This window comes from Callospermophilus lateralis, unplaced genomic scaffold (genome assembly GCF_048772815.1).
Source record: "Callospermophilus lateralis isolate mCalLat2 unplaced genomic scaffold, mCalLat2.hap1 Scaffold_82, whole genome shotgun sequence".
NCBI classification, from domain to species: Eukaryota; Metazoa; Chordata; class Mammalia; order Rodentia; family Sciuridae; genus Callospermophilus; species Callospermophilus lateralis.
In genome coordinates this window covers 8,002,614-8,074,702 of record NW_027516260.1, presented here as the reverse complement: position 1 = coordinate 8,074,702, position 72,089 = coordinate 8,002,614, and the positions used below count along the sequence as shown (strand labels likewise).

Sequence of the window (72,089 nt, the reverse complement as noted above, 5' to 3'; positions counted from 1 at the left end):
TTGGGGCAATGGTATTTATAATCGTCAATTACCCTAATGAAGGCTACAGAAAGGAGAAAGGTTCATTTCTAAGTATTTTATCATATCTAGTATGGTGGCAAATTATGTTTTTTTTAATTTCACAGTGACATAAAATAATGAAAAAAATAATAGATAGCAGTATGAATGTTTATGTGTATATATGTATGTATATATACACTTACTGCCATTTATCTATATGTACATAAATATATGTGAGTATATGCCTATATTATCTTTTGCTATTTGAGAATATATGGTTTCAGAGAATTTTTGAAGTAACTAGAATTCTATGTAATTGTAGCTGCAAATCTTAGGCAGTGTAATCTTAAAAAGTAAAGTCACGATAGTAATACACACACATAATTATTTCTACAGGCTTTTAGTTGACATATCTGTTCTATTTCTCCACTTAGATTTGTAATAACCATTTGTAAGGTTTCTACATTTTTTCATGTTATTGTGCAGCATATGTGCAAAAGTGCATGTGACTGTATATATGCATTGTTTATAGAAGTAGAGTTGAAAAATAGCATCTATCACTTCTATGAAAATGAACACTGATATTTTTTCTGTATTGATTTTATAAACTACCCACATATCTCCAAATCAACAGCACAGAATAACTATTCCAGGCCCTTGCTAAAATTAAGTTGGACCATTAGTTTTAACTATAGTTTATCTGACACTTTTAGAAGTATGTCATTACAAATTCACACCTTGGAATTATACCCTCTACCTTTTAAATGATTAGCACAAGACATAAATTTCATCAAGTCTGATTGTTCTAGGGCTTGAGTATGCTAAGGTGGTCTGGTCTCTCCCTTAAGCTGAACAGATCATCGTTACTATTAAAAAAAAAAAAACAGCTCTCCAGGGAAATTTCCAACGAAAGTGTTTATGTGTCATTATGTGGGTAGACAAAGAAGTCAGCTGGCTTGATATTAAGTGACTTCCATTATTGCCTGACTGTTGGCTTATGTAAGACTAAACTAACACATGATTGTAAAAGTCCTCAAAAGAGCAATCAAGCATTTTGGCCAAAATCCACTCTTGGATGAGTAGGAATTAATATCAAAGAGCACACCAACAGACTGTTTTGACTGTCTACAAGACAGTAAACAAACGTTTTGGCTAAATTCTGTCTTTTGATTATGACATAATAGAGTAATTTGAAAGAAACATTTGTATGAAGTGCTCTAATGGGGAATCATAGAGAAAAATTACCAAAGATAAGGAGCGAGCCTTAGACTATATCTGTATTGTACAAAAACAATATTTTCTCAGGAAATAAGCATGTGCATATCATGGTAAGCAATTGTTTTTAGCTTTTTACATTAATAAAGATAGCTAAATGACTGCAGAATCTCATTTTCACTTTCTACTGTGAAGACAGTACATTTAGCATTTAACCAGTTTAAATTGATTTATACAGTCAAAGTAAGCATTCAGTATCAACATAGATCCATGGGTCAGAAGTATCTAGTTTATTCATCTCTGTTAATCAAATTAGTTAGATAATTACCAAATCTTCATTTCAATTTGTGGATTTGAGATCTGAATTATCTTGATTTGTTTATATAGGGTTTTAAAAGTTTAATTTCTATGCTATTAATGGAACTGAAAATAGCATTAAATTATTTTAGAAATAATAGCCTATTCCATTAGTGTCTTTGTAGCCTGTCATATAAATAGGTAAATATATGTGCATATGCATTTAGAAAAATAATTTTTCAAATTTTAATGCACAGCAGCATCTTCTGAGACATTATGCTTTGCTATGTAAATGCGTATTTGAATTTCTCCTAAAGTGTACAATATATGCTTGATTTTGTTTCAGATTTGATTTCATGTGACATGACAGCAACTCCTAAAAGAGGAGTTTTTTATTATTTTCCTCATTATTATTCTTTTCCTCATTGTGATTTCCTCATTATTAACTTACATCAATATATGAGTTGTTCTATTGATGCTTATCTATATCTTCATGTTGAAAATAGAACAGTTGTTCTAGAATATCTGGATATTTTTATAAATTATTTGCATATCATTAATTGGTCAAGAAAATACACTTTTCACTCAAAGGTGTCCAGGGGTTTTTCTAATAATAACGTGTTGTTAGTGCACTCTGTATCAGGAACCAGGAACTGTGATATACTCAAAAGGTATTATCTAGTTAAACTTCCTCACAGACAGATTGAGAGGGATATTATTACTGTCTTTGTTTTCATCCTAGGAAATCAAGGCAAAGATACTTAATAATCTAATGAAATCACACAGTAGAGAAATGATGGAGCTAGAAAGTTTATCTGGCATGGTGACTATATATTTGCCATCAAACATCATGATAATGAATTATTATGAAGTTAGCAGGCCAAAGTACTGAAGTTAGAAGACCAGTGTCCACAAGTATAAAAAGTTGAAAAGATGTGAATTCTTCCTTTGAAACATTACATTTCCAAACAATGATATAGTTAAAGCTAAAATTTTGATAATCAAATTTTAAAACTATTGACTTAATAAGATAACTGTTTACTAATGAATCAAGTTTTCTCTTCTGTAAAAGGAATAAATCTCTGGTTCTAAGTACTTGTTTAACCAGCACCATTAGTTATCTTTTTCTTGACCTTTTTTTGTCCCTCTTTGGTAGTGTGAAGAAGAGCCTCATTTTAAATTCAGCAGCCTAATTCTGAAGTTGAATAGTTCAGTTACAGAAGCTTGCTACCTTTTAGGTTCCCAGGGGCAAAGTTTAAGTTTCTATCCAGGCTTGCCTGAGCATGGGAGGATGGATTACTGGGGTCTGCCATGGTTGAGTAACAGCCACTCAAGCAGAGAAGAATTTTTAAAGGGACTGGGAGGCCCATGTCTATATATATATATGTATATATATATATATATATATATATATATATATATATATATATAGAGAGAGAGAGAGAGAGAGAGAGAGGGAGAGAGAGAGAGAGAGAGAGAGAGAGAGAGAGAGAGAGAAGAAAATTTCTTCCTTGAATTAGAGCAAAAAAAAAAGTAGACAAAACTTTATACTCTTGTGCCTAATAGTTTATTCCAGTTTGCTAAAACAAAGATAGGTCTGAAACAGAAACTGTTGGCTTAAAAGTATCCTCCAAAAGCACTTAATAAAAACATTTTAAAAAATCATATGTACCATTAAAAATAAATATCAAAATAAGTAAAAAAAAATAGCCCAAAAGACTTCCTACCGTCTCTTTGAGCAAAATAAATCATCTTTGCTATTTTTTAAGATACTTTTCAATTGTCCAGGTATTCTGAATTTCAAAAGTTGTGAGAATCTTATTTTGTAATTTCTCCTTTCACTTTTTTAGGCATATTACCCATCTTGTTGAGTCTGGCCAGTTTGCCTGACATTTGCTTGCCTTCCCTTACATGGTATCCCCCAGTATCTGCTGTTTCAAAGATAAACCTTAGTCAGATGCATTTAAGTAAAATTTTGTCTTGAAGTCATACGTTATATTTCACAAACAACACATGACAGCTAATATACTGCATATTGTGCATGATTGTGTGTCTTGATTTCAGTGTTTAATTTTTAACTACACAAGCATGAAACCTTTCAAACTGCAGATAGAATTTTCAAATTTGAATTGCATTTTTTTCAGGGGATTTAGGGACTTGGTTACAATGATGGTGAACTATATTCATTGGCTCTGGAAGAAATTTTAGATCAGTTACAAACATCCAAAACCTACTGCTAAATGGCCACATCTCTGATCCAACTTTAGCTGTTATATTGTGAAAAGTGATTCTATAATATAACTGCAACAAGAACTCCTGAGATAAATAAAGTGTCAATTCATGGCTTGCATATGTGTCACTGGTGTAGGGGTGGAGGAGTGGGGAAAGAGATAAAAACAAGGAATGGATTCGTGCCAATGGACTTTACAGTTTTGAAGTAATTAGTACACTGTGCAGGTGTCTATTAAAACTAACTGACAATAAATCTTGGTTTCTCCTTTGAATATTGCTTTGGTTTCACAAGTTCCGTGCCTCAAGGGGCAAAAGAAAATGACTCCAAGATTAATTACCATAATGGCTTATTCCCAATAAGAAATTTAACAGACTGTTCTTTTTATTTGAAGTTTGTTACTTTTCTTATTATTAATACAACTCCTAAAACAGATTATGATTTAATCATTCTAGAAGACCACTGGACAAAAATGGTATGTTTCCAGGTAAAGGAAGGTCTACCGTTAGACCTTTAAGCAGACAATTCTTTGATTTATCAGAAGTCACTTCTCCCAGGGTGTTCCCCATGCAGATTTCTTCTGCACAGCATTTGAGGAATACCAAAGTTGGAACAGGGTGCCCAGGGCTCCCCTGCCTACCGGTTCTTCAACAGAGTAACTAACTAATTGCAGGTAAACCAGGCCACAGAGTGACATTTCTCCTAGCTCCTCCATCTGCTCTTTTTTGACACCCCTGCCATTAACTGTCATTTTCCTTTAAATATACGGTGAATCTGAAAGGCCAGCTCTACATCACATCATTTCAGATTAGGGGCAGTTGCTTTGAGTTGAGTACTGTTTAGGTGTCAGAAAGAAGTCCCTGACCTCTCTGGAACCACATTGCCACGGGGCCTTAATTAGCTCTGACTCCAGCCATTACTGAAGAAAGCACAAAGGAGAACACATCATTTTTCTACTTAGGAAGTTAGTGTCTGACCTAATAACTTGTTCAAACTCGTAGGACACTGTAACCACAGGATAACGATGGGCCTTATATACCAACATCCTCCTCATGTGAAGTATAGAATGAGGCACAGGAGGAGAAGGAATTATGGTTACTTCCCAAGGTACAGTTTAGAGTTTTCATTGCCTTTTGGTTAGTAGAAATAGTGACTGCCTTAGAAAAAACTTGGAGATGACTTATATACAGATTTTGCCACATATAGGCACTTAAATTTATTTTAAATTGTTCCATGCATATCTGTGTATTCATTGATCTCCAAAAAATTTAAAAATATTTTTCTTATTGCAAGAACAATTTTTAAAAGATAAATGAACTATTTTGACCTTAAAAAATCCCTTTCTATTTTGATTGTAAACAGAACAAAGCCTTCAATTCATATTTTTAAAAAATAGACTCATTTTAAGAAACACATTGATTTGCTTTTGGCCTTCTGTAATTCCTTCCAACAGATGAATTTTGAGGGCTGTACATTGGCTCCTATAAAGATGATTTTACTTTACCCACCTTTGCTAGGATAAGAATCCCTAAAATATAATTTAATATAATTGCCAGTTCGGGTAGACTCATTTAAATGAGTAGTTGTGTGAAAACAACAAAAAAATGAATTGGCCTGCAATTTCATTTTGTTCATTTTTCTTTCTTTTTGTTTTCTTTTTAATTTCCTCTTTCCTTTTATCTCTTTCTTTCCTTTAGAAATAACCAGTCTTGGTGATACTAGTCAGATCATCATTATTAGAGTCAACTGCTGACTCAAATGAAAGCACCAAACAAGGAGAAAAATAGAGTAATACTTAGGAGTACATAAGACTATTTTGATTAGAAAGTGCTTTCAAAGTCACTGCTAAAGTAATTAATGCACTCTGTTCCCCTCAACATGGGAGGCTAGAGCAGAGCATAATTTGCAAAGTGACACAAATGAAGTTTCTCAGATAAACATAGCTAATCAATCAGCAAGCCAGCCAATTTCTTTGTTTCTGCCCCAGTGTAGTACCTATTTTGTCTCTGATCCTTTATTTGCTATGTTATTAAGTCTGTCTCGATTTTCTTTAGCGTAGGAACTCATTGTCAAAAACAATTTTACTCTGAGATCATTGTACTCTTCAATTAGAAATAAACAATATTTTCTGACTATTATGAAAAGTGAAACTCTTCAAGCTCTTAGAAAAGGAAGCCTTTTCATTTAGCATAAAGATCGCAACCTTCAGGTTAAGTCAGAACCCAAGTTCCAGTTGCATAGTTCTTGTTATGTACACTATGGAGTTTACAGAGTAGATCCTTGATGTAACCTCTTCTCTCCATTCATCTGAGGACATACAGCCAATCAGAGTCAACTCTCGCAAAACAGACAGCGAGAAAAGAGGTCAGGCTTTGAGGTAAAGTGCTATTCACTCTTGGACCATGCAAGGAGCTCTTTATTCCTGTTCTTATTGGCATCAGTCCCCCTTCCTAGAGCAAGAACAAAGCCAAGTGCTCGTGTGAGGCTTATGAATAAGTCAGAGTTGAGCCACTTTAAGTGCTGCCCATGATTTCCTTGTTGACAGTGAGCACTTAAACAGGCTTCTATGACCAGCAACTTCTGGCAAACCATAATGATTCCTAATCTGCACCCTGCTTCATTTCAAGAACTAAATGACCCACCCCAATTTTTCCTGTAAGTTTTCACCTTCCAGGCAATTTTTGTCTATCTCGAACAGCTTAGCTTTACAATCCCAGAGCAGAGCACCCAGTCATCATAGGAACTAGAGCATCTTAAAGAGGAAAAGAAAAAAGAAAAACAAAAAAACTTCCTTGGCTTGGAAAAATGCCACAAATTAAAATAATAATAATAATAATTAATTTCCTACCAGAAAAAAATAATTCTCATGTTAATAAAATAGAATTTTTTAATACAGGAGAAGCTAAGCCAAGTAAGGTTAAATATATAGATATAGATATAGATAGATATGAAATTCACTAAAGAGAACACATGCATACACATACACAATCTCATCAGCTGCATTCTATACTTATGTGATGCTTCCCAGGAATTTCTATGAGCTTCACTTTCCTTATCATTTAAACAAGGAGATTGGGTTATATCCCTTCTGACTGCAACAATCTGTGGTTCTAATATAAAAACCCATTTAGATTGCACTAGAAGATAGTTTTCTCCATGGAATTTTCCAAGACAGGCCCAGCTGTTTTTAAAGTTGTATATTTCTTTTCAGAAACAAGATTTCAAGAGAAAAGGCAGATTCCAGTAGTATAACAGACTGCCATTTTCTATGTATGTTTTTAATTATTATTCATTCAACAAATATTTATTGAGCACCATGGGGTTGCCAATAATATATTCATCACTGTCAATACAGATGTGGTGCTGCCCTCATGGAGGCTGAAATTTATTTAGAGAAACTCTTAAATATCATGAAAAATGATAAAATAATAATAATTTTTCTTTCAGTGAAAGATTTTCTTATCCTGATCAATATTCAATAAATGCTTAGACTTAAAATATGCCTCAAATGAACTATCAAATTCAGGCCCTCTTATAATGATTAGAACATAAATCATGCACACATTTTAATTTTTAAGAAACATTTAAACAAATATTATGAACCAAACTTATATAAATACTAAGAAATAATCAAATACAAAATTGGAAAATTACAATTCAAATATACTTATATTTCCCTTATAAAATCTAAAAAATAATTATGTGTATAAATGTATATCTAACATGTATAGCAAGGGGAAAATTATTAAGAATTAAAATAGTTTAAAACCATAACAGAAACAGATTTCAGTTTCTAGATGATCAAAAAATTAGCATTTATATAATTATTAACTCTTATGAATCTTACTATGGTAAAACCTGGGTAGTCCCCTATGGAATAATGCATTATTATAAAAAATATAAAGGATGCCAGGTGAAGACTCATAATGTGGCCATAAAATTTCCCAAGAAAATTTAAGAGTTCTCTAGCAATTACTGGATTTTTAATAGCTGTATTTCTTTCTAGATTGGTATAAATTTTGGTCAATAGGGCATTTTCTAATGGTATCTATATTCCTTTCATGGCATATCAAAGTATCTTAATACCAAGTACATATAAAGGTGTTTCTATGACATCTAATCCAGTTTTGGAAAATCCTCTAATTCAAAGGCTTTTAAGCAGACTAGGTCAACTGTAAGGCTGAAATAAGTATTGTGGTCTCTTTTATTATTGTATTTAATGGACAGTCTGTAATCCTGAGTTTATGTGAATAGACAAAGGTCTAAATTATTTAAAAACTATTTCTGTCCTAATTTGCTTCTTAGAAAAATGAAGACCCAAAAATGCATTAAATGTCTAGAAGCCCTTGGAACCCAACCAACTTGTGATGATGGAGTAGCAAATAATGATGTGGGAGCACTACTAACCTAGATGCCATCTAGGTACCTGTCAATGAAAAAAACAATATGAGAAGAAGGCCTACCTCGATTTCCTATCTGGTAGACATATTCACTGCCTAATTCCTGTCTCTTTCTCTTGGGAGAGAAGGGACACTGCTACTCAACCCATCTATTGAGTTTTGTTTGATCAAAACCTCATTGGCTGAACATTACATTAAAACCAACTCTGAAAGAAAGAAAAAAAGAGAGAGAGAAAGAAAGGAAAAGAAATGAAGGAAACAAAGGACTATATATATGGTCCTATTACATTCACTTATTTTAATATTCACAGCACCTTAGTCTTATGTAATTTATTTCAACTTTGAGATATAGGGGAAACTGAGGCTCAGAAAGATTAAATAACTGGATAAGATCACCCATTACAGGAATTAAACTCAACTGTTTTATATTTCTAACACAATTTCTGTTGGTCATTTCATTACCACCCTCCCCCCCACTAAAAAAATGAAGTTAAAGATGATTTACAAATTTCTACAATTTAAGTTAAAATAAATAAACTCATTTAAAAAGAAAAAGGAATCCAAAGTAAACAGAATCAAAGGTATGCCTGGCCTTAACTGTCATTCTTTCTGTACACTATGCAGGCTTTAAAACATCACAACCTTGTCTTCATTTACTTTCCTTACACAGAACAGAAACTTTGTTATTGTTCACACCGTGTTCATGATTATTAAAAATACATTTTAAGTCACTGAGATCATCAGTAGTTTTATGAATCATAGTTTCTTTTTGTCCATTCAAAGCACCTAATGTAACCCCCTAGTTACCATAAAAATATGTTGAGCAGTCGCAGTGATAAGAGATCATCCAGATGTCACTTGGTTTCTCTCAGTAACAGAGAACTCCGTCTCAGAGGAGTCAGTATCACTCATAAACAACCACTGCTCAATTTGCTTTGCTTCTCTTCGTGATTCCATCAGTTTCATATTCATGCAACAAATCCTTTCCCAAACAGTCAATATGCTTGAGTGACCATTGGTACCTGAGTGACAATATTTGAGTTCTCACATTTTCACATCACCCCTACTCTGATTAGTAAGTCAATTATTACTTCTCCTGAACTCAATATCCCATATCTTAAAATAAGCTGACTCTAAGGCAGTTCTTAGGCTCTAGCATCTTGATAGCTTCTGGTTGTCTTTCCATCCTACCTGCTCTTTTCTGTTGAGATTACATTGGCCAATTCTTAGAAAATGAAAGCAATTTAATCTATGGAGGGAAATTTTCAGATTACCATTATGAAAGTATCTAAGCAGGACAGAGTCACCAATATGCAAAGAAGGTAGATGTGTATGTGTGTGTGTGTATGTGAACAGGAGTGTTAGGGAAGCTGAAACAGAATCATATCTACTGAACGAAAAGAGATGATCCACTCTTATTCTCAACTCATAGGCTCAGGAAAGCTTAAGAATGAATTGCATCATTACTATTTTAAGAGAAGTCATATTAGAAAAGTATTGCCAGTTTAATGAAGAAAAATATAAATCTAACAATGATTGGGCTTCTTCAACTTATTCTTCCAAACAGGCAAATTTTAAGATTTTCTAAAAACATGTCTCTTGCAAAGTTTCCTTTTGTTTCTATTTTAGAAGTACAACCAGGTGGCATACACCAGCTCACATGTTCTTATATTTTAACATTGTTACAGCTATGAGTTTCCTTTCTTCTTTACAAGGAAGGAAAATAATTTTATGGACAGTTATAAAATACATATTTTAACCCCAAAGTCAATTTTCCTTGGTTATAATGATTTAGATATGAGGAAATATTTGATGAATGCTTTCTGTTTTTATAGCTAGAATACTGTGGAACCTATAAATTTTGTTTTTAGAGGTATGTGCTCTGTGTACCATGTAGTAATTATCATCTGAGAACTATTGTATCCCCAGGACAGGCAAACTTTAGAAATGATTTGTCATCTGATATATAATGCTGGTGTATGCACCCCTGCACTGGAAACACCTACTTGGGACTTGCTTGGACCATCCTCAAATTCTTAAAATTTTACTTGTCTTTTTAAAAAATCTCTATAATGTTAAAGTAGCTAATTTATTTGAGATGCTGCTTGTCAAATGACTTTAACGTCAATGCCATTTTTTCAAAGTTGAGTGTGCACATACAAAAACGCCTCAAAATGGTAAATATTTTATTTCACTGACAAATCTTTAAAAGAGTAGGAGTAGAGAGAGCAGCCATTCCTGAGCTGAGGATTATAGGACAAATGGGAAATCATATCAAACTTTCAAGGAAACTTGTGAAGCTTAGAAACCAGGGAATTAGCAGAATATCAACTCCAGCCAGATCACAAGGGGGCACAATCCTTATGCAAGAAAATAATGCCACTGAGCCCTCATTAAAAGCCCATTTTGTCCTTAGCCATCAAAGACTGTGAGTGCACTGAGGTCTTAGTTATTTCGTCAGGGATTACTAAAACAAGTGCCAAGAGAAATTGTGCACTTTTAGTTCTCACATGTGTCCATCTGTTCACATATAAACATATATTCTGCTTTCTGTCTGATTACTAAAATCTTGATATCAGAATACCCTGGGCTCTTGCCCATTTCCTAAGAATGCAGACATCACATAAGCGACTATTAGCCCATGTGTGATCCATTTCCATGGTGGCTGGAAAACTGCCAGTTACAACACATGGTGCTTGGTTAACAATGTCTTAAAATAAAAATAAATTTATTTTTTAAATTAACACATTTTTCTTATGGAAACACCTTAATAAGACCTTATTCATGTAAAAGAATAGCCTCCATGTGGATTTTTTTTTTGTTCTTTTAAGACTTTTTTTCAAGCATATCATAAAGTAAACCATAAAAGTTTCTGAAACAATCCAGAATTTCCTGACAAATTTTAAAAAGAACTCCAGTAAAGAATTTTGGTGACTATATAACAAAGATCAAACAGCTTTTCCTTTACAATATGCTATACTCGAGAGGCAACTCTTACATTTTAATTTATGTGAAAAACACTTCTGATTTCCCAAGTTTCCATATAGCCATATATAACAGTACCTCAGCATCTGAACCACCAAAGTGATGAGGCAGATGGAAGTTCTACAACCTGAGGACAAACCAGCTAGGTTAATAACTGGAGAAATCTCTCAGCCCTGCTCTGGGCAGCCTTCAATGGATCATGTTGTGGTGACCTCAAACCGGAAAGAGCCTGTTTAAAATGTATACATAAAAATAATTATCTACACTGCAATGATTTACATATATACAAAGGAACTGATTCCCACCTTTGAAAGTGTCTTAACACTTTTGGCATTTTAACTGCCCTAATTATGGTTGTAGAAACATCATTAAGAGCCCTGATCACATTGTCAACTGATAACCAGTTACAGCCCTAACTAGTGACAAGGGAAAACTGTACAGTAAATGTTTCCAAGAGTGAACACACAGTACTTAGAGCTTTGAAAAAATACTCCCTAAAGACAAAATATACACTACATCTACAAAGCAACATGATGAATGTATTCAGAAGTTTATGAATCCAATCCTAAGAAAATAACTCTATCCTCTTCTGCTATTCCCTCCTCGGCACAAAAGCTGATAGACCACTTAAAACAATCAACATTGCCAAAATTCAGAGTATACAACTCTTTCCACGTGAAGTGTTCCCCCACTTACATTGGATGGGGAAAAAATAAAGCACACTATATGTTCCACTGTCAAATTAATTAAATATTCATGCCATACTACTGGCCTCTTCTAAAATAACTGTTTTTTTGGTTTTTTTTTTTTTTTTTTTTTTTTTTTTTTTGCCAGCAAAGCACTTCTTGATACTCAATAGTCAATATTTGGCTAGCCTGGCATGTTTCTGAAAACTCTTCTACATACAAATGTCTGTTGATCATTCTCTAGCTGCACTATTGTCATACATATTACTTCCCAATGGTGATGGAAATTCAGGGCATCTCACAAAGTTGCTGAAATCTGAGCCACTGCTTGTTTTCTCAAGTCTTGGACAAACATAACTTTAGAGAGAGCACAGCAGAGACATAAGAAAGAGACGCCTGCATTTTCATCTTCCTTTCATCTTAGTCATTCAGTCAGCCATTCAGGACTCTATTCAACAGAGCTTTTCATTATGCAAAAAAATGCTAATCCTTTTCCGATGCTTTCACACTTGTGTAAACCCCCATTCCTTCAACTGAAAAGCAAATATATCAGTTTACCTTTCTGTCAAAAACAGGATTAATATTCCAATAACAGAATATCCTTTCTTTTCCTATCTTTTTGCTTTAGGAAACTAGAGATTATTAGTGGAGGCATTCTTAGAACAAAAATCCATTATTTTAAATATGATTATGTTAACCAATAGGTGGAAAGGGGAGAAGAAGAAGATGAAGAAGAATAAAAGTCCTTCAGTTGCTGCAAAAACTCTTTTTTGTGACAGAACTGACCTTCCCTTTATAGATGCCCAAAGAGAATGAGACTCACTCTGGTCTGTTAATCAGAAACAAATTATGAAAGAATGTAGCTAGACTGGTTGACACTATCCTGTCTTGGGAGACTCAGTAACAGCCTAGTAACAATGTCCTCTTCATGGGTAATGAACAGCCATGACAAATGGGGCAGAGAAACTATTTGTTTGCATATGCAAATTCCCACACAAGGGAAACATGTACAAACAAGTGTCATTGCAAGGTGGATTAGGCAAGCAACACTTTCTTTTTAGGACATTCTGCAGCCCAGAACCTTAGTCAGCACAATTAAACCAGTCTCCATGGAGACTAATGAAATTTCACCATGGTATAAGTTAAATTAGATAGCTAGTTATGTGTTTCCACAATCCAACTTGAAATCCATTATTGTTTCAGAACAATACAGCAATTGTGCCTAGCTGATCTTTGCCAGCTCAACAAGCTCCTAAGTTGACAATTTGCATATGTTAATATAATTAAGCACTAATTACATGAAACTTGTACATATTCACATGCACTTTTCCTGGGTGCTTCTCAGTTTGAACCTTGGCCAAGGCTTTAACCCTTATAATGGTCTTACATGGGGGGAAAAAAGACAACCCTCTGCCTGTGGGTACAGCCTGTAGGCAGACACAGAAAGGCTCTTCATTTATAAACACAAAGCTTAACCTGGCTTCTCATATTTCTAGCAACAATGACAGAAAGTATTTTGTGAGTGTACTAGGGACCAGGGATAAGGAAAATGAAGAGGGGGAATGGATTAGTCTTTAAAGGCTCAGAACAAGTATCTTCTCAAAGGAAGGCAATCACATTCATTTCAAGAAAATGTGAAGAATTTGTTCTCATTGACATTGTCGAAACTTGGGAAATGAAAATGGTTTGACAACAGAAAAATAGCAAGTAGAAAAGGGAAAAGGAGTCAGCAGCACCTAATGAGCTTTACATAAATATATGCAGAGGCAATTAAGCAATGTTAATTACTATGACAGCAGTTAATTGAATATAATTAGATATTTTAAGCCACTGAATAAAGCATAGTTAAGATTAATTTTATTGAGATTAATTGTAAATAAGGATAGATTAACTCTGTGTTTTGACAGGCATAAAAAGTAGTTCTGCAAATTAAGCAGGAGCATGGCCACCAGTCCAAAAATCATATATTATTTTAATGTCACACCTCAGAATCATCTCCTCAGTAAACATGACTTTTCAAACCCAAACAGACAGGAATCTTGAAGAAAAACAAACAGCTTGCAGAGATTAAAGAGCCTTTTGTCATTTTTCATGTGCATTTCTTTTAACAGACTAAATTAAGCGAGTCTGGTGTATGTTTTTTAGGAAGGAACATTTCACACTGAATGGAAAAAATGTTCTATCACATATGAAATTCATGCAGCTGTGCGGAACTTGGTCCAGATGGTTTAAGACTATAAAACACGACCAAATGATAGATGGTAGGCCTTCCCAAGATTATGTGATAAAGTCACAATCTTTTATTTTGAGCCCCCCCCCTTATTTCTGCTTTGTATTAATTCCAATCAAATCACATACTTTCTTTTATAATTGTGTTTCTCCTAGAGCGTAAAAAGAAGCATTGTCCCTACTAAGTGCTAGAAACTAAATGTAAAAAAGAGAATTGAAGAAGGCCTCATTTAACAGATATCAGCCAAGTCACTCAGCCACAAAATGCAATGATGGCTATGACAACAATGTATGCAAATGACACCACTTGATTATTACTCTCACAAACAATGGTTTCTAAAAATACTCCTTAGGAATATGTTGCCAAATGAAAATCCCCCACCAATACTTACACACCAAGCTAATTCATGCATACTCTATAAGAAAATTAACACAGTCCTCAAGAATGCTGAACAAATCACTAATAAGAATGGAGCTTCAATTGATTTTGAAATAAATCAATAGGTGATTAACATAATATTTTTAAAGCAGCAGAATATATATATATATATATATATTACATAAACATATATATTATATTTTCAAGATCTTTTAGCTCTTAATGGAACAAGGGCTTTACACTATTGAGCCTGGCTCTACACTTCCTCACAACTTCTTTAGGATGCCTTTAGTCTCTATAACAAAAATCCTAAAATGGTCTGTGAAACAAGAATATGACAAGCCATTCTGCAGTGAAAGATTTTAAATCATCCGGCCTCTTCTAATAGACTTGAGACTTATTGAGGTAGAAACCATAAAAAATGAAGAAGGGAAATTTAATCCCTGAAATATTGATTTACACATTAATGTCATATAGGCAGAGGGCAATTTGGGTTCGTGGAAATGACACATTGTCGACCCTTGGAGAAGTCAGAGCCAATCTAACTGCTGAACATGTCTGAATCTCAAGAGTTATTAAGGGCTTCCCTTCTTGCCTTTATGACTTTTCTTCAGCCTACCAATGCAATCTTAAATGTATTATCTTTGAAATAATTGTAAAACCTCAGGGGTTTTCCAGTTAATGGAAGGGAGGCCAAACCACATCAGATTCTGAAATGCAACATTAAACCCTTGCAATCAACAAAACCACCTCAATTCTCATCCATCCAGTGCAGGATCTAATATTGTTATTAGAGATAATCAAATTTCATTGTGTAAATTTAGGCTCATGGTCGGAATGGAAGCAGTAAATTCTGCAATATTAAACAGCAATTTTCTAGCCTCTATGTTTTCCTTTGCTGGTCTGCAGCATCTTCGAAAATAATCCAAGTAGCTCAAAATTAATGAACAGATTGGGGCTCATCTACTAAAAACTGCAAAAGATTACAATAGAACTGAACATGCTTGTCTCATTTTTAACTTTAAGTGGCAACTTTCACTTCATAGTCCCACAGCTCACTATCTCTGTCTAACCCCACAGTTGGTGCTATTGCTTTGACTTACACAGCTGGTTTACCTGACCTTTCTTTGTTCCTTGGGTACATTTCACTTTTCAGATTTATGGTATTTCCCCCATATTTCATTGACCCTATCTTCATTGCTATTAAAAAATGAAAACACTTGAATATGAGTTAACTATTTTTAATACACAAGCAGCCAGCTATTAAACAAATACACAGTGATGTTCTCCCCAGTTTATGCCATAAATATTAAAAACATTTAAAAATAACTGTATAAACTTTATGATCCCTATACTGAAGCCAGGTGCAAGAGGTTAAAACAGCTGGCTAGCCATCTTTTATTTTTGTGTGCCTTCCTGCTGATTGAAACCTCAAACCTTGAAAACTATCAAATATTCCCTTAAGGATTTGTTTTTAAAGGATGAAGAAGGAAAAATAAAACCTTCATTCTTTTTAATATGCTTCTCAGTGGAGAAGAAAACTCTAAAACACAGTCAAAGAGGTAGTGAAATAATCCCGACTATCTCCTGTTTTATTTAGACCCATCCTTTCCAACAATTTCTATAAACAATTGTTTTTATTCAATTAGAAAAGAGGAAAGAGCAAAAAGAAAAGAAAGAAACAAAAGTCTGAGCTTGCTCTGTCAGTTTTGCCAGTAAATATAAAGTAAAACAAGTGTTGAGGGCACCAAGAGTGTTACATAACCGGGCTGTGTTTTTGCATTGCTCTCAATGGAAGCCCGTGTCACTGTCGCGTCCCAATGGCAGCCAAGTCTCAGCTTTAATCTAAACAACACCCGAAAAGGCAGCGGCAGCCGCAGCCTCTCCCTCACTGTTCCATCCATCCACCCAACTAAAAATATAATACTACATATGAGCTTTAACCACTCCACGTTTATAGGGATCAAGCCACTGAAAATCCAGGAGAACACAATAAAAAAAAAAACCTCCTGTCTCTTGTCTCTCTCTCTCCTCTCCCTCTCTCTCTTCCCCTCTCCTCTCTCTGTCTCTCATTTTGCCATCTACATGATCCTTGATTAATCATGGAACAGAGTTAATAAAAAAGGCGGGGGGACTCAAGGAGAGGAAATGCAACTGTCAGAAATCGGGATGGCCAGATTTCCTGGTGAACCTGCCTCTGTCTGAGTCAGTGTCAATCCACCATCTTCAGCCACTGAACTTGTCTTTGGGTTTTTGTTTGGTTTTGATTGGGGGGGGGGGTTGTTGTGTGTGTGCTTTTTTTTTGGAATGGGGGAGGGGAAAGGCAAGGTGGGGGTGGAGGTGTAGGGGGGAGAAGGGAGAATGTGTGTGCGTGTGTCTGTGAGCATGTGTTGACTGTGAGTGTGTCCGTGTGTGTGTGTGTGTGTGTGTGTAGGGGTCGGGGAGGTGGGGGGGGGTCCGTGTTTGTGATCTGAACCTTTGGTACCTACAAGGAGGGTGTCTCACGGAACGGTAGCTAAAACCTCACCAGAACCCGGCGGAAGTGAGGAGTCTCGGCCAAAGGCGATTGCTGGAGCCTTCTTTCTGGGCCGGACCCCAACCCAAGCGGCTGAAGGGAGCCCCTCGCCCGGATCGCAGGTAACAAAAGAAAAACAAACCAGTACACCGTCTTCTGGGGGAAGGGGGACAGGATGGGAAACCTTCTGTAACTTGGTCATCGGCGAGAAACTTTATACAATTCCATGAGAAATTGTATTATTTTTTTTTCGACAGAAAAAAAGCAGAAAGAATAGGGTGGGGGTGTAGAAGTAGAAAAAGGCGAGACTCGGCGCATTCCAGCCCCTCTTCTTTTAGCTGCTCTGGCCGGAAGGCGCGCTTGATGCCGGCAGAAGCGAAGGAGGTGAAGTTCATTTGTAGACATGGAACCCTTTGGGCGGGGGAGCCCAGGGAATGAATCAGTTCTCACAGTCCCTTTATACACACACACACACACACACACACACACTCACTCACTCTCTCTCTCTCTCTCTCTCTCTCGCACATGCACCCCTTGCCCTTTGCCAAAAAGAGAAAGGAAAAGATTCTTAATCCCAAACCGCCAGCGTCTACCCTTTGGTCTAAGGCACACCCAGCGACGAACTCGCCCCCAGCGAGATGCCGCAACCTGCCGGGCCCCCAGCCCCGAGGCCGGGCGATCCCGCCTCCTAACTGACCTGCCTTCCGTTTGCAGGCGTCCGCACAGCCTAGAGCAACCCTCCGCGGAGCCCGCCGCCTAATGCTCCAGCGGGCGGGTGTCTAACTGCAGCCTCTGCCCTAGCCCTAGCGCCTACCCCAGCTTCTTGGAACCCTCTACCCAGTGCAGACGAATCCCAGGGCCTCCGTCAGCCCCGAGCATAGAGCATAAAGCACCTTTCGGGCAACTTGAGAAGAGAGGGGTGGGCGAGTAAAAGAGGAAGAAAAAAAAAAGAGGCTGAATAAGGAACGGGAAAGGGTAAATTAAGGAGAGAGGGGGGAAAGAGAGGCTTCAATCCCCACCAACCAAAATCCAAACTTTCGGAGGATGGGAGTAGAGGAAGAGTCATTCCGATTGAGGTGAAGGGGCGTGTTGCAAGCGGGGATCCAGGGCAGTACCCCCGCGGTTGTGGAGCTGACAGCTTCCCCAAGCCACCCGAATGCCCCAAGCTCACGGTGAAGGCAGAACGCGAAAAGCCAGGAAAAAGGACAGAAACCCGTTGGCCAAACGTGGATAATCTGCCACTTAATCCAAAAGTTAAATCCCAAAAAATCACCCACCCACCCCCCAAAAAAGTGGAAAATCAGGTCCCTTAGTGCCCTTTCCCTCCCTCTGCAGAGAAAATCCTTGAGTCAAATAAAGGGGGAAAACAGATAGAAAAGGGGGGCAGAGCGGAAGAGATGGTCGGGATGAGGGGATGTGTGCGAGAGCGAGCAAGAGCAAGCGAGCTAGGGGCAGAGAGGGAGAGAGGCGGAGTGGGAGAGGGAAAGAGGGGGAGCGAAATATCAAAGATTGTGCAAGATCAGGCTGGAAAGATACTCGACCTAAATTTAACACAAACTACTCAATAAAAGTTAAAAAAAAACTTACTTTCCATTTCCCCTGCAGTTCCTACTCGATCTTCGCCTCTTTTTTGTTTTGCTTTTATTTTACTTACAGCTGATCACATCCAAGTAAAACGAGAGGGTTCATTAAAAAAAAATAAAAATAAATAAAAATAATAATCCTCGAACTTTATTGGGTGAAAATAAAAACGCTGGAGCAGAAAGTGGGGGGCATGGAGCGGTCCTCGGGGGTCCGGGAGGAGTTAAAGCTTGTGCGGACCACGGTCTCGCTGTTTGGTTGTGAAGGGGTTGGGAAAAGGAGGAAAGGAAATGAAAATCCGATATGTCTTTATTCTGCTAATTATTATCGTTTTAGCCCTGTTTAAAAAAATGGCTAATTAAGTTGAGTGCGCATGTCTTTGTGTGTCTATTCCTGATAGGCACTCTGGGAATGAGAGAGGAGAGCGAGGGAGAGGGAGAGGGAGGGGGGGGCGGAGAGAGGTGTAATTAGTGAGGTGATCAACATTCCCCAGACTGCAAATGACGCGCAGCCGGGACTCAGAGCAGCCCCGGAGCCTCGAGACTTCCAAGTCTCGGAGCGCTGCGGCTGGAGCCCTGGACAAGGCGATCGTGGAAAGGGCAAGGGATGGGGACCTCCGGGGCTCGCACCCCACGCGCCCCTACGCGCAACTCCCAAACTTCATTACACACGCACACACCACCACCACCACCTCACCGAGGAGAGGAATATAAAACAAATACTGCCTAAGCAATACCCTTTAACCATTTGAGATTTTTTTTAAAATTTTAATGAGGCAAAGTAATTACTATCCGACCACAGATTTGTTTACTAGGGAGCTTTAAGCAGAAATATGAGTTAGGGTAATAAAGAGCTTTTCTCTGCCTAGTTTATTCAACTATGCACATGAACTGAACGCACTTTACTGGCGAAATGCAGGGGCCTAAGCAAATATGCAGATATATGTAAATAAAGGGTGCCTGGCTGTGTGCAAACACCGCTCAGCCCAGTCTGTTTCAAAGGAAGAATTGCACTCTGCATCCGCAGGCATTCTTTTTAAACACGTCTCTTCGCTTGCATACGCAGGAGCGAAAACCCAGGGCAAGGGAGATGGAAGTGGTTAGTTTAGTCAAAGTAAACTTCCAAATGAGAATAAGTGATGGTTGCAAGGGTGATACTAGTTCTAGCCTTTATGTAATATTCTTGAATATTTTATCAGAATTGCATAAGTTCAATGTGATAGCTTTAAGAAGACTTAGGGAAAAATCCTTTCATCTTTCGAGTCTGTTGAGTTATCTTTCTTGAAGCACATTATGATGAATTTTAAAACCCCACTACAGATCTCATTAGAATGAAATATACTTGGTATTTTCTGGTGCAAAATTTAAGGTGGCTGATTCTCATTTGAAAATCTAATTATCTCTTTCCAATATTACAGATGTGAATATGAGTGACACTTTCATTAAAAGATAATTAACTAAAACTCGGAATAGGCATACTTTTAAATACCCCCTACTGTATATGGTGTGTGTGTGTGTGTGTGTGTGTGTGCGTGTATGTGTGTATATATAGGTGTATGTTTTGCTACTCAGTGTCTTGATACACCATTCACTACATCAGAGGTCACAAGTAGGCACCATTTATGTAATATTTCAAAAATAAGAATTGTAGAAAGAAGGAAAGAGTAACAAATCAAATGAGCTGAAAACAGGAAATACTTGCAATGTCCAGCTTCCTGGAAAGGTGAAGCATCAGCTGCTTTTGAGTTGACAGGCCTTTGAAATTCTGGATTGCCAGGATCTGCTTCAAAACCTTGTCTTAGGCCTTAAGTGACAAATCTACCAAATACCAACAGAACGGTTTATGGCACAAATACTTGGAACTACAGAGACTGCAAACATGTATTTTTCTGGGCCTAAAAATCTTGATTTATCAGTGGACATTTAAAAAAACCTAGGACTGATGCAAATGGATTAAAAACCAATCAAAACACCTGGGAGGATAAAAGCATAGTCCTCAAAAGAGCAGACCTAGGCCCAGGTCAGGAGAACTGGTTGCCTTCAGCAACTGGCTAAGGTTACAATGAAAGTCCAGAGGCTTGGAACATAGAATAAAACATAGATATGGTCTTTATTAAGAGAACAAAGCAAATCACCACCTTAGGAATCTGGAGTTGGTGTATGTAGCAGTGTTTCAGAAACCAGGGCTACTAAACATTAACAGAAAGAAAATTATCTACCTCTCCAAAGACTCCATTCTATTTCAAACTTCTCTGGGAAAAAAATTTCCTCAAAGTGGAAGGTTTTCAAAAAATTTTAAAGTTACTTGGTTTACAGCTCCACCTTTATAGAGCAACTGTGTCACCAATTTGCTAGCAGTATCTGATTGCACCTCAGTGGGGTTTATCCATGTGCCTTAAAAGACATACATGTACACAGGGGTAAAATTTAAATTCTCTGTAACTTGCAAGTGGAAAAGGTGTTTATGTAGCGTTACTGTTTACTGAAAAACACCCCAGAGAGCAAACATTCTGGCCTTAAAAAAAACTATTTGAGGTGTGTGCATAGGGAAGGGGGCTGGGGCTTTTAAAGAGACTGAGGGGAAATGAAGGCAGGGAAACTTTCAGGTTCAAATCAGAAAAGATCAAGACTTTTGCTGGAGAGGGCTCAGTGTACAAGCTCACTGATGGAAAAACCATTTCCTGTGATTGCAGACGGGTAAATGTGTATGATGAAGGAAACACCTGAGAACAATAAGTCTGTCTCAGACTCAGGTGAAGAAAGGGGTCTATTTCTGCCACGGAAGAATAGGGAAATGATGATCATTTCGTTTTCAAGTTATTTCTTTGCCTTCTTCTCCCTGAAGCATCATCAATAATATTAATGTCATTAATGTCAAAACAACAAACGTCAAATCAGGAAAATCATTTTAAAAATTTGGTGGCTATTTCTTCTCTACATCTCCCATCTTTCCTTGGAAAATAGAATTTGTGTGTGTGTCTATGTGTGTCTGTGTGTGTGTGTGTGTGTGTGTGTGCGTGTGTGTGTGTGTTTCTCGGGTTGAGGAAAGCGGTTATTGAATTCTAAGTAAGAAAACAAAAGAAAAGAGGATTTTGTGAGTGGGGTGCCCACTTTTGTAATCCCTTCTGCTGCAGAGTATTCCCTTTCTAATGTGGTGTGTGTGTGTGTGTGTGTGTGTGTGTGTGTGTGTGTGTTGTTTTTAATCATCTCTCTCTCTTCCCCCATCATCTTCTTTCACCTCTTTCCTGAGAGGCTGGGGGTGAGGGTCGGGGGTTAATGGGCTAAGGGGAAGGGGCAGAGAGGGACTAGTGCAGAGTCAAGAGTTTCCTCCAGGGCTTGGTCTCGGAGCGCGACCGCGCGCAGAGGGCTGCTGGGGAGCAGCGCCCGCAGGTCTGTGCGGGGTGGGCCGCCAGGCGCTGTGCACGGCCCCGCAGGCAGGGGCTCGGCGAGGCGGGCGAGCCCGAGCTCAGCCCGAGGGCTGCTACGGGGCGCGGCCGCGATCCGCGCAGCTCGACTTGGCTGCGTCTTTGAGCCGCGGCCCCCTGCGCCCTCCTCTTCGGTCCCTTGCGCCAGGAAACGCAGCTGGTGCTCACGGGTCTCTGCGGACCCCTTGCCGTCCACCTTTGACCCAGTCTCCCAACCCACTCCCCCCCTCCCTCCTCCATTCCGCCGTCCCTAAACTCTGCACAAACCCGCCGCAGCCCTCACGGAACGCTGGCTGCCTTTTATTTCAAAGTGAAACAAGCAGAGGGTTCCCCGCCACACGGAGAACTTTCCCTACACCCTCTTCTGCACTTCCCAAAGAGACCCCAGCCGAGCCAAGTCCACTGCAGAGCACTCGGACACTGACACTGAGCGCCGAGTTGGTGGAGAACCAAAACGAGCTACCAGGTGGTTAGGTGTTGAGTGGTGGAGGCAAGGAGTGATTAACATTGGGACAAAAGGTAATTTCCACTTCTAGACTTTTTCCTTAGCGCATTTTATTTCCCAAATCTACACCAAAGACACTCCGGGCATCAGAGTCTTATCTAGTGAGTTTTCAGCGGTCTGTTCTTCCCTACCTTTGCCCTCCTCCTCCCCATTTCACTAATTAATACCCCACCTGCTTCCCCAGGTCCTTTCAGCTTAAAACCAACTCTAGCCCCAGGGGAAAAGGTTCCCAGTCTTTTGACCACGCTTCCGGGTCTATAGATGAGCTCAGTTTGAAACGAGGTATTACAAGATTTCAGTGTTAGGAACCCTTTATGTCACCCCAGACACTTTCAGATCCTCAACCCCCCTCTTCCTTTCCTTTTTATTGGCTCTTCTACACCCAGGGACTATTTAACAAAGGAGTGTGTTAACTAACTTTTTTGTTTAACTCAGCAGCTCCTTCCAAAACACATTTAAACCTGGAATCAATGACTGTCGTGTTTGTGTGTGTGTGTGTGTGTGTGTGTGTGTGTGTGTGGACAGTGGGGGTGGGGGCGGTGAAGAGGGAGAGAGTGTTAGAGTTGGCTTTGGGGGTGATGTATGTTAGGGAGAGATATGAAGTTGAGTGTGGATGGAAAAGTGCAGGGCTTGTTTGAGCACATGTCACAAATACATTATATTTACAATGAAATAATTCAAGAGATAATGGTATGTGTATGTGTGTGTGGTGGAAGAAGCAAATCTCATTACTATGAACAAAGTGTATTATTTGAGAAATAACAAAAGGGGGGATTTATAATATGACATAACATGGAGAATTGACACTCTGATGGTGAAAGTGAGCTAAAGGAAATGAAATTCAAAAAGGGAGAGACATTTTGAGTGTGTATGTATGGATATAGTATTTGTGGGCAGTTAAATCCATCCCTGAGTCCCTCCCCTCCTCCAGCCTTGCTCTTATCTCCTTCATAGTCATCATCTTTTTTAATCATAAAATACCATCCTCCTGCTCCAGGATGTCTGTCCTTCCATATCCATGTGTATTTCTCTCTTCTTAAAAGTCCGTTTTTGGCTTTTACCATGGAGTAAACCTAGCCCCCCCCCCATGGGGGTATCCTTATGTAAAGTTAGACACAGGTAAAGAAAGGAATGGGGAAAGAGGGAGGAGTTATACAGGGTGTAAGGAAGGAAGAATTAAGGGAGAGCAGAGAGAGAAAGAGAAGTCAAAATGCCCTCTGGCCTTTTTGAGGTCAGAGCTCAGACAGTGCTGTGACCTCTTTTCCCTCTAGGCAACTAGTCCAATGTTTATAAACAAATCAGGCAGGACTCTCCTCAAACAATAGCAGTTCACTAACTTGACAAGCACTTTCACAGCTCTTATGCAAATTATGAGGACCCCTTCATCACCATCCTGCTCTCTCATATACACATTCACACAGCTCAAACCCAGGATCATAAGGACACCCCCCTCAAGCATACATGGATACATTTCCAGAAGAGTATCCAATGAAAATTTTACGTTCTGTCTGGGGAAGAACTCCAAGAGACAATCCAAATGGGAAAAGATAGACAAGTAGAAAAAAAGATAAGAAAGAACTGAAATTTCATTGAACAGAAGATAAAGTTGTGATCTTTTTTTAACTTAAAAGAATGTATATCTAGTCAACAAAATACTGTATAGACATTGTACTAAACCCCACTCACCAAATAAAATCATTTTAAAATAGGACATTGCATTCATCCAAACATCCACATTTCAAAGATAAACGAACAGATATTTCTAGTTAAATAAAAGCCACCACCATTGTATGTAATGTCCCTACATATCTGACACAAAAGCAACGTTAAATCCTACAGTAAACAGTCCATCTGATATAAGTTACGAAAAATGTATAATTAAATCCACCTTTAATTACAAAAGACAGCTAGCAGTAACTAAATTAGTCAAAGATTTTCAAACAAAATATTGTTTGTCAAGGTCCATACAAGATAGCTTTACATTAAATGATCACCAAAACTCCATTTCAGAAAGAAATTACAAGATAGGAAAGAAAAAGGTGAAAGCAAAAACAATGCATTAAATTATGTTCTAACTTTTGCTTTTTAAATGATTATCACTGAAAGTCTAAGAGAAAAAGGTTAAAGAAAATATACCTCATAGCAAAAAGATCATCTCCTTTTCTTCTTTGTCTATCAGTGCCCTCTTAAAGCATATGGAAAATGTTTTCAAAATGCCCAGATTTGGCACATTGTCATTGCAAAGAGAGGAGCGCAGTGATGCTGTTAGAGAAAATGTGAAATAAATTCAGGATTGGGTGCTGCCTCCTTCAATGCGGATTTATCTAAGTTTAATTTAATATTCTGCAATCACTGAATGATCGCATATAATTCACCAAGATTTTAAAGGGCTTTATTTAAATACCTCGAGCAACAAGAGAATGAAATTTAAACTATTTCAGCCATTGCTTATATTTTGTGTGTATTTTCCTATTAGGAGAACTTTAAGTGGCAACTTCTAATAATAAAAGGGAAAACGATTGTGGAATTCAAGTTTGCCTGTTGACATAACAGAAAGAGAAATCCATTTAATAATGAAGTTAATGTGCTTTATTGAGGAAATCTTGTGTAAATTCTAAAATCTACATTTAAGTTCATTCCACATAAACGCAATTCACTAAATAAACAACTTTTATATTGATCTAACATTTTTTATGAAGAGGCTTTCAGTGCATAAGTATTAAAATTATACTTGGCATATGTGAAATTCTAGAAAACGGGAAGGCTTCTTGCCATATTAAGCAGAGTAGGACTCAGAGCCAATTTTTGAAGTTCCAAAGAGAATCAACAAAATCTTGAACTTCATTTTCTATCTTTCTCTGTATTTTATTGTTGATGGATCCCAATATAAAAACAATACATTTTCAAAATATAATTTGTTACAGACAAAAAGTGGGTATAACAAATGACATTGGAGAAACAGGTCAAGATATACTAGAGACAACTTTTGGGCATAATATGATTTTTCCTTGCATCAAAACTGTCATAATATTCTGATAATATTTTAATAATAATATTCTGCCACCATTGCCTAATGAAGAACTTTCAAGCACATAGAACTGAAACTTGGTAATAGTTTAAATAGCTACCTAAATGCTAAGTTATTGGTATTCTTAAATACCTTTGGTCAATTCATTTCACATTGCCTTTGACACATGGTGAAATCTTTATAGTAGTAAACATATGAAGAAATGTAATACTATGATTTTAACTTAAAATGCATATTTTAATCTGCTGTCTCCTAGAGCCAAATCTGTAAATTTAAATTCTTTTAAAGGAGAAGTAAAATGAAGAATATTTTCATACATTTTAGCTTTTGTAAGAATAAGGGAACACAGGAAATATGTTAGCTATTAAAACCTTACTGTACTATTTAATGGCAGGTCTTCAGGAAAATCTTAGATACCTTAGGATCTGTAATATTATTTGTGTATGTGTATATATAGTATGATAGCCATGGACACATATAGATATTGTCTAAATGAAGTATTTCTAATTCTAAAAATTACACTAGATGAGGTTAATAAGTTAATACCTTTAAACCAGAACAAATATTCAGGTATTTTAATAGATCATCTGAGTTTTTTAGAATTTTTAGAAAATTATTGTTTATCATAAACTTGCCATTTATCGATTATTTGAAAATTAAATCAATTTTTGCATTTTGTATTTATTTTTAATCATCAATTAATTTTATTGTCTACCTTTTATACAAGATAGTGAGCCTTTTTTTAAATAGAGATCCTGCATGCTACACACATGTTGCTGGTTAGCTGCACATTCTAATCTTTACATGTAGAGCTATTTTCCATACCTTTAGTGCTTTTAATATGTATGCTGTTGGAGGAAATTTCTCTTTTTTTGGCTAATGAATAAAACAGTGGGAATTAAGTGTAGTTTAAATGCTACATTTAAAAAAAATAAATGCAAGAATGCCTTGCTCATTCTCAGCAGGATGGATACCATCTCCATAGAGTTCATTCTTGACCTTACCTGAGTAAGTACTTTAACTTAAAGTATGAGACGCATAGGAAGACAGTTAATAACCTTTTTTCATCCTCGTGCACTATCAATCATGGCTGTCACCAGTCTGCTGAATCAAAGCAAAAGTGTTCTTCACAGATGACTGATTAGAAACGCAAAATCACAAGATCCATCTTCATGGTCACTTTTATTATAGTCATTTTTAAACTGACAGCAACCTGCTCAGTTTCAGCACACTGAGCATCACAAATAGTGTCACTTAATGCAGTTAAGCATGAGAAGAGTTTGGCTGGATTATACTTAAAAATAATTAGGCCCTCAACCCTTTGTGGAGCCAGAAAAAGTATCCCTCCTCTCTCTGTAACTTGCTCTGATTCCACCGAGTCATTAGTTCACCATTTTGATGGGAGGCAGCTGTAGGGATAGTCATCCTGGTTAATTAACTAAGAATTAGGAAATGAGTATGTCTACTTGAGAGTAACAGATAACTTTTGTCATCTGTTTTCTCTCAACTTCATAACAACCATACTACTATCCTTGCAGTTTAAATAGGGATCATTATACACACACACACACACATACACACATATGTCTATACATGTATAAATTAAAGGTTTCAGGAATCTACATAGTCAGGTATTAGTAAATGGTACTATGAGGTGCTTTTTTCCCTGGAAGGCACTGAATAACATCACTTGAATGCTATAGCACTGACATTACTGAGGTTATAACTATTTAAATGCATAGTCTTAAAGGCAACCAAGACATTAACTGTTAGGGAGTTATATAAAATCTTGACATGTAGCCCTTTGTAATTTCCTCTTCATTTCTAGAATATTGAAAAAAGTGACAAATTTGAAAGCCACCAATTAGATATACATAAAAATTAGACGAGTTTTTTTCAATTATTTCTGAATCAAATGATAAGGAACTTTGTCTTTGTTTAGAGACTTGATCTTTATGATTAAAAAATATGACACTTTCATGTTTATTTCATGGCATTTAATAAACCTTTTAGAATATTTCATAATATAATAAGGTATAACAATACAACTATTTACATGAAAAGTTTTATTGGAAAATCTTTAAACAATGTTGTAATGTTTATCTCTATTTTATAAAAACGTTAGTTCATAATTTTAAACCCCAATGGACTTAAATTCTAATTTAGTAATTTTAATCAAAGTGTCTGAATTTAAATATACATGCAGCTGTTTTCCTTTTATCTTCAAAATGCATTTTTTAGTGGCTGTGCACACACACATATAGTTTGAAAGAGAAAAAGAGAGAGAGAAGTATAAAAATTGTCATTGACATTTCTATATATAATAACATAATACCTTTATACTCATTTTCAAAGATGTTAATATCTGGTCTTTAATACCTTTCCTTCTTTTCTACACACACACATTCACACACATGCACGCACACAAACACCCTTACTGTTTATTCTAAATTATGTATAGGTATATTGTCTTTCCACAGATGGTAATAGATGCATAAAGTTACTCTAAGGACAAGAGACCTAATATTAATTTCCCTAATGTCTACTTATGTGTATTTTTCTATAAATATAAGAATAGTAAATAAAGCATTATGAAATAAATCTCAATTAACTATATAGCTTGATTATATATCTTAAGTTAAATATAGTTGTCTTAGAATTTGGTTAGATATATTGTCAGGTGATGTTTACAAATATTTCTACGTTATTAAAATTAAAAACGATAATACTACCATTGTTTAATGTATAACACTAGGATTAAACTGAAAATGTTTACACATTTTAGTAGTCACACAATGACATGGATGACATATAATAATAAGTTTAATGTGTTCCTTGTGAGCTTATTTTAACAATAAAAACAGAATGTCATCTGACAAAAGATCATGTGCATGAATGTGTGTGTGTGTGTTTAGGTTGAATATGTTAAATCATGGCTTAAAAATTATATCTTATAGAATTTAATATTATTTTTAAAGTTAATTTTTGCTCTGTAATAATCTTTCTGACTAGATTATACTCATCTTAATGTTTGCAGAAAGATTTATTTGAAACCTTTGGATTTACTGTAGAATTTTTGCTACTAAAACTAATGCAGTGAAACGATATGCATTTTATGGTAATCAATTCAAGTGGTCACTCTAGATCCCTAACGTTAATCAAATTCAAAATTATGTTTTCTTCATGGATGGGTCTTAGTATATTGAAAAAAAACAAAAATAATTTTCTTTTATATTTTGATCAAAATAAAACAATTTAAAAAATTAGTCCTTTAGAAATTTACCATGGAACATCATTGTTGAAGGAGTTTATGCTTTGGCATAATTTGAAACCAAAACTTACTTGCACTTAGAATATAATTGTTAATTTAGGAAGTATTTTTGGGAAAATATCATCATCTTCAGTTATTTACCTGAAATATTTACTTTTTTTTCTGATTAGCTTCAAACAAAAACCTATCCTAGTTTCCTAATTTGTGTCCATTGTTTGTGCTTATGTTTTTTTTCATAGGGAATGTTCATGTTTAAGTCAATAGATAAAACATACAATTTTTCTTATTATAAAAATATCAGATAATAATGGACTATCATGAAACGCATAATTTAGCTGGTAGAGATTACTTATATACAGACATGTTAATCAAAGATGATTTTAAATTGAAAAAGCCTAAGGTTTCTGCGTTTCAACTTGGACTGGATTGTTTATTTCTGCATCACTTGTAATATTTACATACATGCACACATGTAAAAATTATATTTAATACTATCATAATTACATTATTGATCTCTTTCTAATGATAAAATGCTGTTGCACACACAAATATTACAATTTTCTTTGCCATACTTGCTTTCGTGCAGTCTGAATATGCAGTTATAGCATTTTTCTCTTTCCTGGAGTGTGATTTTCCCTTGGTACCTGAATTGTTCTTTGTTGAATGTTTGTGGGATAAAAAAAAAGAGCCTGTTATATGAGTGTCAGTTTGCAATAAACGTGTGAGAAGATGTACGGTAAGGATAGACTGGCCATCTTTTAGCGTGTCTTTTCTACCTGGGCTTCAGAGCTTCAGCTCCTAACTAGTGATATTTAAAGGGAAAATAAAAGAATGTAAAGGTCACACAGAAATCACCTTTAACCTTCCATAGTCAAAAAGAGAAATCTTGAGATATGTACAATAATTTGTTATGCAATTTTAATTGCTACCATTATCTTCTATTATTTACTATCACCTTCTGTTTAATATAGTAATTTTGTTCAGCTCTTACCTTTAATTAAAATGTGAGATTATACAGCCCTGAAAAGTCTCCAAAACTGAAATTATGTTTTCTGATATTTATATACCTCAAATCTTTTCTTCAACTCAGCCACTACACTCATAAGATACATTTTATTGTAAAGGACTGTTTTGATCAGTATGCTTTATTCTTACCTATTTCATTTTACAAAAAAAAAAAAATGGAAGCAGATTTAATGACCACTTTTCTAAGTGCACTCTGAGAAGTTAGTGATGTTTCCAAGTAAAAATCAGGATAAAATGATAGATATAAAGATTTTTTATTTGATAGCTCAAGTTTTTATATGTAAACCTTCACTTATGTATTACACAACCACTGAAGAATTTTAATGTATTGCAGTTTATTTTGCAATATTTGCACAAACATATAGAGCAGTATTATGTTGCTTAGTTATTTCATTATATTGTATTTCACATTTAAATTTTCATTTGAATTTCCCTGTTTTCAACATTTGGATGTCATCTCATTAGCTATCATAAACCAGTAGTTTAAGGAGGAGTGATTCTGAAATGTAAACACTCCCTCTAGAATTTTACAGCATTGCTATAGAAGAGAAAGAGGGGCTAGCATTACTTTACCCCAAACATATCCCTGTTATGATTTTAAAAAAAGATCAGATGCTATGGCAATTTTTTTTCATATGTGATCTTTCTTTAGAATTATTTTCAAAGTCAACTGTTCTTAGAACTTATTTTCATCTCCAAAAAGCATTAAGTTTTTGCTTCTTTGTAAAATATTTCTTCATAGCATATCTTAGTTTAATTTATTTTTAGCTAAAGAAACACCCAAGCTCAATCTGGAGACCTCCTTCCAACATAATTTAGCTGGACCTTTTCTTAGTAAAGGTTTTCTGGTTTTCATTTTCACTTCATATTCTCAAATAAAAGATCCTTTGTTGTCTACCATTTGATTGGACTTAATGAAAAACACTCCATTTTAACTTAACAGTATTTCCTTTTGAATTTATTATATTTAAGACCACTGTCAAAAATCAAACATTTAATCTCAGGTTTTTATATTTCAAAATATATTACTATCACATGGCTCAGTGAGGTGATGTAAAAAGTGCACTGAAAAGATTTCAAAAAGAAAAGCAAAAACGAAAAACCCAGCTTCATTTTAATATGAAACTAAATACTATGGCTAATGTGCAGATTGGGTACGGCAGCTCACTGTAAAGACTAACATGTGACAGGGTGCCAACAGCGGAATTGTGCAGTATTGACTAAATGAGGTTCACTGATTTGTATTGAGGCTAATATCTTCTTTAAACAATTCCCTGTGAATTGTGCGTATAAAGTCATTGGAAGCTATTTCTCAGGACAGCCTCACTGGCTAGCTACCTGCTGGAGTGAGGAGGATAATCAATAGGAAGAAATAGAGCTGAGCATGAGCCTGCGAAGCTGTGGAGCAGTTAATGCTGATAAAAGTAGATGATGTCAATATTTGGGAATAGCACAACTCTAGGATAATAGACAAAAGAGAAGTGCATATGTTGTAAGGGGTTCAAATGGGTACAAAATTAAGCCTTAAGTGGCAGATGATGCCCTAGGCTGCAAAAGACATTGTTTATTACAGGTATTGTTAAATTTCTACTGAGATCCAAACATAGGCAACATGTTATAAGAAAAAGATAGTGAACTTGTATCAGAAGCTTAAATGCTCCTTTTCATTTCCATGGTCAGTAGATTTTTGCTGCTGATCAGCATAGAAGAGACAGTCTTCAAAACATTTGGCACATATATTTTTACATGTCTCATTAGGAAATTACTTTTTAAAAATTCTCTAAACTGCTCCCAAGATATACTGAAAATAAAATAACATATGAAAGAGAAAATGAAAATAGGCTGTCAGTCAAAGGGTAACACTAAAGACATAAACAAACTTCCCTGCCTTTGCATATATTTGTGATTATAACAGACACCTTATTTTTTAAAGATAGTAGACTTATTGGAAGTGAGGTAATGGTATACTTTTACTAATTTAATACTGAAAATCAGTTTTCCTCTTGCTGTCAGGCGATGAAATTTTGTTCTTCTGTGCTGATCTTTCTGTTGATGTATTATGACACAGTCTGTCAACATAAACAGATATGTGAAAGGAGATTGGGTGACTGAGAGGTACAACCTGCATAGAGCTCTTCTTGAATTTTAAGCATTTTATCATGTTTGGGTACAACAAGTAAGATTGTGCTTTCTTTAAAATGTTGTTATTTTTATATAATTTAAGCCTAAGCAAAACAGGTGGACCATGACAAGGCTCTAACACCAAACGAGTGAGCCAATTCCAAAACATGCATTTCAGAATATTTTCTATAAAGTTCTCTCACAACATAAGTTGAAGCTTCGAAAAAAAAAAAAAAAGACACCACTTGCAAAGAATAAAAGTTTCTCAACAAATAGGAGAAATAAATTCATGCACATGTGATTATTAAACATAGTCATTTTCTCCCAAATTAAACAATTCCACAACTGTTACATGCTTTTATTGTCACAGATGTTTTTATTGTTTGGTGTTAGATATCTGGATTATATCAAACACATGATTCCAAGGTTAGGTAAAATAGCAAAGCCTGATAGGTTTTACTTAAAAGTAAACTCACATTATTAGAAAAGCAAGTATGTTTACCTAGTACCTTACCTTTTAAGCATATTTTTTACCCATAAAAAATACAGAATTAAGTAGATTATTATGCCTTACTTTTCACTTTATGCTTTTGTTTTGGAAATAGCTATTTACTTTGAAAAGGATATATTTTTTAGCTTTAGCAAACTGGTATTAGAATTATTAGCTCAACACACTAGAAAATAATTATAATGATTTCATATTCCAAATATATAGTCTTTGTAAGCTTCCCTAAAATAAAAATTGTTTTTAAAAATTTTCTAGTATGTTGTCATACATCCCAACTTTTCATCTTAAATGCAGAGAAATAAAAGAACCTTATTTATTATTGAATTCTAAAGAAGCTTCATTTCAAATAAAGTATGAATTTTGATTTAGAGACACAGGAAAAAAATCTTTTAAGATCTATACTTCAACTAATTTGCTAATCTTGTGCCACTTTCAGCATTTGTCACACATATAGACCAGGAAATTGGCTCCATCTCATTCTAGCTTTGTATTGAATTAAAAACCTCTACTGCAAAGAAGAGCATGATGTGGGGAAATGAGCATGATCCTGGTAGACTCTGGACCTCTGTAGCTTTTAAATTCTGGATTTCAGAAAGGCCACTATCCTTTCTTCAATCATTCAGGTCACAACACAATTGGTTAAGATAGTTTTCTTCAGACAGGCCCAATGTCCAAGGGAAAAATCTCATTCTTGATTTCCGTCCCCTTTTTACCAAGTCTCCTTGTACATTATTGAGAGGTTGATTCTCTTATGTTGGGGAATATCTGCATGTAGAATTCTTCGTTATTCTTCTATTTCTCCACATTTTTAGAGTACTTCATAGCAGCTCCCAAACAGAACCTGGAACCTGGGACTAGACTAGTAAGTATGAAATCTGGATATTGATTCTGTTTTTGACACTAATTGGCTATGTGAACATGGTATTACCAAGGAGATTGCAGGTTCCTCTCATTGGTAAAAACAGGGCAGAAAATCAGCTGGTAACTTTTTCAGGATTACAATCCAGTAATTATTCATCATGATCTCTGACAAAAGACAATACATGTAGTCAATGTAGATGTAGGGTGGAAAGCTGTACTGAATATTTTATAAGTAAAAAAAAGGATATTCACTTTTCTTTGTGCCAATTTTGGTAGGTGGATTTGGTGTAAAAATAAAAGTCCTCTTATCAGTTTCAGTTGTATTTATCTTAGCTAGTTCAGTTCTGAGAATCTGCTGAGAACCAGAGTAACAGTCTTCAGGGGAGCAATCAAACAGGCTCCTGTGAAAGACAGAGACTGTGGCTGGGGATGCAGCTCAATTGATAACAGTGTTCACCCAGAATGCACAAAGCCCTAGTTTTGATCCCTGGCACAGCAAAAAATTAAAAGTTAAAAAAAAAATATATATATATAAGGGTTAACCCTGCTTGGGTTAGTCCAGAGACCTTTTTCTCTTCTTTGAGAATGAATGCAATGAGCAAAGCAGACAGATTCTTCCCCCATGTCTTAAGGGTCATCCTGCCCCACCAATTTGCTCTCTTTAGGGGCAGCCATAATGGCTGTGTGATTTATTGATCTTCCTTAGCGTTAACGTCCTTGTCTATGAAATACCTTGCAAGGTTGCTGTACAGATTGAGGACGGAGGTAGGGCTAAAGGTGTGAAAGTCCATAAAAGGCACACAGGAAAAAAAAAGAGTAAAATAAAGCGAATAGTGACCCTATAGATAATTTTCTAGTAAAAACATCTATCTACAGATTGCATACATGTCTGTACTAGGTTAAAACAGGACAAAGTGAATTATGGCAAGTCTTAACTCTCTTTTCCCCTCAGTTTTCTCATTGCAATTAATGTCTGGTGCAAGCCTGCAAGTTCTGGAGTTATTAAATAGTTGTGTTCCAATTTTGCCTTTGCCACTTATTGGCTGTATGATCGTCATCAGTTTATCAGCCTCCTTGGATCTCAGATTTTCCTAAATCTAGGTGATACAGATGGGTCAGCCTTCCTAACTAGGACTGTACTTTTTCAACTTCCCAAATGAGAGGTTGAAATGCAGTGTCAAGGCCACCAGGCGCATCCCCGCCCTAGCAGCGGCTCCGACTGGCTCAAAGCTCGGGGAGGAGGAACAGGGCGGGAGGAGAGGAGCGCGTTATGACCAATCCCGTGGCTGGTGGAACCGCAGTTCCCGTCTCTGGGTAGCGTGCACGCGCAGCACGCACGCACGCTCAGCACGCATGCTGCGGAAGCGCGCGCGCAGACCCAGCCCTCGTCGTCGCCGCCATTTTAGCTCCTGTTTCCGGAAGAGTGCGAAGAAGTCCAAGCGGCACCGGTTGGACCTGGGGGAGGATTACCCCTCCGGCAAGAAGCGTGCGGGGACCGATGGGTAAGCCAGGCCGGGGGCGCGAGGCAGCGGCTCGGGCTTTATTGGGGTCCGGGCGGGGAGCGGGACACGACTTGCGTGGCCGAGCAGGTCGCGGAGCCCGAGCCTTTGTTTTCTTTGGGGCTCCGTTCAGCGGCGGTCCGGGTGGAGCGGCGCCGGTTCGGCCCGGCAAGGGCGCCGGGGATGTTGGCGGGGCCCGGTCGGGAGGTGGAGAGGCCTGTGGCGGCCACCAGGGCGCCGCCTCCGCCAGGCCCAGCCTGCCAGAGCCACTTTGGACGGAGCGGAGCAGGAGCGGAGCGCGGACCTCGTGGCCTCGGTTCCCGACTGAGGCCTGGCGAGGGTGGGGGAGGGCGTTCGCGCCTAAGGGCACCGGGTTCCGGGCCGAGGGCCTGGGAAGGGGACTGTGCGGGGCCGCGAGGGCGGGGAGCGCGTGGGTTCTCGTGTGGGCTGCGGCGGGGGTGGCGGGAGTTGAGCGTGGAGTCCCGGGGTAGGGGGAGCGGAGGCCTGCGGGAGGAAGGCACCGGGCGGCTGCCTAGTGGGCCGGGGTCCCGGCGCCCAGGGGCGCAGCGTGGCGGGAGAGCGCGTCCCTCCGTCCATTCAAACACTACGGAGTAGACGGCAGGCAAACTTCCGTCGGCCGCCCACTCTCCCGCCATCTCCTTTATTTCCTGCTTTGGTGAAGACGGTGCTAGGGCTAGGAGTTGGCAGGCATACTTCCCCCTCCCCCCCCCCCCCAAGTTTTTATTTGAAGGAGCTTTTGAAATACGGAGACCTTATTCGAGAAGTGGTTTTCATGCTCATGGAAAAATATTGCCATGTGGAGGTTGAGAAATACAAGATTCTAGTGTTCCGGATTCTTTTTCTTAGCCTTTCCCTAAAGGTACCGAGGAATTTAGCAGTTAACTTGAGTAATTGTATCACGGTCATTTTCTGGTCCAGTCAGTGCCTGTTTTCACTCTTGAAAAGCAGAATTCTCTGGGTAATTAGGCAAAAAGAAAAACCTCAAACAAAAGTTCGAATGTCCAAATACCTTGCATAATTTCATCAGTTTTCCACGTAATCTTTACTGTCAAGGTGGAGTATAAACCAGAATGGGATGTACTTTTTGATACCTTACATCTATTTAATTGTTGAATACAGAAATATTTATCCTGTGTTTATTTTTGTAGGTTTTTTAGAAATTATGATATTAGGTATAGTAATCATACAATAACATAACACAGCATCTTAGACTGCTCCCTCAAAAAACATGAGCACGTTTAAACTCTGTCACAGACCCTTAGAGTTGGAAACAACTTTCAAAAGAGTATAATCAACTCCATTCAAGAAATGAGAAATGGAGACTCAAGAAATGAGAAATGCAGACGGGGTGGAGTTAAGTGGATTGTGCAAGTTAACAGTTTTATAGTGGGATCTGGAATGCTGCTTTTTGAATTTTTACTCTCTGACACACAGTCTGATACTGTACTTAGAATCATTACAGCTTGTTTTAGTGACATTTATAATAGGTTGGTAAAGCAGGGAACACTTGGTTCTTGATTTCCTTTCAAGTAAAAATAAAATTGCTTGTCGTTGGCTAAGATGCAGCTAATATCTCCAGTAAGAGGTCAGGTTGGATCAAAGTATACTGGAGAATTGACTCATCAGGTTTATTGTGTATATGCACCATTTAAAATGGCTTTCCTTGGGATTAATAGTCTCATGATACACTTAGATGAATGCTCCAAAACAGATATCCTAAGTGGATTTTTTGGGTCTCTGATTCCCCATAATATTTGAGATTTGCCTGTATTGTGGAGTTCATCCATGAAATAGTGCTTAAGGCCTGGATAAATTCTGGAGGAAGTTTTCGAACTAACTTCTGTGTCATTTGAGTGCTATTTCTCACAGGGCTAGTTTTCTTTAGCAGTGGACTTCTGAAGTTCATTATGGCTCAAGGCGTGAAATATCAAATTTCCCCCATTTGATAATTTTAAGTAACTTGTTGAATGACCAACAAACCTGTAGTGTTTTTTGTTGTTGTTGTTGTCGTCGTGTTTTAGTGGTCGTGTTTTAGTGCTGATAGTTAGGAGGCATATTTGTTTGAGAGCACAGGCATATCACTTTTGTGAACTCTTTTGTTAAACATGATTGTCCCATTTCTCTAGTACTAAGAAGGGAGGGTAATTTATTTAGTGGGAGATTTTATCCATGTTCTTGCTCTTATACTATATAAGGGTTTATTTACTCCTGGCATTTTTTTGTTTGGGTGCAGGTGGAGAAGTTATAGGTCTCTTACGTATTCTGCCTTTTTCCTTTTTTCCATGACCCTATAGAGTCTTCAATATAATGTTACTAACAACAAAACAAACCTCTATGAAGTGTGAAAAACACACTAGATGTTGGCTTTTCAATATTTCCTGATCAATACATTGGTTGTTTATTATTATATGCATTGATATAATACAAATAGAGCACATAAAGTATACGTGACACTTCCAGACATTTTACATGTATAAACACATTTTTATGACAGTCCTATATGATAGGTGAAGAAAGTTGCAGAAACAAAACAGAAAGGGCAAATTCCTGGAAATCTACGAAAAACATTTTGTGATGAACAATTTTGGACAGTCTTGGCATTTTTACTCATGACTATGAAGTATAACACGAATATCAGTAGAATCTCTATTGTGTTCTTAGTTTTGCTCAGATGTCATTAACTATCCTTTTCATTGGCTGTGTAGTACTCCACTTGTAAAGGTATATCATAACTTACCCAGTATCCTGTTCCTTGCTGTTTAGGTGGTTTCCCAGTTGTCATTTTTATAGACTAAAAGTATCATGAACATCCTTATCTATACATATTAACACACTCATGGGATTGGAAGCTTGTGGAAATAAGATTGCCAGAAAAGCAGTGTGTGTTAAAAATATTCTGATTTTGATGACCAGCTTACATCTTCATTTGCAGCATTTTAATATCTATTATCCCTTGTGAATTTTAAATCCCCACCCCACCCCCACCATACCAGGGATTGAACCCAGGGCTGCTTAACCACTGGGCCACTTCCCCAGCCCTTTTTATTTTTTATTTTGAGATAGGGTTTTGCTAAGTTGCTGAGGCTGGCTTTGAACTTGTGAACTGGCTTAGTCTCCTGAGTCGCTGGGATTACAGACATGTCCCTCCATGCCTGGCTTTAACATGGTAATTCTAACTTAAAAAAAAAAACAACTTTAATAGTAACCAACATTTACTGGGCATTTTCAGAGTTAGACAACACTTTCTTGTGTTAATTCATTTAATCTTTTCAATACCTCACAAGGCATTAATAGCATGTTTTGAGATGAGAAAAGAAATACTGTTATGTAGCTACCTTAAGTGCTGAGCCAGAATTCAGCTGAAAAATTGTATAGAATCATACAATTTTTGTGCTTGACAAAAATACATATTTAAAAAAGAAAATATGCATAAGTACAAGCCTATACATATTTATGAAGCAGAGGGTTTAAGTTCCCACTTAACAGACTTAATTTTTATCCTCCCTATCCTATTGAAGATAGATAGCTTGAACCATAAGGCAGTATTTCTAGGTGATTGAATTGTTTTCTACATCTGCCTGTTTCCTTTTTTCCATGACCCTATAGAGTCTTCTCTGTTACTTTCTTACTTTAATCTTACTAATACTTTTCACTATGCAAATTAATAAATTGAGGCTTATGCCTTACCTATGGTTATATCCCTTTTCTTTCTGTACTATTATTGCCTGCATTTCTTGGTCAGCTCCTAATCTTTGTGTCTTCAGAATGTATTTGATATTCGCTTCCTGTGTTGTAGAGTTTTTGTTTTTTTTAATGAAGCTATGGATGAAGCTATGGATGAAGTTGATCTCTGGAAACCATTCTTTGTTGGCACAGGACTACAAGAGTATGTAATACATAGTTTACTTTTTCCATAAGCCCTCTTCCCCCCAGTTTTGTAACTATTGAATTTTTGGTCCATATCTTAAATATCTGATATTATGTGAGAAGTACAAGAGGAATTTATTAAACATTTTCTTTTCTCGGTCCTTCTTTTCTCCCCCATGACGGTATGAGTATTAGAAACAATCCTTTTCATTTAGACCAGATGTTCTTAAAGGGTTCACTCTAGTTTTGTGTACCATTATCTTTCAGATGGCTACTCTGAATTATTTGTGACTATAGTGCTTCTCACTTGGTGAGCATATTTCTGCTTCCCCAATTGTAAAGTATTCCCCATACACATTTTGGGCTAATATGAATGCTTATTAAATTTGTTGAGCACTATGATAAGGTAGAAGGAGAGAAAGAAAGTAGATAGTTGATAGCATATTTCAAAGATAGGTCAGGACTCTAAAATTTTGAATTGTGAGACTTCATTTTATGGTTAGTCATTTTTCAGATTTTCTTTTGATTTTGAGTAAAACTTTCTTGCTTGTATGCCCTATAATTCTGTAGCATGTGGACATTGAAATGGAAGAAGGAAAAAAATCACCTGTTTAAGACAAGGATTTTCCCTCTTAAGTCTTTTTTTTTTTAATGGAATAGAATGGCATATTTTAAGAAGGAAAAGATCCGATTTGATTGGTCAGCTTACCATTTCTGTAAATGGACCATTCTGACTCAGTGCTGGGTTTAGTATTTTAGCTGTGGTCGGTCAAGAATTTACTATTGCCCCATTGATGTACCATTATGGAGAATGACTGCTCTTTCTCTGCTACTGATACTTAGAGCACAGGAAACTTGTACTCATTTGTGTATTGTGAATAAGAAGCAATGACACATTTAGCTTCCTGTTGGTCCTCATTATTTTTAATCTGGGTCCCAACACCTTGTGGCAAGTTTCTTTGCTACAAACTCCTTCTTTGCTATAGGAGTTTGTCTGAAATAAAGTGGATTAGTAAAATGAGCAAGCAAAGATTATTTTATTTCTGTCACCAGGCCCTCAGAGGCCACCAGATACAGCCCTTTGTCTTGCTGCTTGTCAGGTTTCCTCACCTAGATTAATTAAGGTTATCATTGTATTGTGACAATCTAGTAACTAGAAGTAGATATCATAATTGACTACTTAAAACTGGCCTAAGTTTAATAAAGTGGCTGCCTGCATAATTTTAGCATTTTAAAACAGCAGTAAAATGAAGCTAGTTTTAATTCGGCTATATTTCGTTTATGGTTGGCCAGTATATGCGGATTTACCTTGTACTTCCAGTGTTTTACTATCCCCAAAGGCTAAATGCAAGAGTAGACACTGAAAGCAAAGGAATAAAAGTGTTTTAGAATTTTCATTTTTCTTGTAAAGCAGTATACACTTACTGAATAAAATTGAGGAAGTACTGGAAAGTATAATTAAGAAAGCAAACTTGCAGATAATCCTCTAATTCATATTTGTATTACTTGTGATACTGTGTGTAACATTGTACTGTGTTAAATGCAGCTTGAAGGAGAATCTAGGAAAGATTGTGGGGCTATCTTGCCCAATTTATGTCTGTCTTCCACACTCCAGCTGCAGTCTCTGACTTCTGTTGTGGAAATAGATTTTTTTTACAGATTTATTTCTTAGGATGTTGAAGTTTGTAGTAAGATAATTTGAGGCATCAATCAAGGAAGGAAAAAGTTTATGGTGGATTGTGGGAAATTCTTGATTGTTATTTCTAATAGTTATGTAATTCATTGAAATTTTACATTAATTTTTTTCATTAGTTTAGTGAACATTTGTGCTCTTATGACTGTAATATTGCCTCGAACATTATGCTTAAAATTTAGAATCTGAATTCTAAAATTTGCATTCATAGGAAAGAACGAGATCGAGACCGGGATCGTGAAGATCAGTCTAAAGATCGGGACCGAGAACGTGATAGAGGAGATCGAGAGCGGGAGAGGGAGAAAGAAAAGGAGAAAGAATTGCGAGCTTCAACCAATGCTATGCTTATCAGTGCTGGATTACCACCTTTGAAAGCTTCCCATTCAGCTCATTCAACCCACTCAGCTCATTCAACACATTCAACACATTGTGCTCATTCAACACACACTGGACATGCAGGAAACACATCACTTCCACAGTGCATTAATCCATTCACCAATTTACCCCATACACCTCGATACTATGATATTCTAAAGAAACGACTTCAGCTCCCTGTTTGGGAATACGAGGATAGGTTTACAGATATCCTGGTTAGACATCAGTCATTTGTGCTGGTTGGCGAGACTGGGTCTGGTAAGACAACACAGGTGAGTTACTTTTTCTTTTTTCTTTTTATTATAGTTGTTTGGAACTGAATATTACCTATTCTTTCACAAAGTAGAAGGCATATGTAGTCATCCCTACCTCATGCCAGACATAAATACTGTTGTCGGTATGTTTGTAATAAGACATCTAGGATATTTTTCAAACATGGATAAGTCATTATTTACTGGGCTTCTGTTAATAGATATGTAGGCTTCACATGGGCAGGTATGTTTGTAGAAATGGAAACTTGGGCCAGGATATCATTTGCAGTTAAAATACATGTAGCCAAATTGCCTTCCCTTCATAAGTAACCTGTCAGTTTACCTTTCCATAAGCAAGTGTGAGAGCATGTTTGGGAGTATCACCGGATTGGAGTTTTTACAGATCTAATAGGTGAAAAAAATGAACCTGGGGTAATTTTTAATTGTGTGTGTGTCTGTGTGTGTGTGTGTGTGTGTGTGTGTGTTTTCCCCCGAGTGAGGTTAACTATCTTCTTTTAAGTTATATGGACTGCAAGTCAATTTGAGTATTCCCTGGAGGCTTTTCGAAAGCTACTACAGCAACCAAAATTGAAAAGCTTTTATTGAAGACTGAACTTTAGTGAGTACTATTTTCAAGTGAAGGAAAACTTAGTGCTGATGTTAGGAAAAGAAACTGTAGCCTTTTTTTTTTAATTAAACAAAATTTTAAAAGTTTTAGAAACATGCAAGTCTATAACTCTTAATTATGCTAATCTATTTCATTAAGTCCCATGTTTTCAAATTTGCAAATATTTCAATGAAATGAACACATGTGCATTCAGATACATTGGGAATAATGTAATACTAATTAATTATATCACTATACTAATTAAATGGTACATACTATATATTTTTATAGATGTTTCACATCTAATACAATAGGACAAAATGGAGCATTGTCAGAGTATTTTAAATAATTATATCAACTGTTTTACTGGTTTGTAGAATATTAACACACCTGTTAATTAATCAGGCATTGTGTACTTTACATGTATTATATCATTTTAAGTTTGTATACGACTCTGCAGGGAAAGTAATCACATTTTATGAAGGACCAGAATGCGGCTTAGATTAATGAGAGAACTCTGGTTTAGTGGGCTGCTCTGGGTTAAATAGTTTCTGGATTTAGGTAAGTTCAGCATTAACAATTTTGTCCCTTTTCAATAACCAGTTATATTTATTTCATACTGCTGTTCTGTGGTCTGATGTGGTTCAGAGGAGTTTTTATTAGTAGTTAGTGTGGATAATTTAATCGATTCAAGGCATAAGAGGCTTGTGATGATTTGGATTACACATGCTTTCAGGGGTTACTTTATGTGAATATTGAAGACTGCAGGGAATTTTGGGGATGTGAAAGGGAAACTAGAAAGTTTAATCAGTAAATTTCATCCAAATGCTTTTTAGTATACTGTTACCAAACTTGGACACAAACCTAATAAAGAGTACTTAGCCATTGTTTTGGTTATCCCTGCCTATCAGAAAATGAAATCAAACCTAATTTGAAATAATGACTTTAACTTTTGAAAGAGCCATAGAAAAGACATTTTGCATTGTGCTTGGTGTGCACATACTATTCCTATATTTGAGAAATTGAAGCTAGTTCAGTCAGAGGAAAAACATGAGTGAGGGTACAAGTTTAGAGAAGGGAACACTGCACACTTTGACTAGTGTGCAGGGTGTGTGAAGGGCTGGTGGGGTAGGTGAGACTGGAGCCCTAGGTTGAGCCTTACTACCTCTCGCCATAGGTAAGGAAGCCATCAGAGTTTTTAATTGGAGGGGATTGACACAAATTTTCATTAAAATGTTCAGTCATGAAAGACCATATAGGAGATCCTAACAGAAGTATTGACTTTGTGTGCAAGGTTAGTGGGAATGAGGAACAAAGAATGGAGTCTGTTTTTTACTGTCACTGAATAGGGGACATGGGAAGAATTCAAAGAACTTGAAGGAAGGTGAGAAATGGTTTTGCTTTGAACTTGATGAATTTGAGATACCAATAAAATATTCATTATTCAGAAGGAGATGTGACTACCAGGTTAGGGGGTAGGAGCTAGAGTTAGGATTGACTTTGTTCTGTTGCAGGCAATGTTGGAATTTAAGAGAATAGAAAAGGCTACTCAGGACAATATATAAAACTGGAAAGCCCCAAGGAACAAGGATTAGGTTTTGGGAAAATAGCCTCAAGTGGAGGAAGGAAGAGCAGAGCAGATGCCTACTTTGAGCAGACCAGTCGCCCACATCTTTCAGGATATGTATCCCTTCCAAATTATATTTTCTTAGAAAGTTTGAGTAGATGCCTTATCATAAGCTGTTTTGGGAACCCTTAAAAATCTCTGAAACCCTTTCCAGGGTCCAAGAATTTCTTAGTATTTTTCATACAAAACAAAATATTGCAACATACTGAATGTAGAGACAGAATTGAGGTTTCTTCCAATAAGCTAGACATGAGAGATACGTAAAAATAATAAAATGTGCTCTACTAGCCAAGTATTATTTTATTTGAAAAATATACATTTTAAAAATAGAAGATAAGTTGTTACTAGTAATTAGTAAACAATTTAGCTGCTTTTCAGTTTTAACTTCCAAATATAATAAATGTATTAATTGTTTGGTATCCTCATTTATTTTAACAGTATAAGGGGTTCTAAAAGAGAACTTCTAAATTAACCAAAACTATATATTTTTAAATTATCAATTTCACTGGAGGGAAATTTTTAAAAATGTGAATAATCTTGCCTTAAGAATTACGAATTAATTGTTAAGTATTTTTAATCTGTAAGTCAGTACTTTTGAGGATTGGTAAAATGAGGGTAGATAATTAAAACCTCATAAGAAGACCACTTAATGTGGGTCTGTTGGTTTGCAATACCAGGAAGACTCTGCTATTTTAATGAAGTATTTTGTTCATTTAAAACCATGTAAAAATATTATTATGTTCTCAGAGAAGCAACATAATCATCTTTCATTTGTTTCTCCAGTTACAAGTTATTTCCAAATTAAAAAGTAACCTAACTAAAATGTAATAATAATGCAATAATCAATACTATTTATCAGATGTCATTGTACACATAGTGTACCCCAAAACCCTTTGTTTTTTCTATAGCATTAGCACCTGATAGGCTTTTGGAAGCTTTGGTGAAGACAAATCATGTCCTTGTAGCAGTAGATTCCAGTTTTATGCTATGGTCATTTGCTTTTTTCCCATGGTTTTTTTTCAGTTAAGTCACTCGAGAAGAACCATAAAATGAGAGAATCTATGAGTGTGTGGATAATTAGGAAGGAAATATGCTATCATCCTGACAACCATCTTGTGGTTGAGGTTTTCTCTTTCCCCTTTCCCCTTGATTGACCTTACTCAGCAAAGTGCTATCGCTGTAGTCCATATTGAATTTGAGACTGGTAATTACTTTAAAGATGGTACCTAGAGTGTTGCCACTGTGCATAACATTCCTGAAAGATGGATTGGAGTACTAGTAGGTGCTAGGATTTGGCTTCTGCTGGCTTACAGAATTTGAATTGAATTAAAAGATACTTGTATCTGCATATTATAACTCATTGTTTGAATTTTGATGCTGTACTTATTGGAAACTAACATTTTTGTTATTAAGTAGAATTTGTTTCAAGTAGGATTTTTTTTTTCATTGGGTAGACAGATAGTTAATGATGGGACCACTTAAACCCTGGGAGCATACCAAGCAAAGCTTATGTGGACCTAGTGCACAGAATGTAATCACATCACATCCTTGTTACACATGACCTCTTTTTGGATATTTTTCTATCTAAATTATATATGTTTAAGGAGTTATAATATGATAAGTTTTTGTTATAAATAATTCTCTGTCACTTGTCTAATTGAATTTTATTTTATATTATTGGAATGAGATAAAAGTGCTTTATATTAAACATAGTTGATATGCAGCAGAATAGAATTAATTTAAATGTGAAATTATTTGATAGATTCAACAGTGGTGTGTGGAGTATATGCGATCATTACCAGGACCCAAGAGAGGAGTTGCCTGTACCCAACCCAGGAGAGTGGCTGCAATGAGTGTGGCTCAGAGAGTTGCTGATGAGATGGATGTGATGTTGGGCCAGGAAGTTGGTTATTCCATTCGATTTGAAGACTGAAGTAGCGCAAAAACCATCCTTAAGTAAGTACTTTATCTTAAAAATGGATGCTTTTTCTAATTGTAGCTTTTCTGCCACTTGTTAAGAATTTTGCAAGTGGATGCTCAAGTTATAAAAATTTAAAATTTGAATAGTTCGAAGTCGGCCATCTTTGACTTGCCAGGTGACATTTTAATGTGGATTCTTTTTCTTGGTTATAATATATGTTGCTTTAGAGTAGAAATTGAAGTTGGCAGATCAGGTTTTAGTTGCTTGAGGTTGTATCTTAAGTGAAAATGTTCCTATAAAATGTGTTGTTTTAGTAGACATGCTCTGAAATACCATTTAAATATGATAGAAAAGTAAGATATATCCTAGTGGTCTGGGGATGTAGCAATGGTAGAGTGCTTGCATGAGGGCCCAAGTTCAACCCCCAGCCTTGCCAAAAAGAAAAAAAAAATGGATTTATCTTTGTAGAAGGACAGCTACTGTTAGAAGGAATGATGTGTAAGATGGGATATGATTTAATTGTGGGCAAGGGACTTTTAATGTTAATTTTGCAGATCTTGATATGCATACATAATGAACTAAAAGGCCAAATCTTGTTATGTAATGTACTCAGGGCACCTGAAGGTGTGTTGTTTCCTCTTTATAGCTGTGGTACATGTGGTCATACTGGTCTTTTTGAATGTTTTAACTTGACAAAAATATTTTCTTCATTTTATATAGTTGCATTCTGCACAAGTGGTATATATTTCCGGATAGTCATTTCTTTAAAAATCTCTTTTTTTTCCCTTATTGCTTTTGTTTATCTGCATTTGTATGACATTTAAGTTTTTTAAAAAGCTTATTTCTTGATGGGCACAGTGGCAAATGCCTGTAATCCCAGCTACTCTGGAGGCTGAGATTGCAAGTTCAAGGCTGTCATGGTCATGGTCATGGTATTTGCCTGTACTGTGGAGTTCATCCATGAAATAGTGCTTAAGGTCTGGATAAATTCTGGAGGAAGTTTTCATACTAACTTCTGTGTTATTTGAATGCTATTTCTCACAGGGCTAGGGGATCTAGCTCAGGAGTAGAGCACTTGTCTAGCATGTACAAGGCCCTGAGTTCAATCCCCAGTACTGTAAACATAACAAATAACCTGTGTCACAATGCAATTTCCCAAAGTTTTAAAAAAAGACATGTTGGAACAAAATGTTACGTGGTCAATGACATGAGTCTTTGTTGATGGATCTATCTGCATCCATGCATCTTAACTAAATAAATTTTAGTGATCACATTATTTATTGGTTGTTTGAAATTACATTGTAATTGACAATAATTATGTGAAATCATAGCTCATTTGATACTACTGTAAAGTGCAGATAATGTCTAGGACTTGAAGAAAACAGAGTAAAATTTTACTTGTCTTTAGTAGGCATACCTTTCTGACATTTGATTCGCTGTATCATATTTGGGCAAGTTACAGTTAAGATTGGAATTTAGAAATCAAGTGTGAGAAAGTTACCAGTATTAGAGGTGTGTATGTGTTTGTGTGTCTGTCTAGTAGGGAGTACGGCTTGTGCAAGATTTTAAGTTTTTAGTAGGGAGTGACAATATAAATATACATAAGTAAAATGTATGTTTAACATTGTGATGTTTTCTTGTGGAGCAGTTCCCAAAGGTTATCTATAACTAAACCTCTTCAAGAAAATTTATTCCAGACAGGGTAAATTTATTAATGTTCCTCCTTAAGGTAGGGAGTAACCAGTGTTGTTTTTAAGTGACATTATATTAGTAAAAGGGTATATCTTATTTTAAATTGCTTTAAAAGGAAACGTTAAAATTTCCAGTGTAATTCTTACTTAATATGAAGAGGACTAATGGCAGTTTTGACTGATAAGAATACTTCATTAAGAACAGTGGTTTATGATTCCCTTGGTGTATTTCATAGTCACATATCAACCCATTAACAACCAACATGTTATAAACATCTAAAGTTGTAACTGACTGAAATCAGTTATATAGTTAATTGGGTAGGAAGAATGCATTCATGAAAATATTCTCTGAAGATTTTGCTTGAAGGACTCAGAATTTAATAGTTTTTTTTTTTTTTTTTTTTTTTTTTGAGAATAGCCACATTGGTGTATTTTTTAATTGTGCACAGAGTCCAAGGTAGTTTCTTCATGGTTTGAGATACATATGGACAGATGATGAGTCTAATATTGTGCTGTTTTCAGAGGATCAGATCTCATATAAGTTAGTGCGTGCTCTGGTTTTGAAGTCGTTAGTAGCTACTCAGTCCCAGTGGACAAGTTGCTAAATGGTTTTTGTGTTCTGTTAGGTATTTGCTTGTTCCCATCCTTTACTTCTTAAACTTATGCAACATATTTATTTTCCTGTTGCTGTCTTAGTTAGAAATTTGGGGGGTGGGGCAGCCCAATTGAGATGGCTCTAAAGAAGAGAAGATCAGATAGTAAAACACAGTGATACCATGCCATGTTTGTGACTGGTCAGTAAAAAATCTTAATTCATTCTCATGGAACAGAGAAGGTATCGATGGCATCTAGCACTTCTGCAGTGGATTTTAAGAAGCATTTTGTAGTTGGAGCTCTACAGGATTTATTTATTTATGGTGCTGGGGATTGAACCCAGTGCCTTGTGTATGCAAGGGAAGCACCTTACCTACTGAGCTATATCCCCAGCATTTGCAGTTGTACATGATTTAAGAAATTCATCACTTTTTTTGAGGCAGATAGGGCTTTTTGTTTGTTCTTTTGTGGTGCTGGAGATTGAACCCCAGAGCCTTAGGCATGCCAGGCATTGCTCTACCAATGAGCCAATTAATTTTTAGGGAAGACAGTGGCTTGATAATCTTGTGCCTGTGAAGAAACACAATATTTGATTGTTAATTTGGTAGCCAGTTTCATTGTTATTTTAGGGGATATGCCTTTTGTTTTATTCCAAAGCTGCAAAATTACTGAGGTGTTTTGATATCAAGGCAATCCACTTATGTACCATGTAATGCTTAGTCATTCAGTCATTTAATTGAGTACTTTGTGTAGGTTGAGCAGTGCTAGGTATAGTAGCAAAAAAGAAATCTGGTCCTTGTCCCCATAAAGCAAATCAAGTATAAATATAAAATTTCCAATTGAGATAGAGTCCAAAATAGAATATATGGAAGTATGCTTTGAGGATTCGATTCAATTTGGAAAAGAGAAGTGTGTATTTAAATCAAGGCCTAAAACAAAAGTAGTACCAGCCAGAACAGGGATTGGGGTGCAGGGTGAGTGCATTCCAAGCAGATGGAACAGTGGGTTTTTTTTTTTTAAACTTTGTTTTCTGAATGGAAAAAAATTATGACCTTTACTTGAGAAGGTCTTACAGTCCTACACCTACTGTATATTCTTTAAATATCCAACTGATTTGTCTGAGTCAGCCTTTTCATATCAGATCAATTTTAAGATGCTAAAGGACTAGTTTGTGTACCATGTATAGATAGATGATTGAAGATAGCCTTTTTGGTCTTTCTTGCTTCATTAAACCATAAACACAAGGAATGGGGTTTGTGTCTGTATCTGTGTGTACTTGCCATGCACACAACTAATAGAATCTTTATTCCTTTTTAATCTGAGGAAGTTAAAGGCATAACAGGAGTTTGAAATTTTGTCACTATGTTGTAGAATTTGGATGACTTAAGCATAGTCATGACAAATGGATAGATGATTCATGAAAAGACATTTTCTCTTACTTTGTTAAAATTTCTTTTGTGAAGATGGGGTATAGTATATATAATTTGCCTTTCCCTCCCTAAGTTTTTCCATTTGGGGTGTCAGATTCATTTTAAATTTGGAATTTTACAACACCAAGGACCCCATCTGAGATAAAGTTTATGAACCAGAGCAGCTTTTAGAGAACATGTGTGTTAGCTCTGTAAGACTGTGTACCACCTTGAGATGTTTATCTGGTGTGTAACTTCAGGGCAAACTGCTAAAAAGGCAAGAGAAGGTAAAGACAAGAAGATATGGTTGAAATGTAATTGAATGACTAGAGAGATGAACAGTCTGGAATTTCAGGGTGTGATAAACTGTCCCTTGGAAAGCTTGAGTGAGATAAGTTTTGAACAGACCAGCCAAAGAATGTGTTTCCATACAATTTGGATCATAAACATGTAGAATATGTTTTTAATCTAAATAAAATGAAATAATCTCTGTAGGTAAGAAGATGAAAGAGAATACCAGAGTATTTTAACAAATACGAGCTTAATATAAACACTACTACAGTAAGGAGCTGGAGGGTGCATTAACCTTTAAGGTGGGCACTGTCATTGTAAGGCATGGCCATAGCAGATTCTTTCATGTCCCTGGAAGATTCTTTTTGTGCCCCAAGAAACAATAAACTGAAGCAGTTCTGTTTAAGGACTACTACAGAATTTCAGAGTGGTTGTTCAACAGGTAAAAATAGATGATTTGATATGAGAACTGAAAGTAAGTAGATCCCAGAACACTGCCTCTGGGGTCACAGTACCTAAGTTGTGTCCTAGCTCTGCCACTTAGCAGTATGATTTTGACTGTTAATTAACCTTCCTGTACTTAACTGCTTTTTCAGAAGATGGAAATTATAACTACCTTATGGGGTTGTTCTGAGATTCATGTTAATTTTTATGTAACCCTTAAGAATAATTTTCTGATACTCAAGTTAGCAGTGTTTCACCCAGCATTGCTGCTGGTAGTGGAGATTTCCAGCTTGAGAAATTATTGGTACTTATTAATTAGCTAATAAAAACTAGAAAGGAACTTATAAAAGCAGTTTAATGAAGTTCCTTTTAATACAGTAGTTGAATTGTAATTGAGAAGGGTTAATTGAATTCAAACTTGACATTCTCAAATGAATGATGCCATATATTCTAGGGCTGGAGGTCAGAAGTGAAAACAGGTATGGTAATTTAAAGACAAGTTACAAACTAATTTATTGAACATCTGTTATATGGTAGACATTGTTCTCATTCAAGTGTAGCAATTATGTTATAGGAGTAAAAAATCAAAGTGGTTGGTTACCACTTTAAGCAGTTCTTAAACAGAAACAAAAAAGTTATTACCCCAGAAGTAAAAATTTTTTGGCTTTTGTTAATGCATCAGATGTTAACTCGATTTTCTACTCCTTATTACATTCAAATTTTGTGTATAAACTTATACACTTATAAGGGATTGATTTTAGAAGGCTTTCTTTGCACAGTGTGACATCTTAGAAAATATTGAACAGAATTGATACATTCATCTTAGCTTTCTGTAAGTGCTGTGGAGAAGGTGAAGGCATTTCCTTCAACACTTGTGAAAGTTTGAAGAGTTGGAAATGAATGTGGGGAAAAATTTAGTCCCTTTACTTTTTATCATTGATTTCTTATGCTCTTTTCTTTTCATTTCTTTTTTTTTTTTTTTTTTGCTTGATTTGGTGTCTGGCTCTGAAACATAACGAAATATACTTAAAGTTCTTCTGTAGGGTCTCATTCTCACTTTGCAGCTGTGCATTTTCTGACTGCAAGGATACCTGTTGGGTCTGCAGACTTTTAAGGTGTTCTGTAAGGTCTTCCGTGGTTTCCTCCACTTCAGATGAGTAAGTACATTTTTGATTTCTTCCTTCTTCCAAGATTTCTAAGGAGGCCTTTAGCTTAGCACCATAAACCAGGTTCCTCAAAGCTCCTTTGGACTCATCCTCCAAGTGAGCACCAATTTCTGGTTGACTCGTCCTTCCCAATTCCAGGTGACCACCATCCCTTTGGGCTCCCAGGCTTGGAGAAGACCTATCCTTCATCTTCAGCAAGCACTCACTCAGAGACTCCATGTGATTTTCTGTGTCCCTTAGAACTTGTTCTCCAGCTGCTTTAGAGTCCTCTAATGTGATTTTGGCTTTACATCGGACACCTCCTTGTTCCCTCTGTGGTTCAGCTTCTCCTTGTATTGTTGGTCTCTGCGTTTGCGGAAGTTGGGATCCTTCCTTCAAAACCTCTTTGATTGCCAGCTTCAGTTCTTCCTCATTCACTTGAAAGAGTCTCCAGTTTGTTCTAGCTTCAGCTATTTGTGATCCGAGGGATTTAGATTCACCTTGGAGGGACTGTATCCTCCTTGACAGATGCGCCATCGTTTCATCCTGTTGACCATGTTTAGCCTTCTGTGCTTTGAGCTCTTCTTCTGGAAAGAGCATTTCAATGCCATGGCTGGATTCGGACCTATGCAGCTTTTCGTAGGTTGCCTCCAGATGTTGTGCTTCCCTTGAGCCCTTCTCAAACCTGCAATCCTTTAAAGATGAGTCTAAGCCTTCATGTTCTTTTTCAACAAGGCTAACTTTTTCAAGAAGTCCACATTTTTTTTCAATAAGTCCAGCAAGATTTAGAGCCAGCTTTTTTTCTCTTCCCACGTAAAGCCTGCTACTAACCGACTGAAAACTTCTCCAGAAAAGTGAGAGAACAGCAAAAAATCCAAGAGCTGTACACATCACCAACTCCCAAGGAAAGCCATAAGGAAGATGGCCTGGCTCCATGTCTTCGGACAATGCTGCCACAACCCTGGGTGCTTCTTCCAGAACCACCCACTAGTATGGCTGAGAGGCAGCCCTTGGCTCCTCCATCACGCCAAGACGGCTTTGACTCTTGCCACCACAACCACTGCCTGCCCAGGCAGGCCAACACAGGCTGTGGACACTCAGGTGTTTGGTCAGGAACTCCAACCTGCACCAGGCAACGGAGCAGACCACTGTGATCCCCTTCAGGGGCTGAGCGTATGGCGGGTGTTGGGTGTATGGCGGTGGGAGCCGTGATCAAGGGCTCCCAGGAGCCTTGTTGTGCTCAACGGCCCATCAGGGGAGTCTTGTCCCCTTCCCTACCCAGTGCATCCTCTAGTGCCACAGGTTTAGGTCCCTCCCACTCCAGCCAGAGAGAATTCCTCTCCATGCCACACACCCCTTGATTTGGTTTAGGCCAGGCCAAGGCGGAGCTTAGTAGGAAGATTCCATCCAGTCATAATAACATTCAGTTTGATGTCACTCAAATTCTAAAGCTGTCTAAACTGTTCAAACAGCTTTTATGGCCTATATTGGTCTTTGTGTCCCTTGCCTTTTGTTTGAGTGAGAGTAGCTTGTTTTCGTCTCCAGCACCTGTATCGAATGACCAGCTTTCAAGTGGACTTCTCTGAGCCTTTTCAGGATCTGAACATGCGAGTCCAAAACACTTTAGTCCTACTACTAAGAAGGATACTCACTGTAACACTGTTTTTTCTGACCATTAAATGGACAACAAGGTGACCGTGGTGTGCAAAGAACAGGACTCAGTGTAGATGTACTGCCTGTTGGTGCATGACACTTTTCTAGGTTTCACGGGCCATGTGGAGGAATCAGCCCAAACACCTTGAGATAGCACTCAATTCATAGTTTACTTAAGGACACATGTGGCTTAGGGAGAACTTCTTTCCTCTGAAAGTGTTTCTTCAAACGAGATGAGAGTCGAAAAGAAGGTATTGAGAACACTAAGTAAAATGGCTGTGCTTTGTGGAAGTGGCAGGATTCATCAATACATGTAGCAATGCTTTGTCACTGCCTTTGGACCTAACACGTATCAGTGTAGATAAACAGAGGCACAGTAAGAAAGATAGGTGGCATAAAACACCAAGGGGAAGGGGCTAAGCTGGCCTTACTAGGTTTACTTTTTTCACTCTGGTGGCACTTTCTGTTGTCTGTATGAACAGAGTTTCCAAGGACTTTCCCACTTAGCCGGCCTCTCTGTTATTCATACAGTTGAACTACCAGGGAGAGATGGATCAGTTTACCACCTGTGAGGCCTTTTCTTCCACATTTTCTGCCCATTGCATGCTTTTGTTTTTTTCAGCTCTTCCTATAAACCCCCCTAATCCTGATCTCTCCTTAGTCCTATGATTTCTTTAAGTTTCCCCTTTGCTCCTGTTCATGGAGTCATGTGTACAGATATTGTACCTGGTTCTATTGAACTCAACTTAATTCTTTCTCACCTCTGTGCTCCTTTTACCAAGTCACTCCTCAACACTTACTGTAACCCTTTGAATTTTTTGTCCATTGTCCTTTAAAAAACTCTTTGAAAAATTGAACCATTTCGCATGCAGATACAGTCTTCTTGATCTGCTATTAATCCCCCACTACTGACATTGTAAGTTATTGATATGTACACTTCCAGACCTTTTTCAGATTTTTGATTTCTGTATATCTATCTGTCTCTCTATTTACAAACATAACATGGTATTCTGAAAGTATGGTTCTGCTTTTGGAGCTCTACATTGTGTTTTTCAGAAGCAGGCCTGTTACACAGAGATGAATCCATGTTACCTAGATTGAGTTCAAACCAGAATGTGCACTCTGATCCCCATTATATTGTTCTACCTACTAATGAACAGTTAAGTTATATCCAGACCTCACCACCTCCCCCATTAAGTAAAACGCCTGTGGAGAGCCATGTAGATGCCGTTATGAACATATTGATAATTTTTCATGGCAGTGTTTTCCAAAAACCAGTTAGTAAAATCAATTTATTCCTTTGCAGCCTGAAACTACCTTCATTCCAGTTCACTGGTATAAGAACCGCAGTATATCAGCAACTATTCTCCAATAGTAGTTCAGGCAGAATTCATTCTAGATAACAATCAGTGCGGGATGCTCCATGTATTTTACACAGCCCATGGCAGGGGACATCCGTCCACTTGTTTCGAGCAACTGATGTTTTATGCTGGCAATTTAGGTTTATTTAAAGGACTGATTTGAAAACAGGTGAGACAGGCTGATGAGATTCATTATGTATGTTGGCTTTGTTTTTCTAGGCCTGAATTTTTCACATTTCAATTAATTGTAGGTCAAATATCAGGCAGATTCTTCACTGGGCTTCAAATGTGATAAAGCTGCTTCTTATTTTTAAGAAGGCCGTTACAATCTTGCATTTATTTCACACCTCAGTGCATGTTTTACACACACACACACACACACACATATCAACCAACACACAAACACATAATTAGAGCACATTTGACACTCAAATAAAGCTTTAACTACTAATTCATAGCTAGGGTATTTTTTTAATAAGTATTGTGTCTTGGTCTCTACTGGGGAAACATTGTTCAATGTGAGTTCTCTGGTTTGTTGTAGGGCAGTGAATGTTCACTTGTTGGCAATGATATAGAAATGGGGAGTAAGAGGTTAAAAGTTTTTTATAGTAGGTAGGCAGAGTCAGAGTATGGAATCTAAGAATAAGAAATTGGGGAATTTCCTCTTTGTTTCTTCATTTCAATCTCCTAATAATTCATATATATTTTCCAAAAGTCTCCCAGGAAACAAGGACTAGGTCAATCCACATATCAGTGAACCATAGCAGAATGCGATTCTGAATTTCATGTAAACAGTCATAAAGTAAAAAAGACAGGTGCTGTGGTTTATGCTCAGCACTAGAGTGCTGGCTTCGCACTTTCAAAGGTCCTGAGTTGGATTCCCCAACACCATATGTGAAAGGAATGAATGAACCAATGCATGAGTGTATGATGAATGAATTAAAGGTATAAGGCGGAGGAGGACGAGGAGGAGGAGGAGGAGGAGAAACAGAAGAAGATGATCAGTAATTTGACAGAAGGGAAAAAGGGGAGCAGAGTGAGTTTAAAGTGTGTTTTCCAATTCCCAAACGTTAAATTACAGCAGATGGGATAGAGTGAGAAGATGGGAGGGCAGGAGAGGGGGGATAGTAGAGGATAAAAAAGGTAGCAGAATACAACAGTTAGAAATATGGCATTTTGTAAAAACGTGGATGTGTAAACAATGTGATTGTGCAATCTGTATATGGGGTAAAAATGGGAGTTGATAACTCACTTGAATCTAATGTAGGAAAAATGATATCTCAAGAGCTATGTAATGTTTTAAGCAACCGATATAAAAAGGAGGTCTTCATTTTTATTGTAGTTGAGATCTCCTGTTTCCGTGACATGTTTAGTTGTGTTCTCTCCTTTAGTCCTCCCATGCTCTAGTTATTCTGATATGGGAAAAACTAGCTGATACGCCCAACCAGTCTGTAAATCAGTGACAATTTTTCATTAAGCCTAAAGTCACTTCACATTTGCTACAGTCATACTAAATAGACTTCTTTCTTGGGAGTTTGAAATATATTTCCATCAGCTAGATTACAAGTACCTAGAACTTCCATTCTTGTTTATGTCATAGTGGCTTCATCAGATTAAATGCTGTACTCTGGAATGAAATAAAATAGGAATAATTTACTCAGAAGATTCCTACGTAAACCATCTTTATTTACAAAATACTATCTTAAGAATTATAGTTTCACTGAGCTTCAATTGGAGCCAAAGAATAGTCAATTAGTGAAGTAAAAGCAGTTACTTAAAAACTAAAAATGAGAGATAAGTCAAATTACATTTGAAGAGAGAGCCACAGCATGAGGTTTCTGGTTTGGTTCTGGATGTTGAGTAACAGGCTCATTTGCAGCTGGAAGGAACCCTTCAGGGAACTCACTTGTATTTTCAGAATGCGGGTGTAGAGGGCTGAATTCCAGCTCTTGGGGGAAGATTGTGAGGAAAACCCCCTCCCTGCATCGACATTTCGCATTGGAAATGGAGTGGGTGGCGGGCCAGGTGGAAAATAATCTCCAGGTTCCCATACAAGTTTCCTGGGAGAGGTGGAGGGAAAAAAAGGTCCTCCACTTCAGATGAGTAAGTACATTTTTGGCGCTCACTGCTCATGACCCTGACCGTCATGAGCAGTGAGCGCCATGCTGCAGTGTTGAGACCCCTGGACGCGGGCAGTGCTGCTGACCCTGCCCATGGTGCTCGCCATTCGGCTGTTCCACTGGGGCCCCAGGAGTCCCTGCTTGCCGGCCTGGGGCCCACATGCACACCGCGCCTACCTGACACTGCTCTTCGGGACCAGCATCGTGGGGCCCGGCCTGGTCATTGGGCTGCTCTACGCCTGCCTGGCCGGCGCCTACTAGCTGTCACAGCTGGCCTCCTGCAGGCAGACATGGCGACTGCCCAACCCCAGGGTGCTCCGCCTCATCCTCAGCATTGTCCTGCTCTTCTGGGCCTGCATCCTGCCCTTCTGGCTGTGGCAGCTGCTCTCCCAGTACTATGAGGCCCTCCTGCTGGCACCCCGGACAGCGTGCATCGTCAACTACCTGACCACCTGCCTCACCTACGGCAACAGCTGTCTCAACCTTTTCCTCTACACGCTGCTCACCAAGAACTACCAGGAGCACATGCCGGGACGCCCACGCTCCAGGGGCAGCAGTGGCCATGGGGGCACCAGCAGCTTCCTGCCCAATCACATCCACTTCCAGAGGGACTCAGGACACTCACTGTCCTCCAGCAGCCAACAGGCCACGGAGACCCTCATACTGTCCCCTGTGGCAGCTGGTGGGGCCTGTGTCTGAGTCCCCTGTGTGAGCCTACTGGTCAGGGAGTCCAGGCAGGGAAGGCCCCAGAGCCCAGGTCATGCCTTGCGGCCCTTCCCAAGCGCCCACTCCCAGCTGGCCTCTGCTGCTCTTCCTCCACCTTCTTCTGTTTCTCACTGCTGCCCTCAGCGAGATGGCCACGTCCCCACCATATGCAGATGCTCCTCCTGCACACGTCTCTGGAGCTAGTCCTGCCTCCCAGGCCCATGGGGGTCTGATGCCCAGCCTTGTGGTCCCAGAGCAGCCCTTCTGCCCTCTTGGCTGGGAAGGCCATGGGCACCTCTTCCCTATCCCCTGCCCCAGCCCTCCTGGCTGCTGCTCTTCCCTGCTTAGCCCTGGGCACAATAAAGCCGGAGCTCTGCAGCCTCTGCCTCAGCCCAATAGCTGAGGAGGGTCAGGGAGGAGGGTCCTGCCCCCGGGACCATGGCACGTGGGGGGCAGCTGCCTGGCTGTGGGGGATGCTTGTCAGGGGCTGGAACACACAAATGTGGCTAAAAGGACTGTTCCTCAGTGTCAGGGATGACATGCACAGGTGGTCTCCCTGGCCTCAGGGAGGGGCAGGGAGAGGCAGGACGAGGTCTCCTCTGGCATGCTGGAAGTGTGGGGGAACCGGGCCAGGGAGGCTGAGCCACCTTGTGAACCAGCCCCAGGCCCCACAGCACCACACAACAGTGAACCACAAGGAGGAACCACAGGTGGTGGAAGACCACAGGAACATGGCTCTGTGGGCAGGAGGGCCCCTGTTCTAGAACCCAATTCTCTGGGAACCCTCCTGCCCTCCAGAGCCAAGGTACCCCAGAGGGGGGACTTTCTGGAGCCACAGGGCTGTCCATGGCCCCTGACCCCCTGAGGTGGACATGAGCAAAGTGTTGGATCTCTTGGGGGCACGGGTGGCCTCACGGCCCAGGGAGAGTGTCACAGCACCCCAACATGCCTGACCCCACCTGGAAGCTCTTCTGGAGCAGAGAGCAGGGGACCACAGGGATGAGCCTGAGATGTGGCTTGGCCTGGTCCCCCCAGCTTATGTCAGGGAAGGGAACGTGCATGAGTCTCTGAGCACCTGAGACGTCCCAGATGTTCCCACAGGTCCGACAGGAGTAGAGTCATAGAGAAAGACACGTGTGCACATGTCTGTGAGTGTGCACACATCTAGCGCACCTCGGTGTGGAGAGGGCGGGAGGGAGACCCAGGGGTGGAGAGGGCAGGTGAGCACTAGGCTGCATCCTTGCAGAAACTGAGGTGTTGGCTGGTCAGCTGAGCACCGGCGTTCCACCCCAGGGAGAGTCGGGCAGGTGTAGGGTTCTGCTGAGACAAAGCACTCCGCAGGCCACAGGGTGCAATGCAGCCCACAGGGGGCACCTGGCCTCACCTGGCTCTTCACCTGGCATTCACCTGGTCCTCACCCTGACCCTTCACCTGGCCTTCACCTGGCCCTCACCTGGCCTTCACCTGGCCCTCACCTGGCTCCTCCCCTGGTCCTCACCTGGCCTTCACCTGACCCTCACCTCGCCCTTAACCTGGCCTTCACCTGGTCCTCACCTGGCCCTCATCTGGCCCTCACCTGGCTGTCTTTTCATACCTCCCACAAGGTACACACAGACACTCAAGGACCCTACACAACTTGCTGAGGCTCAGTGCCCCCTGACCCCACCCTCAGCCACTCCCTTTCCACCTCATTCCTGGTACCCAAGTCCCAGTGAGCTGCCAGAATCCAGCTCCCAGGGGCAGTAGGTGCCATCAAAGTCAGGAAGGTGATCTATGCAGGCTCCTCTAGCTCAGAAGTGTGTAAAGCCCAGCAGGCACTGTGAAGGCCCCTGGCACCACCTGCCCTGGCCACACCTCTGCTCTGAGGCTGCCTAGGGTCCATGGGTCTGAGGCAGACAACACCAGAGCAAGGCAGACAGCAGAGGGTCAGGGCGAGGGTGCACACAGGTTGGTGTGCACAGATGGACTGAGCATCAGGCCTCCTGTCTCCTTGTTCGTCTGAAGCCCACCTCCCCCGCAATGGATCTTAGCTGCATGCCTAAAATTCAGCTGTGTGAAGTGCACTGCAGTGATCAGGCCATCCACAGAGGGGCGCCACTCTCACCACAAACCAGCCCAGGACACGTGTCTCCTGCAGGATACACACACAGCAAAGGCTCTGGAGAGTGTGGGCTGGCAGCCTCGAGGCAGAATTTTCTCTCCTGTCTGAAGGTCTGGGAGCTAGCAGCTTTCAGACTCACCCACGTGGTGTGGTGCAGCTCGGCTACCCTAGAGGTGGATGCCTGGGTCTGGTGTGGGACTGCCTCAGAACTGGCAAATCCCAGCCGTGGGGCTGGGTGGGTGCAGGCTAATGTGTCCTCAGTAGAGACCCACTGCTCCTTGGGTGGCTGTGCCATGGACACTCACCCCTGAGGCAGGACCCTTCCTGTCGTGGCCTGCACGTGGACCTCTTGTCATTTTGGAGCATCTAGGGGAAGGGATTTCTCTGCACAGAAGCTACTTGGGAATCCCCTTGTGAGATGCTCAGTTGGGATGGAAAGTGTGGTAGGTCTGGGCTGGAGCGGGGTGAATGTTGTGGATCCTGGCTGTGGGGGGCACACAAGGCTCCCAGGAAGACCTCGAACAGCGAAGCGGCCAGCATGGGGACTGGCTGGACTGAAGGGAGTGACATCCTGCCAGGCCGTGGGATACAGCCCTCTCTCCACTGACCCCACCCAACTGCCTCAGAGCAGAGCAAAATTAGGAAGGGGAAGGTGACCTGATAGGCTGTGGCCCACAAGTGGTGGTGAATGAACAAATGTGTGCACTGGGTCCCTTGGCTGGGAGTGGACACAGAGTACATGATCAGTTTTCTGGGTGCCTGTCTTTTCTGGCCAGTGGTCTCCAGGCAGGTCTGCAGGGGCTGGATCACCTCTGCCCTGGCAGAGGGGTGACACCACAACTCCAGGCTGTCCATGGGGCCCCATGGAACTTTTTCAAGTACCCTGAGCTCCCAGGGGAGTGGCCTAGCCCAGTCCAAGGGCTACAGAGCTGAGGCTGTGACTTCCCCAGGCCCCACCCTCTCTCCCCAACAGCAAGCATTGAGATGTCGCTGATCTGGGTCCACAGGGGGAGAACAGCAGGTGCCCAGCTGTGTGGGGACACAACAGGGCAAGGAGGTACAGATCTCACTACCCAGGCACCTGCCCAGGTCTGTGAGTCCTGTTACATAATTTACCAACAAGAAACACACACACCTAAGTTCCCTGTACTTCTAACTTTTCCAGGAATAAAGCTCTTGGGAAGTACCACCTACGACAAGTAGATACCACTGTTTACTTGTCCACAGAGCTCTCTGCTTTGGGACATTGTCTCCACCAAAAGGAAATTGAGGGGATACCTACTGGATTGTGGGTGACCACAGCAATAGCATTTATGGGTGAGAGGTGGCCCTGGCCTGGGAGGGTGGCAGGGTGGATGACTGTGATTCATTTCCAAAAGCCTGAGCTCCTCCTGCCCAGAGCATACACCTGCCTGCCAGGTGGGTCCTGCCTGGCTACCTGAAGGGCCACCTGGGGAAGGCCCTGGGCTCCGTCATCCTCTGGATGTGGAGCAGGCACTGAGGAGGTTGTCCCAAGCAGTGCTGGCACCTTCCCCCCTCCCCATGTGCAAAGACAGGTTTTTCCATTTAAATTCCAGACAGATGATGGAACCAGCGGGAAGGCAGCTTGTGGCCAGTGGGCAGTTCAACTCAGGCCTTTTCCAGGCTAGCTCAAGCCCCAGAGGAGCCCCGTCCCACAAGCCACCCGGGGCAGGTGCCAGGTTGGCACCGGCCCTGGCTGGACAGTACCATCCTGTGGCCTTGCTCTCCTGGACTCCAAGTCTGGTGGACTGGGTGGTGAGTGCAGTAAGAGTGGGAAGGCAGCCTTGTGTGCCCAGCAGCCTGAGGACTCTGTCCAATGCTCTGGCCCCTCTGCCTCCCCTGCCAGCCCATCCAGGACACCTCCCACTGTCTCAGGCCGCCCAGAGGTCACCACCTGGGAGGTCCCTTCCCTCGCCATCCTGCCCCCATCTGGCCTCTGCTGCATCTTTCATGGGGCCCATGTGAGCCCCCTTCTTTGAGGGACTGGAGGCTTGAGGGGCTGCCAGGCCACATCAGGACCTGCAGGTGAGGGCCATGGTATGCATGTGGCCCGGGAAGTGCTGGACAGACTCCAGTGCCTGGAAATGATGTGTCCTTGCCCTTGCCGGGTATGGGCTGGCGACTGTACACCCCAACCAGGAGCCAGGAGTGCTGCCCCTCTACTTGGCTACACTGAGCCCTCCATAGCGTCTGGCTCTCCGTAATGTGATTGACAGTCCAGAGCTGTGTCTCACCCCAGAGCTATGCATCAGCATGAAATCCAGAGACGGTGCAGCTGCCCAGGGTGGTGGCCCTATGAGCTGGCAGTCAGTGCCGGCCACCCCATTCCAGGATTCCTCCTGGGGGCTGGGGTCCTGATGAGGGGGCCCACATACAACCTGAAATAAACACTCGGGTCATCCCATGTTGGTTGGGGCCTCCATGAGGGGTCCCAGGGGCCCAAGGGGCTGGGTGGGGCATGGGGGAGGGTGAGCCCTCAGGGACATCTGCAAAATGCCTCCAAGGTTGTGCCCAGGGATTGGCCTCCTCATCATACAGAGATGGGAGTGATCACTGGGCTACCCCAGCTCAGCAATGTGTCCCTTGCCCACGAGCTCCAGATGGGCCCAGAGGTTGGGGTTGGGCAGGAGGGGCCCTGGGGAGGGGCAGGAGGTGTTGAAGGGTGGCCACATATCCAGCAGCCCACCTGATGCCAGAGGCCCTGTGGTGCCCTGCCCTCCCCAAGCACCTCATCTGCCAGCTTTGTCCTTTGTCAATGTCACAGGAGGGGACAGAGAATGGCCGTGACCCCACACTGTGCAGTGACCCTCATCAGCCTCCTCAGGAATGGAAGTCAGCCCCAGCTCACTCTCCCCTCAATCTTCTAGACCTTGAAATGGGTTAAGAGGGAAGGAAAGCAGGCATGGGAGGCACGCCTGTGACCCCAGGAGGGTGCCAAGGTCAAGGCCAGCCTGGACAGCTCAATGAGACCCTGTCAAAGTAAAAAAAGAAAAGGGCTGGAGATGTAGCTGGTAGAGCACCCCTGGATTTAACTCCTAGTACCCCCCCAAAAAAAGGACCTGGAGGTGGAAGAAAAGGTAAGGGGAGGGGGAGTGAGGAAGAGGGGGAGCGGGAGGGAGGAAGAGGGGGAGGGGGAGGGGAGGGAGGGAACCAGGGACCTGATTTCCTCTGTGGGCGGCTCAGGCATAGACCTCCCCTGCCCTCTGGCAGACAGGGCCAGTGCAGCTGCCAGTGCGATTGGGTGCTGCCCCCTGCTGGCCAGGACCGGAAAGAACCCCAGATCCACTGGGACAAAGAGCAAGAGGGAGGTTGGGGAGAGCCCCCTTCCTGTCTCAGTGACAAGCAGAAGTGCCCCCAACCCTGAGCCCCAGGGCCCTGCTGAAGGCATGGGAAAGAGATGTCTGGTGACTGAGATGTCTCGCCAGAGGCCAGCAGCACCATAGAGATCCTCAGGCAGGGTGGCCCCCCCCAGGCCACGTCCCTGGGTCCCTCAGCTCCTCCTGAACAGCTCTAGGTGTAAAAGCAAAACCTCACACCTGACCCTGCAAGTGCCCATCCTCCCCAGGCTTCTGTCCCCTGGCTTCCGTGTGATGTGTTTGTGGAGACCTTAAAAATACAGCACTCCAGAGTTACACAGGACATCAGACGCTTGGTGTTGACCAGGAATTGGTCTTCTGGGCTGCTATGCCCACTAGTGAAGCCCAAAGAGGAGGGATCCAGCTGGTAGGGCTTGTATCTGTCCTGCCCTTCCAGGGAAGCTGGAGGTCTGTGAAGCATGGGTTGGAGCCCTGTGATGACTGCTCAGATCTGGTCCTCTGACGCCCTCCCCTGGCCACGAGGACACCCTGCAGGCTCAGGTCTGGCCCTCTGACGCCCTCCCTTGGCCACGAGGACATCCTGCAGGCTCCTCCCACAGCCCCAGAGCTCTGCCTGTGGCTGATGCACAGGCCTGGCTTTGGCCCCAGCTATGAGGATAGAGATTCAGGGTCTGCTGTTGGTCAAGTGTCCCTTGAGAAGCCTCTGAGGCCTTGCCCAGCCCCATGGCCTGTCTCCACCCAGGTGGCTGGTTTCTCTCCAGTGTCTGGCCAGCCTGAGCCACCACCGAGCTCTCCAGCAGTACGAGGCAGCAGCTTCAAGGACAGAAGTGCCCAGCCCCATGCAGGACCCCAGGGCTGGGACCAGACGGCGCAACCGTGGGGTTCCACAGTAGGGATCTGGCATGTCCCAAGCATAACTTTGGGAAGCCAAGAGGCATAAATAAAGAAAAGCCCAAGTGTGGGGGAGGACGCAGCTTTTTCAGCAGGTCCTGGGAACCATAGCCTAACTGGTCAGGCCCATACAGCTGCCATCCCCGAGAAGCCAGCATGCCCAGCAGCAGAGCTGGACCGTCCACCTTCCCAGATCCACCAACTCCCCCTTAACAACATGGCCCCTGCCCTAGTATTCCCCAGGGTAGGCATGGGAGGGACTGTGGGGGCCTAGTGCTTCTGCCCACTGCCCAGGGCTTGCAGCTCTGGGCCCTGCCCACACCAGAGCTCTTCCCTGTGCACGGTGGAACCTGCCAGAGCAAGCACACTCCAGCTGTCCTGTGTACAGCAGAGAGGCCCCACTGCCCATGCCAGGCATGTGGTGCAGGAGGGCCTGCCAAACCACGGGCAGAGCTGACCTCAGTTCCCAGACTTCTGGCTTCAGGTCCCTTCACTCCCAGGGGGCTAGAAATGCTCCCCTTGCTTTACAAGCCCCAGACAGACCTGCACCTGGTCTCTTGAGGGCCTGAGGGCCAAGGGTAGCAGCCTCCTCCAGCATCAGGGTGCTGGGTTTCTGTTCTCGGGACTAAAAGGCTCAGGGGTCACTCCAGGTAAACTGGGCTGCACAAAATAACCACACAAGAGACACATGTACCTTTTTCATTGGGGTCGCTGTGATGGCTCCTCTGACCTTAAGGATTGGCAGAAAGAGAGAGAGCACAGGTAGGAGAAGCTATTCAAATTAGGCAAAGGGTCAGGTTTCAGGGGGCTGAGTCTGTCTTCATGATGTCTACTGTCAGGTTGACTTACAGCTGGGTAGGCCACACCCAAGGGCACAGTAAGAGAAGGGGACATATACAAGGCACTTCCATGGAAGATTCTACCCTAAACAAGGCAAGGGGTTATATTACAAAGGAACAGGTGAGCATAGCTCCACCCATGGGGCTCTAGCAAGACACACCCATGCCCAAGACATCGACCCTCAAACCCAAGAAGGGTGGGGAAAGCTCTGCCACATTTCTGTGACTGAGCGCCTCAGCACCCAGCCAGGGAGTATGACTCAGTCACGTGGGAGGTTGGTCTCCCACATTGGGGTACCTGCTCCAGGGACACCGGGCGACACAGCCACACTGCTCACCATACTAGGTAGGGGTGATTGGGAGAGTCTGGCTCCCAGGGGTACTCAGTAAAAGGTCAACCCTTGCCCTGGGGAAGGTGCCCAAGCCCAGAACTCTCCACATGGAACAACATGGGACCACACCTGACCCTGGATACACTGATGGGTGTGCTTCCCAGGCATAGGCTCCCTCCACAGCTGAGCTATTTTTTGGTTCCTCTGACCACTGATGCTCTATCAGGAAAGGCCGGGACAGCACTTGGACAAGAAAGTGATGGGACAGGCAGCCTGCCCAGGCAGAAGGCCCTGGGAGAGAGCCTCCTTGGTGGGGACACACTGGGCCTGGTGCTGACAGGCACGAACTCAGGGCCATCTGGATCATCAGACACCCACTCGGGAAGCCGCTGCTCACCAGAACCTTCTGCAAGTTGCCATTTCTGCTTCTGCCTCTGGGGAAACTGCGGACCCTGCAGGTGTTCCCATCAAATCTGCCCACACTTCAATGAGTCTTCAATGGGCCAACTGGTGTTTAAACTGGACCAGGCCAGGTTAACAAATCTGCTTGTCCACAGGTCTTCCTCCCCAGGCCCCTAACCTCTCCTGAGGAAGGAGGGCCCTCGGGGTCACTGCGAACACAGCACCACAGCAAACACACAGAGCCTATGAGGCAAAACCTGCTCCTTCATTTACAGACAGATGAAAAATTAAAACCGTGCAAGTCAAAATTAAGGATGATCCATAAGGCTCTCTGTGCAGAGGGAATGGGCTGGACCCAGAGGGGCAGGGCGCACACTCAGGTGGCCCAGGAGTGCCACCCGCCTGTGGCTGCCTCCCCAGAGGAGGGTGTGTGGACAGGACCCAGGCATGATCCCAGGACCCCACCGGTTACGTAAATGCTGGGTCTTCGATGCTGTGGTCGGGGTTGCAGGTGAAGGCAATGGTGATGGTGTACTGGGTGCCCCAGTGGACCTTGAAGAAGGAGACTCGCCCTAGGAGAAAAGAGAGGAGAGGTGACCAGAGGCCACAAGCGTGGCCAGCAGGGTTTTCACACAACACAACAGCATGACCAGTAAACCTGGCTGGACACAGGACAAGGTGGAAACACCTCCAACTCCATACAGGGAAGGGGCTACAGGGGCCTCTGTGGCCGGGCAGACTGCCAAAAATGCTGCGCTCCAGGCGCCCCAGAAGTCAGCCCACCTCCAGGCCCCCCCGCAGCCAGCCCACCCTCAGGCCCCTCCACCCCCGCAGCCTGCCCACCTCCAGGGCCCCGCAGCCTCCAACTGGCAGTCCAAGACCTGGTTTCTCACCACATGTGGAGAATAGAGACCAAGTACAGAGGACAAACCACAGGGGCTGCTCACTGCCACCTACGGCCCCCTTTAGGTGGAGACCCAATGGCAGCTCAGACACGGCCCAGCTGGGTGTCCTCCCAGAGAATCCTGTGCACGTCCGCTTGTGTGCTGAGATGGCCTGCAGCACGTCTTCACAGTAAGCCTGGGCTCCAGTGTCGGGAAGCCCTCAGAGGTTCCCAGACGTGGTCCGCCACGGGCCTGGCTTCAGACTTCCCTCAGAGGCCACTGCCTCCCGTCTCTTACTCTCCTGCTTGCGACTTGGCGAAGTCTGAAGAGGGGAGGAAAGTCCCCTGGATGTGCCCCGCACCCTGGTGGCCGATGCAGTCAGACTGCTTAGAACTGCAGAGCTGGAGAAACCCTGTGCAGGGCAGGCCTGGCTCCTGCGGGCTGTTATCCAGACCCCTTCACCCGAGGAGACTGCCTTGCTGAGTTCTGAGCCCCTGCAGTGAGTGGCCTGGAGACCCACGACCGGGGCTCTGCTCCTTGCTCTATAAGGTTTCTCTACAAAAAAACTGTTTGCCACTCATGGAGAGAACTGCTGACATGCTGACCTGTGTGACCTCACCCAGGTTTCATAAAATGCAATTATATAAGCCCAGCAGGGGTGGCACATGTCTGTAATCCCAGCATCTCAGGAGGTGGAGGCAGGAGGAGCACAAGTTCAAAGTCAGCCTCAGCAACCTAGTGAGGCCCTAGGCAACTCAGCAAGACTCTGTCTGTAAGTAAAATATAAAAAAAGGCTGGGGAATGTGGCTCGGTGGTTAAGTGTACATGAGTTCAATCCCTAAAGAACCCCCAAAAATTTAAAAAACAAGGGCTGGAGATGTAGCTCAGTAATAAAGTACCCTGAATTCAGTCTATGTCTCTCTGTCTATCTACTCACCCTTCTGGTACTGGTGATGAACCCAGAGACACTTGAAAAACTGAGCCACATCCCCGCCCTTTCTTATTTTTTATTTTGAGCCAGGGCCTCTCTAAGCTGCCCAGGCTGGCCTGGAACTTGCAGTCCTCCTGCCTCCGGGTCCTGAGTTGTTGAGATTACAGGCGTAACCACTGTACCTATCGGGTTCATGCTTAAAATGTCTAAAAGCAAGACCTGCTGAAGAGCTGCAGTCCAGGGTTTTCCCACAGAAGTGCTGACTGAGCTTCTGGGGAACAGGCCGTCTGTACTACTGCTGTGCAGCTGGACAGACATCTGGCCAAACTGGTGACAAAAGACTGAGTGAGGCCAGGACAGAGCCAGCTGAACCTCCCAGCTAGAGGGGGAGGCCTGTTAGGGGGACTGCGGCCACAGCACTGTGTCCAAGAGCAGCCCCCAGCCCAAGCCCACTGTGGGGTGATGGCAGAAGTGCTCACAGGGCCAGGAGCAAAGGGCCATCTACAACCCCAGCAGCTCAGGAGGCTGAGAAAGGAGGATCACAAGTCTGAAAGCTTCCGCCATGACCCCTATGCTGCAGGAAAAGCAGTGTGTGTCCAAACCCCCCACACAAGGGGAAATCCTCCACTCTGTCCCTGCAGTGTGGCCTCCTCATGAGACCCCCAGCACCCCCAGAATGAACCCCAGCACCTCCTGTGGCTTCCCCCCATGGTCGCCCCGATGCAGGCGCATCCCTTGACCTGCCTGCCTCCCAACGTGCTGGCGTCCAACACCCAACAGACCCAGGTGGACAGACCCAGTTGATCTTTCCAGGCTCAGCACAGGGCTGGCTTTAGGACTGGAGCTGCCAGCAGGGGTCACAGGCACCCCTAAGACAGAGCACCAAGGCCAGCCGGGCCGACACACCTCTGACTTGCCCACCTGGTGCAGCACGGCAGGCAGGGCCATGGACCTTCCGCAGGTCAGGTGCAGGCCCACTGCAGGACACCTACTGCCTCCCACGAGAGGCCCCTATGGCAAAGGTGTCCGCCTGGTGCTCCTTGTCCTTCTCAGAGAGCCCTTCCCTACATGCCATGGGGCCACCTCTCTGCACAGGCACCAGGAGTCTCAAGGATGAAAGAGGCCCTGGGTCCCAGCTCCTAGAACCCAAATGGCCTGGGGCTTTCTGGCAAGCAGAGGTAACCCCCCATGGCCTGCTGTCCGTCCCTGCAGGCTGCTTCTCCTCTCTGCACATCACTCAGTGCCCAGAGCCCCCTCCAGATGGGAGGACCAAGGCCAGGCACTGTGCTGCTCACCTTCCAAGGGTCACCCACTGAGTGTGGGTGACAGCCTGGGGCATTCCAACCACCCCTCACCCAGGGTTCTGAGGGAGGAGGTGGGTGGGGCCGGGCAGGTGACCGCTGAGGGGCCACGTGTGCCTCACATCAGGCGGGAAGCCTTGCCGGACGTTTCCACTCACTCTCTTGGTGTTGGAGATGGACACAGAGCCCCGCGCAGCCTTCACCTGACCCAGATCTCCATATCTGAGAAGGGCACTGAGCAGGTTCACACCCCAGGGGGCCCAGGACTCTGTGTGCCACAGTGATGCCACCAGGTGCCCGGCTCTGCCACTGACCTACAGTGACCTCAAGCTTCCTGGTATCACAGCAGCAGGTGGACCTGGACACCCCCCAGCATCAAGCCTAAAATACAGCAGGCGCTCTGCGAATGCAGCACTGCCCGAGTGTAGTTGTCCACCCACAGCCCACAAACATGCACAGGTGTGAAGTGGTCACTGACTAGGCAAGGCTGACGTCCAAGCCCTGGCCTGCTAGCCAGCCTGTGTGTCCTACCTGCTCTTGGCTCCACTGTCTTGTTGGCCCCTTCCTCCATGAACACGAAGCGTCCTCCGCCAAAGTCCTCCAGGTAGTCGGAGAGATAGAGCAGCGAGGTGTAGTCGAAGGAACCGTAGGTCACCTGCGGAGGAGGTGGGAAAGAGGCTCAGGAGGGAGAGCCCTTGGTGTCCACAGGTCCTGGCCCCAGGCCAGTTTCTCCCTCCAGCGTGGGAACCTGCAGAGTGCACAGTGTGGGTGCTGAGCTGGGGCCTCCCAGGCACCAGGCACCTGAGCGGCGTGTTCCAGCAAAACACAAGCTGAGGCCTATCAAGGAGCTGGTGGGCAGGCTCCCGTGGGAGGTGCGACCAAGCAGGAGGGCAGTGTCCAGAGGAGGGCACTTTGCTTCCCCCAGGTGGGGGCAGACCCAGACTTTTTTCTTTTTCTTTTTTTTTTTTTTGGTACTGGGGATTGAACCCAGGGGCTCTCAACCACTGAGCCACACCCCCAGTAACCCCCACTTTGTGTGTGTGTTTGTGTGTGTGGTGCTGGGGATCAAACCCAGGGCCTTCTGCATGTGATGCAAGCACTCCACCAACTGAGAGGACAAGGAGAGACCAAGCCGGGAGGTGGGCAGGGCGCGAATCAGTGAGCAAAGGGAGCATGGGAGGTGCCCAGGAGGTAAATGTTGGGGACAGCACATCACTTCTCATCTCTGTCACTGACACCTGGGAAACTGTCCCTCCACTTAGGGTGTGCCCTGACGCCCTGGAGAAAAGGCCCAGAATGTCAGGACATAAGCGCTGTACAGCAGATGCCTGCGGCCGAGCCCAACAGCCACGCAGAAGAAAGTGGGCCAAGCTAGCAGCCCCGCAGGGCCCACCTTGTCCATGTGTGCATGCCAGTACTCATCGTGAGCTGTCCGGGCCTCTGAGCTGTTCATGCGGGAAAAAAAGGTGGGTTTCGTCAGGTACAGCGAAGACACACTGATGCCAAAAGCCTTGGCGATGGTGAGCTGCACCTTCTGCTGCACGTCCTTGCGAGGACACAAGGTGGCCTTCAGGAACAGCTTGGCCAGTCCATTGGAGTTCTCTGTGGCCCCAGAGGTGAGGAGATACCACAACACTGCTGGAGCCCACGGGCCAGTTCCCCCACCTGCGGTCCCAGAGCAGGCCAGGCCTGGAGGAGGTGGGGTCCCGAAAGCAGGAGGAGCCCTGCTGCAAGCCCACCCTGCAGCTGAAGATGCCACAGCAGCATCCAGGGGGACCCCAGACCCCGAGGTGCATCTGACCAGCATCGAGGCTCCAGGCAGTGCGGACCCCAGGAGCCTAAGCTGGGAGAGCAGAGCGGGAGTGGGTTGGACAGGCTCACCTGTGACTCCAGTGTCCAGACACACCAGCCTACACCTCCACCTACATACCCACACCCTGCCTGCACACCTACATACACACACACCCCTGCCTGCACACCTAGGCAGACATCACACACACCTCTGCCTGCACACCTAGGCACACACACACACCCCTCCCTGTACACCTAGGCACACACATACACCACTCCCTGCACACCTAGGCAGTCACACACACACACACACACACACACACACACACACACATGTCTGCATACTAGGCACACACATACACCCATGCATACATACCTAGGCACACACACACACCCCTGTCCATATACACATCACACCACAACACACCCCTGTCTACATATACACAGCCTTCGTGAATGTCACTCCTGCCACAGGGATGAACACTTGTTTTCCAAGATGGCAACGTGCATACATACCTGTCTACATACACACCACACACACCTCTGCCTGCACACCTAGGTACACACATGCACAGGCCTACCTGAGCTCACACCTATGCACTTCATATAAACCTGTGTATAGCTCATGCACACACACACGTGCACACCTTTGTCACAGTACATGCAGAGGTACACGACACACACACCTGTTCTGTGCACACACAGCTGCATGTGCATATGCGGGTGCACACAAATGCACGCCAAGCTACACATCCACATGTGCTGCCCATATGCGAGTCCTCATGCACACATAAAAGCACATGCCCTGCGTCCTGAACCTGCTTCAGGCATTTAGCCTAAGAGCAGCTGCACACAAGTCCTCACACATTTCCAGACCCCATGGCTCCTTCAACGTGGGTGTAACAGGACAATAGTACTCCTGGACACAGGTTCCCACCAGGGGGCCGCATCATGCCCCCATTGACTCATCATCTTGGAAAACCAGTGTTCTTCCCCGAGGCGGGGGTGACATTCAAAGAGGCTGTGTGGACTGCCTGTCACATCAGGAATGCTTCCAGCCTCCTTTGGGTGGACAAGTGTGTACCAACATTTGTCACCAACCACGGCACAAGAAGAACTACAGGAATGTCATGTTCGGCTAGCTTAACTTTCCTGATTCTTGTTCACCCTCAGGTACCAAAGCTTTGCAAACAGCATTGGACCAAATTCTGGACTCAATGAAAGACCTAAAAGTCTGTGATATTCTCCAATCCCATCTTCAAACCAATGTGTCTCCACGCAGCACTGGCCAGCCAGCCGCTGCCCCAGGACAGATGCTGCTCTGCCCCAGATGGCAGGTCCTGCTTCTGTCTGCAAGCCCTGGCCCTCTCCCCCCACCTTTTCCGTGGCCTCTGCAGGCACAGGCAATGTCACCCATCCCTTCTGTCTCAGAGCCCTGCTTCTCAGTATCCGTCATGGTGGCTGCTGGCCACACAAGGAGGACCCATGCTTCTGCCCTCAGTCCTCCTGGTTCTGCTCAGGGGACCACAAAAACCCCCTGATGTCCACCAGAAGAACAGCAGTGAGAAAACACTGAACTAACCTGGGGACCGTGCCCCCCGTCCCTGCCCAGCGGCCAGGTAAACTGGAGTATAGCAGGTGCCCTGAGGAGGGCGTGTCCTGGCAGGAACCTTGCCCAGCACCTGGCACAGCAGCCCAGGGATGCTCTCGGGGACTGTCCTGCAGCTGCTGTCCCACAAACAGCTTTCTCCTCACCGCAGCTGTGCCAGGTTCTGCATGGGACCCCGAGAACCCCCAGAAGCAGCCGCCTTTACAGCTCTCCCTCTCTGTTCTCTGTAGGCCTGAGAGATGCACAGCCAAGGTTCAGGCAGCAGAACATGACACTCAGTCTGCTCCCCTCACTCTGCATACTCGTGTTGTTTCACGTGATTTGAATTCAAGACATCAAAGTGCTACTGTACACTTCCTGTGTAAACAGGTTTACGCACACCAGCAAAAAGCACACTGCACAAAATAAACAAGTGAGGGCCAGTGGCCCAGCTGGTCATCTCAGAAGTCACAGGCTGGGCCCTGGGTGGACCACACACAGGGCCCTCACACAGGAGCCACGCACCTGCTGCCCACAGGCTCTGGGATGGTGGGATCTGCTAGACTGGTGTCTACTAGCTGTGCAGGCAACCAGGCCCTCCTCTTGCACCCTGGACCCTAGCCTGGGTTTCTCTGAGCAACCATTTCCCTGGAGATGTGGAGGTAGAGGGTCGGCTGTCTCCAGGCATGGGCTGGAGCCATAAGGGCACAGAAGGGGCCTCACAAAGCCATGCAGGCGCAGGGGCCATACCCAGATCCATTCCAGGGAGCCACGCTATGCCCCATTGTGCCCCCGACACTGTTGGGCTAGCTGTGGAGAGGGCTGTGGGACCTTCCTGCAGCATTTCCTGCAGCCCAACATAAGTGCACAGATAAGATCTGACCTGCACACTCCATGGGACCCTCAGGACCAGACAGCAGACATGTCCTTCACCCCAAAGTGCCTTGCAGCCCTGGCGGGCACCTGCAATCAGTCTGAGGGGAGGCATGGGCTGGGTTCCTGGTCTGTGCTCTTTCTCATCCTGGTACCAGTGGCATGCCCTGCTGTTGCCATGCCAACAGCCTGCTCCCTCTTGCTGCTGTGGCGTCCACTGCATGGATGTGCTGTCCTCCCCTCAGTGGCCAGGGACTCTCTGGCCGGGTTGGCACACTGGAGC

At 41.9% G+C, this 72,089-nt stretch overlaps 1 pseudogene; it reads left to right on the top strand.

The window, feature by feature from the left end:
- The first annotated feature begins 38,602 nt into the window (after window positions 1–38,602).
- On the top strand, window positions 38,603–56,529 carry LOC143641011 (urotensin-2 receptor-like; annotated as a pseudogene).
- Window positions 56,530–72,089: the final 15,560 nt, after the last annotated feature.